This window comes from Ursus americanus, chromosome 31, assembly GCF_024610735.1.
Source record: "Ursus americanus isolate L20-20 chromosome 31, mUrsAme1.1.p, whole genome shotgun sequence".
In the NCBI taxonomy this organism is placed as follows: domain Eukaryota; kingdom Metazoa; phylum Chordata; class Mammalia; order Carnivora; family Ursidae; genus Ursus; species Ursus americanus.
Genome location: NC_142157.1, coordinates 11,967,297 through 12,039,385, shown reverse-complemented (window position 1 = coordinate 12,039,385; position 72,089 = coordinate 11,967,297). Strand labels below are relative to the sequence as shown.

The window sequence follows — 72,089 nt, the reverse complement described above, 5'->3', positions numbered from 1 at the left end:
TATAGTTTCTAGAATAAAGGTCCTTTACGTCTCTGGTTAAGTTAATTCCAAGGTAACGTATGGTTTTTGGTGCTATTGTAAACGGGATGGATTCCCTGATTTCTCTTTCTTCGTTCTCGTTATTCGTGTACAGAAATGCAACTGATTTCTGAGCATTGATTTTGTATCCCGCCACGTTACTGAATTGCTCTATAACTTCTAATAGTTTGGGAGTGGCTTCTTTTGGGTTTTCCATATAGAGTATCATGTCGTCTGCGAAGAGAGACATTTTGACTTCTTCTTTGCCGATTTGAATACCTTTGATCCCTTTTTGTTGTCTGATTGCTGTTGCAAGGACTTCTAGTACTATGTTGAATAATAGTGGCGAGAGTGGGCATCCTTGTCGTGTTCCTGATCTTAAGGGAAAGGCTTCCAGCTTTTCCCCATTGAGAATAATATTTGCAGTAGGCTTTTCATAGATGGCTTTTATGAGATTGAGAAATGTACCTTCTATTCCTACACTCTGAAGGGTTTTAATCAGGAAAGGATGCTGTATTTTGTCAAATGCTTTTTCGGCATCGATTGAGAGGATCATATGGTTCTTGAGTCTTTTCTTGTTGATATGATGTATCACGCTGATTGATTTGCGAATATTGAACCACGCTTGCATCCCAGGTATGAATCCCACTTGATCGTGTGGATAATCCTTTTAATGAACTGTTGGATTCTATTAGCAAGTATCTTGTTGAGGATTTTGGTGTCCATATTCATTAGGGAAATCGGTCTGTAATTCTCCTTTTTGAGGGGGTCTTTGCCTGGTTTGGGGATCAAGGTAATATTGGCCTCATAGAATGAGTTTGGTAGCTTTCCTTCTGTTTCTATTTTTTGAAATAGCTTTAGGAGAATAGGTATTATTTCTTCTTTGAATGTTTGGTAGAATTCCCCAGGAAAACCGTCCGGGCCTGGAGTTTTGTTATTTGGAAGGTTGTTTATCACTGACTCAATTTCTTCATAATTAATTGGCCTGTTTAAGAAATCAATTTCTTCCTTTTTCAATCTTGGTAGTTTATAGGTTTCCAGGAAGGATTCCATCTCTTCCAGATTGCTTAGTTTATTGGCATATAGCTGTTGATAAAAATTTCTAATAATCCTTCCAATTTCAATGGTGTTCGTCATGACCTCTCCTTTTTCATTCATAATTTTAATAATCTGGGTCCTTTCTCTTTTCTTTTGGATAAGTCTTGCCAGTGGTCTGTCAATTTTATTGATTCTCTCCAAGAACCAGCTTCTAGTCCTGTTGATCTGCTCTACTGTACTTCTGGTTTCTGCTTGATTGATTTCAGCTCTAATTTTGGTCAACTGCTTCCTCGTGCGTGGATTAGGCCTGTCCCTCTGTTGCTGTTCCAGCTTCTTGAGGTGAGAATATAAAAACTGCATTTTAGATTTTTCTATTCTTTTGAGTGAGGCTGGGATGGCTATGTATTTCCCCCTTAGGACTGCCTTTGCAGTATCCCATAGGTTTTGGACTGTTGTATTTTCATTCTCATTGGTCTCCATAAATTGTTTAATTTGATTTTTGATTTCCTGGTTTATCGAGTCATTCCTGAGCAGGATGGTTCTTAGTCTCCAAGTGTTTGAGTTTCTTCCAAATTTTTCCTTGTGGTTGAGTTCCAATTTCAGAGCGTTGTGGTCTGAGAATATGCAGGGGATAATTTCAATCTTTTGGTATCGGCTGAGACCTGTTTTGTGTCCCAGAACATGGTCTATTCTTGAAAATGTTCCATGGGCATTAGAATAGAATGAGTATTCTTTGGTTCTGGGGTGTAGTGTTCTATATATATCTAAGAGGTCCAACTCGTCGAGTATGGCATTCAAAGCCTTTGATTCTTTGCTTAGTTTTTGCCAGGGTGTTCTGTCTATTTCTGAGAGTGGAGTGTTGAGGTCCCCTACTATTAATGTATTTTTATCTATATGTCTCTTTATTCTGGTTAAGAGTTGGCTTGTGTATCTTGCTGCTCCCCTGTTGGGGGCATATATATTTATAATTGTCATATCCACTTGTTGAATACTTCCTTTAAGAATAATATAGTGCCCTTCTGCATCTCTAACTATAGTCTGTAGTTTAAAATCCAATTTATCTGATATGAGAATTGCTACCCCAGCTTTCTTTTGAGGTGCATTTGCGTGAAAGATGGTACTCCATCCCCTTACTCTCAGTCTGAATGCATCTTTGGGTTCGAAATGAGTCTCTTGTAGACAGCAAATGGATGGGTCATTTCTTTTTATCCAATCTGCAACCCTGTGGCGTTTGAAACCAGAATTCAAACCATTAATGTTCAGGCTGAGTACTGAGAGATATGCTTTTAATTCTGCCATGTTGTCAGTAAAGTCTTTGTTTGTATTGGCTGTGACTTTCTGTTCTGTATCACTCTTGTGGCCTTTTTACTTTTATAGAACCCCCTGTAATACCTCCTGTAGGGCTGGTTTCGTGGTTACAAAATTGGCTAGTGACTGTCGATTCTGAAATGTCTTTATTTCTCCATCAATTCTGAATGACAGCCTTGCTGGATAAAGGATCCTTGGTTGGCCAAAACTTCTAATTTATAGAATCCAGGTTGGGACAGGGAGCAGGAGCAAGGATTCCAAGAAATATTTCAGAATTATGCAGTTTCATTGTTGTTCTTATTGTTGTTCATACTTCTTTCCTGCTGAAGCCGACAGTGAGATTATTCTTAAAGAATCTTCTAAGTAAGTGTTTCATGTGATTCTTTATAGGTTTCTGAGCAAGATTATCTTTTGGAGACAGAATTCTGTAAGATGAGCTATGTCTTTGTATGCAATTTACTGATGAACAAATATGAAAATAACAGCTGATTTAAGTTGTTAAATTATAGAATTAGTTTGGAAGTAAAGTTTGCACATCAACTTAACCATCTCTGGTGGCACCAATATATAAACAGCACTATTTAGATCTGCAAAAAATGTGAAGCAGACAGTATTTAAAAGTAAAGGGAGGAAATCACACTGAGCTCTTCCCTGAATTCTTCTTTTGGCCACTCTAGCATCCTTGTTAGATCCTGAAAATCCACACGGAGTTACCATATAATCCTCTTGTTTCTCAGTAAGAAAACATTTTATACTTGTTGGCTACGGGCTATGACACCAGGTTTTTATTCCCTTGTCTGTGAATGAGGAGAAATAGAAGTAGAATAGGGAAAGAAGTCAGGGAAATAAAAGTAAATACATTTTCTAGCCTAGATTTAATCTGTTGTAATATCACTTATTTCTGTCAATTTTCCATGTTAGAGTTATATGCCTAAGACAATAGAATTATCAAGAGAGTAATATATTTGAAGCAATTTTTTGTTTTCTTGGTTTTATTACTGTGACTTAGAGATGTTCAACTTTTTTGTCTCAGAATCACCTTTCCTAATCCTAATAGATTCAAAGGATTACCAATCTTGACAGTTGACCTACCAACTATATTACCTTGTTGCTCCTCATATTTCATCAGCGAAAGTTGCTCCATTGAAAATGGATTCAAATGTTTTAAAACCAGTAGTTCCTGTTTTGACAAATGAAGAGCTGTCTTGTGACTTTAATTTATCCCTAGTACATAACACCAGCCATATGATCATTTCTCAGCAGCCATGGTCAGAATTGGCTTATAGTAACAGGCATGTTGTCCATGTGATGGCCTATGTACAGCTTCTATGGGATGCTGCCAGAAAATATGCACCTCATATGCCTTTTCTTACTCTCATTATGATTGGAGAGGTTACTATTCAAAATGAAAAGCTTATTTAGTAATGTAAATTCGTTCCAAGTACATCAAAGCTTACTGTTCATGTAGGATTATATGCCATATACTTAAATACATGGTTTTACTTATTTCTTTTAACAACTCTATAAAGGAGGTATCTATTTTCTGTTTTTGAAGAAGAAGATCTCAGATAGCTTACCAAAATCACATAGTTTTTATGAGATTTCTCTCAATTCAGTTTGAGGTTTGTCTGATTCCATAGTCCAGGTTTTCCAGCCCAATTTCAAAGAGAAAAAGTCATAAGAGCACCCAAACCACCTGTTACATCTGGCTCCTGAACTCATCAAATTCAGAGTGTAACTTTGATCATCAACGAGATTCATGTTCATTTTGGTATAAATCAGGAAAACTTCATAATTATTAAGATAAAAGTAATTATTCAGATAAAAGTAATACTGTTTTTCAAAGAATTACTATAAAGACTGTCTCATTTTGTTTATTTCACCAAACTTATATGGCACACCTATGTACAGGCATTATGCCAGTCCCTGGAGATATGAGGATGAATAAGATACATAGTTGCTATCCTTCATCTCACATCATCATGGTAGAAATAGATATGAAATAAGACATAATCCTGAGTGCCATTCAGAATGTTTAATAAATGTACTGAACAAGCACCAACCAATCAAAACATGACTGGCTACATAATAGCTGGTGTGGCTGAAGTGCATGCTTATTGCCTATCAGCTTTGCATTTAATAATGTAATTAATATTTAAATAGAGATATGTGGGACTACAGCTGAGAGGGGTAGAAGGAAGGGATGAAGATGATCATGAACAGTCTGAAAACAGAGATGACGTATGATTTGAACTTTGAAGGATAAGTGGGAATTTTCCATTAGACAAAACAGGACAGGGCATTTTAGATAGAGGAAGCAAGTATATTAAACAAAGTCTGTATATGAAGAATATAATATAGTCACATTTATAGAATCAGAGTGGAATAGTGGTTTTAGGGGCAAGGAATGGGGAGTTACTAGTCAACAAGCATAAAGTTTCAGCTAAACAAGATGAGTAAGTTCTAGAGATCTGCTGTACATCATTTTCTCTGTAGTTAATAAGAGATTCCATGTTAAGTGTTCTTAAAGCAATAAAATTTAATTAAATATAACTAAATAAGCAAACAAAGAAAAAAAAACTAAGGCTGGGCAGCATTGAGGAATGTCTACCAGCTGTAATTAGATTTTGGGGTTCATGGGGAGTAATAGTAGATAGTCATTTTTGGCCAGATAATGAAGCTAAGCTAAGAAGTTTTTACTTTCTTGGGCATCAGAGAACCTAAAGAATTTCATCATTACTTGAGATAATTTTGGTTGTATTGTAGAGAATATACCAGTGGAAGAAGACCATTTAGAGGCTATTTCAATAATTTAGGAGAGATATGATGTGAGTCTATACTGGTATTGATGTAAAGAGAAGGAGATGGATGTAAGAGACGTTCTGAGTATATATGATGGTTGATTTAATGTATTGAGGTGAGAAAGAAAAAAATCAATGAGTCCAAAGCATTTGGCTTGAGCAACTTTATTGGTTTTACCTGAGATAATACAGGCAGATGGAGATAACATCTCCAGTATGTTTGGAAAGTTAGCAAGATAATGATCTTGGTTTCATACAAAATATGTCATGCAGGACACCCAGATGGAGAAGTCAAACAGACAATTGGAAATGTAGATGACCATCAGTACTTATCCTATCCTACGTATGCGCACACACACAAACACATGCACACACACACTTACTTGACAGAAAACTCACAGCCTAAGGAGGAAATACTTTGAAACTAAAATGTATAACTCCTCCTCCTTTAGGAGAGCAGTTTGTTTTTAGTTTTATGGTTTGAGTCAATTTATAGATTGCATACCATAATTTATAAATATCAAAATGTATTCCAAAACTAAGTTTGGCTTATTTTGATATTTTATTGTGCTGATAAGTCCAAGGTTAGATCTTGATTGTCTTGTAGGTAAGTTTGATTTGCAAATATTCCTGAGATGGATCTTTTATTATTTTGTTTTAGTGAATTCCAAGACTGGATGCTGTTGCACAAATTGCATGTAAAAGTCCAGCACCGACCTGGCAAATGGCAACTGGGGGAATTGCTCAGTATTTGTACATAGTCTGAATCGGCTCTACTCTACAGTAATGGTAGTGAATCTTCATATCAATGAGCAATATAGTATTAAACAGCTCTCTCACTTACATAGTTTTACATTAAACCAATTCACATATGCATGTTATATATTGTGTGATCAGTATCTCAAGTCACACTGAAAGCATATTCTATTTCTATTTAGTTACCTGCCCTTACCAGGTTCCCCAGGAGAAATAACGGCAAAGATGATTAGTTTGTTTTTGTCACTGCTTTCCTAACCTCTAGGAATCTAAATCCTCAAACTACCTCTGCTTGCCCAGTGGCTACCATTGTAGTACTTCACTCACACCTGCCCTTTACATGTGCCTAGACCACCTTTCCTCCTCCTCCTGTCTGGTGTCACATAACTCCCATTTAAGTAACACCGCATTTTAGGGATTTAGGTTTATTCACAATAGTATTAAAAATGGTCAGCCAGTCTTCCCAAGGTGTGTCTAAGGTGTGTGTGTGTGTGTACCTACACACGTGCCCTATAATGTAAAATTTCTGCTTCCATGAATGACCTGCTTTTTATTGTGCTCTGTGAGACCAAGCATGTGGACAACTAAGCAGGTGAACAAAGCAAGAAGCCTTTCCTCAGTGTGAAGTTGAGACACTGGCAGTTAAAAGGAATCAGTACATTGAGACTAGAGAAAAAGGTTCTCACCATCTCCTCCTCAACCCTAGCTTTCCCCGTAAGACAGATCAGTGAGACCAGCACAGACCCTGAAATGTCCTACCCTATCAGAATCTGTTTTCTGAATGCGGAGGTTACTTCTTAACTGCTCTGGAAGAGAGGCAATTAGCCTTTGTCAAAATGTCAAGGAAAGAGAGGTTTGTTTTTATTTTCTATCTCCTTCATTGAGTTATTTTCAGACCTTCTCCATACTTAATGGAAAAAAGTATATTGCATTAATTCTAACGTGATGATTTTTCACAATTTAACACCTCTGAACCTGGGACACATTGTATGATCAGTGGCATCTTATGGCATTGGTGTTGCCTGGATTGATTTCTTATATAAAGCATTTATTTCCAGCAGTTACCTAGGACCATTACTGATCTGGCACCCCTTTAAATTAAACTTTATTCCTCAGGTTTTTACATCATACTAGTGGTGTGAATTAGACCTCATATTTATGTACTGGCTGTGATTCAGAATCTCAGGGGAGATTTTTCTTTTCTTTCTCCTCCCAGTACTAAGGTTAAGAAATGCGAGTTGTGTCTTAGGAATCCCAACTATCCCAGCTTTATGCCAGAGTATCTTATTAGATTCCCTATCTTGGATTGTTTTTCTTGGTAGTTGATAAAATAATGGCATATCTTATAGCCAAAAGAATGTAAGAAATTTGGTATTGAAATTGGAAAGTTTCACCAGGGACAAAAATTCTTCCCAGTTCATTATTTCTGGACAGCAGCACTGCCTTCTTCAGGTCTTTGTCTTTGAGAGCCTGCCAGCACTTCTCAACAAGACCAAGGTAATCACCCTCCAGATGAGTGATTCACTACACGATTTGTAGGTATAATGGGATTTGTTAATTTGTAATTCCATCAAGATGTAATTTGTGAGTAAAGATTGTGATAAAGCTATAATTACCACTCTGGTGATTTTGTTCATTGCTTTTGCAAATACTTATTAAGATATCTATTTTGTGACCTGGGGAAGGGACAAATACTCCCAAGAAATGGTCCCTGACCTCGGGGATCTTAGAATCTCTTGTGATTGGATAAGGCATGTGCAAAATAACTGTAATGAAATGTGGAAAGTAATGATGCTGGGGGAAGGAATGAAAAATATGTCCCATGGATATTCAGGAGAGAAAGAAATCATTTCTAGTTTGGGGAGAAAAAAAAGTACTTTACAGAAGATATGGGTAATAATATTAACAATATAAATAATAATTACCATTTAAAATTATTTTCTCACATTTTAATCCTTTATGAAATAGATATTAATTCCATTTTATAGCTGAGAAAACTGGTTTGAAGAATGATAGATTTTTAGAGACAGAAGGAGTGTTGGGAAGGGTGTTACTTATCAGTGGTAATAGAACAAACGCATGAGTGTGGGAAAGCAAGGGGCACATATAAAAATACTACATTGATTAATTTGGTGGGAAGATTGGATGGGAAAATGAAAGTAATAAAGGAAATAAAACTGAATATTTTGTTCTAGTTAGGTAATGGAAGAATAGATGGGAGTTGTCATGGAGATAGAATAAAATAACCTGGCAGATAGTTAAGGAGAAAGATTTGTCAAAGATGAAGTGATTTGAGGATTGAATGTCTGGGAGAAAGTGACACTAGGAGAAGAAACAGTAAACACAAGTGAATGTGGTATTTTGAGGTTCTGGCTTAACAAGCTTAATTATAAATGTGCAAGTAAAGAAAAGCCTTGGGGGAAGGACCAAAGTATGATACATAATCAGTGGTGGTAGGGTTTATAAGTTCTGAACATCAAGGATAGTCTCCCTGGATGGATAATCTTAGATCAGAGTGTGTCAAACTCAAATCCAATTCAGGGAGGTACCATGTTATACCAAATATGCTCCTCATAGCATGGACCATGGTGACTCATGAAGTAAGTGGAGACTAACCGACTAACTGTCATCAGGGAAAATCTTTTAAGGCCAAACCTTCCAGTTTCAAGAGAGAAATTGACAGCAAAATTGAGGCACAAGAAAAAGGATTTATTTAGGCTAAAAGGGTTTATTTAAACCAGTTCTGTCCCGCTGCTAGTTACCAATTTCCTAGGGTACAAGGTTGAATTTTTAAAAAGATACTCCCCATTCCACCCCTTGGTGAACTGGCAGAAAAATTGGGCATCACAGACCTAGGCAGAAGGGCTAACTAAAGAGTTCTCTGGGTAGGGCTTTGTGCTTTTTCAATGAAAGAATAAAAATATTATGCTATCAGCCAGTTTAGGGCTCTGTTCATTTTAAAGCACTCTAACCTCAGGCATTGGGAAGCCAAAAGATTACATTATTTCTAGGCCCTGTTTGTTCACAGAGGGTGGCTGATGTTTCTTGCCAGCTGGAATTCTCATTAATAGTAGGACTGGGCTGAGCTCTGTTTCTATCAGAGAGGTTCCTAATAATTAGGGGCAGCTGCATAGGGTTGGAAAAATCTGAGACTTGCAGTAGACAGTTGGAATTGCTGAATTATAGCTTAAAAGGAAAATATAAGCTAGGGATTTTAAGTCATAAAGATGTAATGGTTACAGGTATTGAAAAGAGAGTGAAATAACTGAAGGAAATAGGGAAGTGAAAAAAACAGAGAAAGGGCCAAGAACTGACACAAGAGGATCCTCTGAACTTGGAGAAAAAGAAGAGGAAGGGGAATTGGGCAAGCATTTGGAGGGAAGGAAGACAGGAGAAAATGGTATTTTGTAGAAACAAAGAAAGACATTTCAAACAGAAGAGTGGTCAATCATGTCAAAAGTTCCAGAAAGGATGGGGCGCCTGGGTGGCACAGCGGTTAAACGTCTGCCTTCAGCTCAGGGCGTGATGCCGGCGTTATGGGATCAAGCCCCACATCAGGCTCCTCCGCTATGAGCCTGCTTCTTCCTCTCCCACTCCCCCTGCTTGTGTTCCCTCTCTCGCTGGCTGTCTCTATCTCTGTCGAATAAATAAATAAAATCTTTAAAAAAAAAAAAAAGTTCCAGAAAGGAGACAGGATTGAAGCCATTTGATGAATCTACTAGGAGGTCATTATGACCCCTAACAGCAGATGTGATTATTCATGAAGGAACAAATCATATCACAGTGGATTTTTTTTTCAAAGATCTTATTTATTTATTTGCCAGAGAGAGCATGAGCGGATGAGAGAGGTAGATGGGGAGGGAGAGGCAGACTTCCCGCTAACTAAACAGGGAGCCTGATGCAGGGCTTGATCCCCGGACTCTGGGATCATGACCTGAGCCTAAGGCAGACGCTTATCTGACTGACCCACCCAGGTGCCCCTATCACAGTGGATTTAATGAGAGCTATTAGTAAGGAAATGAAAGCAGTGTAGCCTTTTCTGTGCCCAAAAATCTTTGGTTGAGGAAGGAAGGAAGGGAGGGAGGAAGGAGGGGAGGGGAGAAGGCAAGAAAGAAAGGAAAGATTATGCTACCACAGTAGCTCTAAGTTGAGAAGTCGTGTGTGTGTTTTAAATTTTCAAATCTTTGAAAATTTTTCTTTGAAAATAAGTCTACCACCTCTAATTTTATTGTTGCTCTGTTTCCATTTCATGAGATTTGGATTCATAGAGTCCTGGTTTAAGTCCCTGCTGCCATATACTAGCTTTACCTTTTCCATTAAACACAAGCTGTATGATTTTGATGAGTTACTTAATCGTTCTTTTATCAGGAGCAGATGAACAATTTCTCTGTTTACTTTGTGATCCTTCTTCCCAGAAGATCTGTTTAGGCTAGTTGTCATCAGTCAATGCAGAACACCTCTTCTGCAGAGACTGCCCCACAAAAACATTCTCAGAGGCACTAATCTATGTGAATAAGGTTTTTACAAAGTAAATGATTATGAGTCTAGAATAGTAACACTGCCTTATACTTGTATACTTGTATAGTTCTTCAAACATTTACAAAGACCTTTCACAGGCATTTTCTCATTTAATTTGCATAACATACTCTGTAAAAACAGGAGGAGAAGAGTGAAGTAGCTATAAGAACAAGATAATTTGGGCAAAGAAATATCGCCAAGTAACAAGATAAATTTGAATCTCACCTTAAATTTGTCATGTAACTTATAGGCTATAAGAATACCTCTTTTGTATAAGCCCAATACTAAAAGGAGTACTAAAAGGAGTATTTTTTTTATTATTATTGACTGAAGACACCAATATAGTAAACAGTGAAGCCGAAAGACATACAAATATTTTGTTTAAACAATATGAGCATAAGTTTTTAGTGATGGCTGTCCAGGTAATTTGTACTAACTCTCCTGCTAAAAACATCTAGAAAAGCTGGGAAAATGTAGCAGAACTGAAGATTCCAGAAAGCTATCAAAGCATTCAGTATTTCTGGATTCCCAGAATCCAGAAACAACAACAACAACAACAACAACAACAACAACAACAAATAACCCATCTTTACTGTCAGATTTGCCCTAAATTCATTAGGCTATTTTAGGAAGAGTTGGTTGACAGGATGAACAGAGATTTTATAGATTTGAAGATCTGGAGGACAGAAGTTGGAGTTCAAGATTCAACAAAGAGCGAGCCCTGGTAACATCTCCCTCCAGACTTTGGGTTAAAACCCTGAAAGTCATACCGTTTCCAGAAATGGACTGGCCTTCACAGAAATTGAAACACAGCTTTAAATTGTCTTTATCTCTGATTGAATTAATTAAGTTAATATGAACTTCCTTGTGTCCCTAGCCACCTAATATATATACTCTGAAGGCATATAATGTCACTTTAGACCTAAGTTATATCTCATAATTTTTTCATAAACTGTTTGGTACTCAATCAAGAATATTCAGAAATATGAAGAAACAAGACAGGTGCCTAAACACACACAGAAATAACACATAGAAGGAATTTATACAATGCCATAGCAAAGAAACCCCAAATAATCCAATTAAAAATGGGCAAAGAAACTGAATAGACATTTTCCCAAAAAAGACATACAAATGGTCAACAGGTATGTGAAAAGGTGCGTCACATTACTAATCATAAGACAAATGCAATCAAAACCACAGTGAGCTAACACTTCGCACCTGTCAGGATGACTTTTATGAAAAAGACCAGATAACAAGTGTTGATGAGGGTGTAGAAAAAAGGGAACCCTCATGCACTGTTGGTGGGAGTGTAAAATATAGGCAAAACCTGCAATCAAAATGATAAATTTTGATATTACTCTCTGTAATTTTGACATCTAGGAAAAAATCAGTAAGAATACAAATGATTTGAATAACAATTATTACAATTAAACTGAGACCTATAAAGGACTACACTCAAAAAAATGTATGCACTCCTTTCAAAAATACATGAAAATTTTACAAAAATGGACCATATGCTGGCCATGAACTAAACTCAATAAATTTGGGACTTAAAATATTCAGAATTTGTTCTCTGACCACAAAGAAATCACTACCAAAAAAATAACTAGAAAACTGTCATATGTTTGGAAATTAAGCAATAGCCATTTAAAAGAAAAAAACTAAGTTTTAAATTTTATTATTTGAAATTTTTAAAATACATTGAAATAAATGATAATGAAAGCACTACATAATAGAGGTGCCTGGGTGGCTCAGTTAGTTAAGCATCTGCCTTTGGCTAAGGTCATGATCTCAGGGTCCTGAGATGGGAGCAGGGAGTGTGCTTCTCCCTCACTCTATCCCTCTGCCTCTCCCCCCACTCATGCTTGTCTCTCTTTCTCAAATAAATAACATCTTTTTAAAAAATAAAAATATGAAAATAAATGCCTTCCTTCCTATTCTCTGTCTTTTGAAATCCTATCTATCCTTAGAGGTCCGCCTTATCTTACCTCTTCTGTGAAGTCTTGCCTAACCACAACAACAAAAGTAATTCTTTGCTGAGTTCTTATAGCTCTTAACAAAACTATTTTTTAAAAGATTTTATTTATTTATGTGACAGAGAGACAGCCAGAGAGAGAGGGAACAGAGCAGGGGAGTGGGGGAGGAAGAAGCAGGCTCCCAGCGGAGGAGCTCTATGTGGGACTCGATCCTGGAAGGCCGGGATCACGCCCTGAGCTGAAGGCAGATGCTTAATGCCTGCGCTACCCAGGCGCCCCTTAACAAAACTATTTTTGATGCTTATCACATGTATTATATTTTTTTCATATTCAGATACTACTATCTCATCAAAAGAGTAAATTCCAGAAGAGCAAGGAACATTTCTGACATCTCTTTATATTATTGTAGAGTATCTGTCCAGTTACTAAACAGTGGTGCTCAGTATTTTTCAGGGAATAGTGTGGTGTAATGGTGAAGAAAGCAAACCCTGAAATGCGAGAGACTTAAACTCTGGCCCTGGTTCTGCTACTTCATAGCTGGGTTACTCTAGGCAATTACCTAACTACTGTAGGCATCAATTTGCTAACCTGTGAAAGGTAGATAATAATGCATCCTTACTTAAAAGGGTGAAATGAGATAATATACATAGAGTACTTAACACAAATAGGAAACATGATAAATAATAGCTGATAAGAGCAATAGGAGTAGTATTCCTTTGATTATGGCTGACTCTGGATTGTAAGAGGATTTACTCAAAAGACTAAGGGAGAAACAAAATGAACAAAAAACAACAAAACTAAGACTAATAGAACAAAACTAAGCTAGATGATGTTTAAAGCATTTCATAAAAATGTCCAGCTTGTCTTTCTTCTGCAGACTAATCTACATATAGCCAAAGATCCTTTAGAGAGTTCTGTTTCCTAACACTGCATGAATTTTCTCATTCCATCTCAGGTGTCTGGTTTCTCACCTCTTTCTAACATACAGGGTCTCAAACAAATGACACGGTAAAATTTCAGACAGTATTATCCACCCCAGTGGCTTATTTTCTGTTGCTAGTGAAGGTTAAACGTGTCCTCTTGCAAAAGATACAACTAAAAGCTCAGGGTCCTTAATATTCTTAGAAACCTCCTAATTTCTTCTGTTCTCTCATTTGCACATGAGGAAGAAAACTGCCAACCACCTTAAATTTAATTTCCCAACTTAAGTTTGCTTATACCTCAAATTGTCATGTATGTAAATAGTATCATGGGATTTTTCAAGAATAAATAACTAACTTTTGGTGAACTGTACCTCTCATCACCACCTATCACCATCATCAATAATGAGTAATTCTAACAGTAGATACCACTGATCAAATTTGTTATGTGTGCAGTAACCAGAGAGGAAGAGGAGCTCCCCCCTCCCCTCTTGACTGGTGTGCTTCCACTTTGAACTTGGCTGGGCTCCATTTATACTTCTGTTTGTGCCTGAAGCCATTGGTAGGGCTGATGTTCAGATTTCTAATAACTCTCTTGCATACTCTTTTAATCCAGTGCTTCTCACACAGTGTGTCTAGGGGGAATTAGTTTTCCATAAGCTGTAGAGAAAAAAGCATTTATTTGATTGTGATATTGAATAATGATTGCCTTTACCCTGCTTGCAGAGAAACAAAAGCTAATGGGTAGCATTTTCACAATTCAGATTGTTCTTCAATAATTTTTTACATGTCTTTGGCTCCAGACACCACTTTTCTATTAAAGGTTGCCAGTAGATGATAGAAGAAAATGAAATCGCAAATTCATATCAATAGGAAAACTCAAAACCAATCATTTGTTCTTGGTTCAATGGTTTGTTGGGTGTTTTATTCTAAGACATATAAGCTGGTTGTTGTGAGTTTATATGCTATACAAATAATAAAAGATGGATTTCTTTTTGCTAGTATTTATAAATAATGTACGGATTAAATAAAAATATATTTATTTGTATTTTTAAAAATATTTCTCAAAAGAACATGGTGTTTTGCAAATAAGATTGTAATCTGGGTCTCTGCCCCCTAAACAAGTCTGAGATGCTTTGTCTTAGAATAATAAGCATTATATTCCTCTAAAGAACATGGATAGAAAAAAAAATTCGTGGATAGAGACTAAGCCTAAAATACATGTACCCTGTGTGTGAAGTAACTGTGCAGTTATGTATGAACCGTTGCTAAAACTGATAGGAATGTCTGAGGGTTGAAACCGTTGTTTGATACTCAGTATCACATATGCAGATCTAAGATCTTAGTGTTCCTTCCCAATAGAATTTTGTGATTGGAAAGACCTGTGAAGGTATTTGAACAAACTATCTGAAACTTGAACTTCCACAAGATGATTCTTTACCTTTCCTGTGCACACCTCCAAGAGGACCTTAATGTGACCCTGACTCCAAGGGAAAATAATAGCATTTATGTTTGCAGCTATGTTACTTAAATGTGGATCTTGTGAAGGAAATGAACCAACCTAGCACATTTTTAGACTAGGAAGATGCTTTACAATAGGAATCTGTACTATATTCATGTAGGTGCAAATATGAAACTGTATTCCTATATATACAAACTCTTTGAATCTTAGCTAGTGAAACCTCTCATGTTTTAAATTGTAATTCTTAGCTGCATATTACTCAATATGGAAGTTCCCACCCATGGCCCGAGAGGGGATGAAAATTCTCTTTATATATACAGTCTGCATTCACACAAGACATTTTATTTACATTACCAATTTAATAAAATCCCCTACTGTGCAAGTATTCTCCATATGTGGAGACTGAGGACTAGAATACATAAAGCCAGTTCTTTGTGTTTTTCAGCTTTTAAAAAATTATGTACCTGTAATCTTTTCCTGTTTTTTTTTAAATTGCTTAATATGGTATTTTGCCACTTTTAATTTTTTCTTAATCAAGGTGAAAGCTCAGAAAATAAAATTCAGTTTTCATCATCCTATTTTACCCTATATCTATCTCATGGGGAGTACTTCAATTTCTCATGCAAAATTCTGGTGTTTTTCCAACAGAGGGTAAGACCAGAGAATTGGCACAGGGTCTGGAAGCCAGGGGAGAGTCATTTGAGACCAAAACAGAAAGATTGGGGCAGCTGGTTCAAGAGTAGGTAAAAGGTCAGGCAGTTACCATAGAAGGAGTTAGGAAGATTTTGGACAGGAACTGCAGTAGAGAAACAGGGAGTACAGTGAAGGAGTGTTTGTAATAAATGTGAGATCATATTCTGACCCTGCCATTTATTGGCAGTATAACCTTGGAAGAGGTATTCATCTTTCTGAACTTCCGCTTCCTCATTTGAGGACATGGGGAAATTCCTATCTTCCAGAGCTGTGATGAAAGAACCTGTGTAGAGTATTGGACCTCAGGGGAGAAAGGCAAGATGGCAGAAGTGTAGGCTAAATGACCTTTAGCCATTAAGGTCCTCTTGGAGGTGTTCACAGGAAAGGTAAAGAATCATTCTGGGGAAGTTCAAGTGTAGGACCTCGTTTCATCTGGTCCCTGGAATTTAGCTGGATATCTATCAACTGATACTGAACATCCATGAATTCAGCCTGAGATATAAGAAAATATATCTGGAACTCTACAAGTAGAAAAGTGACTGCTTTTTGCAAGGTAGAAGGTGCAGAGATGTGAATTGGGGGGGGGGATATCGGAAGATAAATGGAGGGAGGAGGGAGCCTCCATAAGCCAGCTACTGGAAAGTGATAGATATAACCACCGCAGAGTGCAAAATCAGAACCCTCAGAAATCTGCTCCACTGAGAAACATCCCTTTCTGAAAGGGGCTCAGGGGATGAAAAGAGCAGAATTCTAGATGTGTCATTGTGGTCTCAGGATCCCAGGAGACACAGAATGAACCAGGGTTGGGGGGTGGGTTGTCTGAACCAGTAGAGTGCCCAAATAGTGGATTGGGGAAACTGGTTAGGGACAGCAAGCCCAGGAGGGGGCTCTCATCTTGGGTTGCCATAAACCCCGAGCCTGGCCAGTTGGGTGACTGCTCTTTGCCAGAGCACCCTGAAAAGGACTGGAATGCGCAGGCTGTTTACCATCCCTCCAGAGGGGCAAAATGGCTGCGCCCACCACCGGGCAACAGCTCTCAGGGCAGCAGCAGCCCCGGAAAGGACAGTAGGGTGATACCCATCACCCACTCTCTGCCTGAGCACCCTGAAAAGGACTGGAATACATGGACTGTTTACCATCCCCTGGGAGGGGCAAAACAGCTGCGTCCTCAGCCAGGCAACAGCTCTCCAGTGTGGCAGTAGCCCCAGAAAGGACAGTAGGGTGACACCCAGCTGTGGCCCAGGAGCAGCAGAGCTGTGAAATCATATGGTTACCTGCCTTTCTCTGACATATTTCACTGAACGTTATATCCTCTAGATCCATTCATGTTGTTGTTGCAAATGGTAAGATTCCATTATTTTTTATGGCTAAGTACTATTCCATTATATATATGGAATGTATATTCCATTATATATTAAATATTATATTCCATTATATTATATATATTATATATATAAAACATATATATTATACATACACATACACATAGTCACACACACTGCCTCTTTATCCATTTATATATTGGTGGAACTTGGGTTGCTTCCATATCCTAGCTATTGTAAATAATGTTATGGTAAAGAGAGGGTGCATAGATCTTTTCAAATTAATGCTTTTGTTTTGGGGGGTAAAAATTCAAAGGTGGAATTACTGGATGATATGGTAATTCGGTTTTTAATTTTTTGAGGAACCTCTATACTGTTTTCCAAGTTTACTGCACCAATTTGCATTCCCACTAACAGTGCACAGGGTTCCTTTTTCTCTACATCCTTGTGAACACTTGTTGTTTCTTGTGTTTTTTATTTTAACCATTCTGACAGGTGTGAAGTGATATTTCATTATGGATTTGATTTACATTTCCCTGATGATTAGTGATTTTGAGCATCTTTTCATGTGTCTGTCAGCCATCTGTATGTCTTCTTTGGAGAAATGCCTTCATGTCTTCTACCCATTTTTAATTGGATTATTTGTGGTTTTTTGGTGTTGAGTTGTATAAGTTGAAGGTTTGTATCATGAATGGATGAATGGATGTTATACTTTGTCAAATGACTTTCTTCATCTATTGAGATGATCATATGGTTTTTATCCTTTCTTTTTTTAATGTGATGTATCACATTGATTTGTGAATATTGAACAACACTTGCATCCCTGAAATAAATTCCACTTGATTATAGTGAATAATTTTTTCAATATATTGTTAGATTCAGTTTGCTAAATATATTGAGGATCTTTGCATCTATGTTCATCATAGATATTGGCCTGTAGTTTTTTCTCTTTTGTAGTGTCTTTATCTGGTTTTGGTATCAGGGTAATGCTGGCCTCATAGAATGAATTTGAAAGGTTTCCTTCCTCTTTTATTCTTTGGAATAGTTTTAAAAAATAGGTATTAACTTTTCTTTAAATGTTTGGTAAAATTCACCTGTGAAGTCATCTGGTCATGCACTTTTGTTTGTTGGGAGATTTTGATTCCTAATTCAATTTCATTGCTAGTATTTAGTCTGTTCAGATTTTATATTTCTTCCTGATTCAGTTTTGGGAAGCTGTATGTTTTTAGGAATGTATCCATTTCTTCTAAGTCGTCCAAATTGTTGATGTATAATTTTTCATAATATTCTTTTATAATCCTTTATAATTTCTGTGGTGTCCATTTTATTTCTCCTCTTTCATTTCTGATTTTATTTGAGTCCTCCCTTTTTCTTTTTTTGTTGAATCTGACTAAAGATTTATCTACTTTGTTGATCTTTTTAAAGAGTCAGTTCCTGGTTTTATTGATCTGTTCTTTTGTTTTCTTAGTCTCTATTTCATTTATTTCTACTCTAATCTTTATTATGTTCTTCCTTCTATTGACTTTGAGCTTTGTTTGTCCTTTTTCTAGCTCCTGTAGGTGTAAGTTAGGTTGTTTATTTGAGATTTTCTTATTTCCTGAGGTAGGCCTGTATTGCTCTGATTGTCCCTCTTAGAATAGCTTTTATCGCATCCCAAAGATTTTGGACCCCTGTGTTTTCATTTTCATTTGTCTCCATGTATTTTTTATTTCATCTTTGATTTCTTGGTTGACCCATTCATTCTCTAGGACCATGGTCTTTACCCTCCATGTATTTGTTTTCTTCCAGACTTGTGTGTGTGTTTGTTACATCTCTAGTTTCATACCATTACGATCAGAAAAGATGCATGATACAATATCAATCTTTTTGAATTTTTTGAGATTTGTTTTGTGGCCCAACATGCAGTCTGTCCTGGAGAATGTTTCATGTGCACTGGGGAAAAAATGTGTATTATACTGTTTTTGGATGAAATGTTCTGAATATATCTGTTAGATCCATCTAAGGATCCATCCATGCAAGTTAGGTCCCATGTGTCATTCAAAGCCACAGTTTCCTTGTTGATTTTTCCATCAGGATGATCTATCCATTGATGTAAGTGGGGTGTTAAAGCCCTTTACTATTGTTGTATTACTGAAGATTACTCCCTTTATGTCTGTTAATAGGTGCTTTATGTATCTGGGTGCTCCCATGTTGGGTGCATAAATATTTACAATTGTTGTATCTTCTTGTTGGATTGTTCCCTTTATCGTTAGGTAGTATCCTTCTTTGTCTCTTGTTACAGTCTTTGTTTTAAAGTCTATTTTGTCCAATATAAGTATTGTTACCCCAGCTTTCTTTTCACTTGTTTTTATTTGTTTATTTTTGGTTTTGTTTTCATTTCCATTTGAATGATAATTGTTTTTCCATCCCTGCATTTTCAGTTTGCATGCATCTTTAGGTTAGAAGTGAGTTGCGTATAGGCAGCATATACGTGGGGCTTGCTTTTTTATCTGTTCAGTCATCCTATGTCTTGATGTGAGCATTTAGTCCATTTATATTCAAAGTGATTATTGATAAGTATATAGTTATCGCCATTTTGTTACTTGTTTTTGTAGTTCTTCTCTCTTCCTTTCTTCTCTTTCTGTCTTCCCTTTTGGTTTGATTGCTTTCTTTAGTGATATACTTGGATTCCTTTCTTTTCTTCTTTGCATATCTCTTACAGTTTTCTATTTGTGATTATTGTTAGGTTGGTATATAATATCCTATGCATGTAGCAGTCTCTATTAGGATGATGGTTGCTTAAGTTTGAACCCATCCTAAAAGCACTGCATTTTTACTCTCTCCTTCCACATTTTATGTATATGATTTCATACTTTACATCCTTTTATTTTGTTTACCCTCGACTGATTTTTATAGATATTACTTTACTGTTTTTGTGGTTTAATTATACTGGTTTTATAAGTAACTAATCTACTACTTGTATTATGTTTGCATGTACCTGTGAAATTTTTTCCTTTTAAAATTTTCTTATTCTTTCCACTTGGCCATTTCTTTCTGCTCAAAGAATTCCCTTTAACATTTCTTATATGGCTGATTTAGTGGTGATGAACTCCTTTAAATTTTGCTTGTCTGAGAAATTTTGATCTCTCCTATTCTGAATGATAGCATTGTTGGATAGAGTATTTTTGGTTGCAAGTTTTTTCCTTTTGCATTTTGAATATATCATGCCACACCTCTGGCTTACAAAATTTCTGCTGAAAAATCAGCAGATAGCTTTATGGGGTTTCCCTTATATGTAACTGTTTTCTTTTCTTTTGTTGCCTTTAAGATTCTCTCTTTGCCATTAGTTTTTGCCATTGTGAATATTATGTGTCTCAGTGTGGATTTCCTTGGGTTGAGGGGGCTTTCTGTGCCTCCTAGATCTGGGTATCTACTTCCTTCCCCACATTAGGGAGGTTTTCCACTGTCATTTCTTCAAATAAATTTTCTGCCGCCCTTTCTCTATTTTCTTTTTCTGGAACCCCTATAATGTGAATGTTACTATGCTTGATAATGTCACTGAGTTTCCTTGACATATCCTCATTCTTATTATACTTTTTTCTTTTGGTTGTTCAGATTCTTTGCTTTCCGTTATTCTGTCTTCTAGCTCACTGATTTATTTTTCTGCTTTCTCTGATCTACTATTGATTCCCTCCAGTGTATTTTAATTTCAGCAATTTCGTTCTACATCACTGATTTTTTAAAAATTTTCTGTCTCTTTGTTGAAGGTCTCACTGAGATCCTCCAGTCTTTTCTTACATCAATTAGTATCTTTATGACTATTACTTTGATTTCTTTATGAGGTATATTGCTCACCTCCAAATCATTTTGTCGTGATTTTGTCCTGATCTTTCCTTTGGGATATATTCCTCTGTCTCATTTTGTCTAACTCTCTGTGTTTGTTTCTATGTATTAGGAAAGTCAGCTACATCTCCTACTTTTAAAAGTAGTGGACTTAATGAAGAAGAGGTCCTGTTGTGCCCTACAGTGCAATGTCCCTTGTTCACCAGAACCTGGTGCTTCACAGATGTCTCCTATGTTTGTTGCATGCACACTACCATTGTGGTTGAGCCACATTTGCCTTCAGTTCAGTCAGCTGCATAGCCGTCTTTCTTGTGGGCAAGGTTTGGCATCTGCAGTATTATGGGGCCAGTCTGGGCTGATTTTGGGCTTGTAGTTGGATCAGACCAGATGCTTGCCGTCAGCCTGTTTGCCAGAACTGTGGCCACACCTACCTGCAGGGCACTGTCCCTGCATTGTCTTCTGAGTGGCTTTTTTGTTTGTTTGTTTGTTTCTTGTTTTGGAGAGTGAGACCTGCTCAGGCCAGATGTCTGCCCTGAGTCTGTCTTTTTCGGTTGCAGTGACCACCCCCCCCCCCAGTTACAGAGTTCTCTCTTTGTGCTGCCCCCTGTGAGGTTTTTGTTGGTGGACAGGGCCAGTAGTCATATCAGATGTTTTCCCCAAGCCTGCTTCTGGGGCTTCAGTGGAACTGGTGTGTATGATTGTCTTTCCCTCTCACCAGAGCAAGAGTCAGTTTGGAGTGGCACTGGCCACTGTCAGGGCTGCTTGCAGAATGAAGTGCAGCAGGCATAGCTTTGGAAGGATTGAGGCAGGTTGAATTAAACAGTCTTCAGGAGAATGTGGGGGTAGAGCATGCAGGTGTTAGCAAGGTAAGTGCCCATCTGCTTGCAGGATGAAACTTGGGCTAACTAGCAAGTGTTCATGCTGATTCCTGCAGATGTCTGGGTATCTAGGCTGGGGGTAAATGGGGAGAATGGTGCCCACCAGCTCTTTTGTTCTTGGAGAAATTTCTTAAAGATTTCTGCTCCCCTAGCACACATTCTGAGATTAGTAAATTAATCTCCAGGTGCTTTTCAAACTGCTGCTTGTATGCTGTATGTTGGTAGGGTTATTTCTGTGCTGTCTCTTTAAGGGTGGGGACTATTTCCTATCACCCTCTGGTCCTCCTGGAGCTGATCCCACTGATTTTTAAAAATTCCCAGTGTTAAACCCCAGTGATTGTAAAAACTCACAAAGTTAAGCATCTCTGATTTTTAAAGCCAAATGTTATGGGGACTCATCTTCCCAGTGTAGGTCCTACATGTCTGGGGTGTCTGGTATGGGATCTGTTCCTCTCCCTTTTCTTTACTTGTGGTGTCCCTCCAGTCTTTGTGGTTAGTCTCTCAGGTTAGGTTTGTTCCCAACTGGGGCTCCATCCTTTTCACCATTTTCTGATGTGGCCTCCTTTCTACAATTAACTGTAGAGAGTCTATTCTGTCAGTCTTCAGATCATTTTCTGGGTTAGTTACACTGATGTGGCTGTTATCTAGGAGTATCTGTGTGACGAGGTGAGTTTAGGATCCTCCTATGCTACTATTTCACAGGGTCCACAAGAAATCTTTTTCTTTTGATTTATTAAAATAGTTACTTTGTTCATTGTCCTTTGTATTTAAAATAATGCTCATCATTCCATGATGGAAGCCATTTTCTAATCTAGATTGGAAAACATTTTATCATTATTCCTTGAAGCAGGAACTGTTTATTCATAGTACCTCTCTGGTTCCTGGTACAGAATAGATGCTTATATAAATATTTATTTAATGAATTTATTCATCCAGTAATCATCATTGCTAATCTATCTTACTACAGTGTACAGTGTTAATTTTATTCTTCTATCATTGTTATCATAAAACATTAAGTGTGAGTATTTTATTCAAGATTAGAATCTGAACTAAGTGATTTCTTCTAAATCATACTGCTGGCATAACTAGAAGAATGTAAATATCCTGGCTTTGATTTCACTACTTCTACCAATAGGTCTCTTTCTGTCTGAAAAGTACACAAGTTTTCTGTTCCTGCTGCTTGGCCATTTCCAAGTGTTCAAAGAGCATTTGTCAAAACAAAACAAACAAAAATAAAAAAAAATTAAAAACAGTGACTAACGCTCTAAATATTTACATACTAGCTTTGACCCTCATAAATCCAAAATAGGTTATTGAATATTTTGGTGGCAAATTTGTCTGGTGAAAGGTATGGCTCTCCTAAAAGCAAGTTACCCTACTTAATGTCTGCAAACTACAAAGCAGGTGCAGCATCAACATAATTGCTTAGAGACTGGAACCTTGTAACCATGGAGACATTACCTCACAGTGTTCTAACAGGCACTGTTGGCCAGATGTGAAGGTTATAGTCATAAAGGTAGCTGTGCTGGGTTGCCGCCCTGTCTCTTAAGCTGCTTCCAGTGAATGCCACACACCTTCACCTTGATTTGCATAATATGCTTAGCCAGTACTAGTATTGGCTATGTCAGTACTTACATATTCACTTTAGAAACCTGGTTCTGGCACCAGCTTGGGAAAGAAATTATTGAATCTGGCAGATGCTTTGAGGTAGTTAGATTAGCAGCCGAGGTCACTTGAAAAGAAAATCTACCTTGAACTTCGGCTGTATTTATTACTAGTATCATGATTTGTTTCCCCAGGAAAGAAAAGAGACTTTTCTTCTAGCCAAGATGAAAGGCATGCAAGCCAGTCAGGAAACTTCGGTTGCCCTGCAGAGTGAACTCCATGAGCAGGAAGATAAAATGGAGAATCAAGCACGGTAAGAATGGCATAAATGAAAGAAGGATCTGAGATTTAGAGGATAGTGATGGAGCACTTGACCTCTTGTTTCAAAACATCTTATGAAGTAGTTGTAACTAGAATTGATTCCACACATTTTCTTAAATTAATTAACTATAATGTACAACTGTTTCCTCAACCACTGTTTTATAAAGTTCAGTCCTTGAGTAATACAAAAATTTACCTGGACAGATCTCTATCATACAAGACATGGTTGAGATTCCAGAACTTACATCTAACATGTTAAGGCAATTGACAGACAATTTCTTTAGAACTCCTTTACTAACTTTTGGGACAAAGAATTGCTAGAGAATTTTGGTTTTGGAAATGCCTGTGAAGATGTTAAATAAAAACTACAACTTCCTGCCCATCCCCAAAAAAGAAAAAGAAAAACAAAACAAAACAAAAAAACCTCCCTATTTTTACTACTACTATAAATCTTCTTTTAATAAAAGCATTAGCATGGGTTTTCCAGTGTTTTTTAAAAAATGACCTCTAGTATTGAATATACCCAATTTAAAGCTAATGTTATTTTGCACCTCCATGTCCTGTGTTTACTGATCAGTTCAAGTTCATTTTTTAAATGTTTGCTCTTAGAGGTCATCTGAGAAATGATTGTTGTCAGAATTACCAATGTAGCATCTCCCAAAATAACATTGAAATGTGGGAATGGAACTTTTTTCACTACCTCTGGTGTAGTGTTAATCAATTACAGAAGGAACAAAATATCAAGAAGGGGCTTGGAAATTCCATATGATAGAGGGCAAGCTAACTAACCACTAGGCCAAATCTCTCATCTTACAAAAGGGCTCTACAGGATGGTGAGTGCAGTGTTTAGACAATGGGCTACATCACGTGTGTCTCTTCCTGAAATGTCTCAACTCTTTCAAAGTTGTGTGCAGCCATCAGAAATTTCTTATTCAACTACAAAAATAAGAACACTTTGTGGCTCTAGGCCAGATTTCTTTAATCACAACATTTGCAGAGGCTTATTAGGAATCTTCTGTGGAATTAAGTTATTTGGAAATGCTATTGTGTTACTGGAGGAGGAAAAAGCTTTGGAGCTTTTAAAATGAGCATGCTGAAAAGATTAGCCAGTTTGTAATGAAACCCAGATGTAAGGAACTTTGAAAAGAAATGTACTTTTCCTGCTTATGTTAGCCACTGTCAGGCAGAAATCGTGTCATATGATCCTGTCTTAGGTTGGACAGAGATGAAATATTGTATTTTGACAATCTGCCTCTTAGTCTCCTTCCCACAAACCACCACATCCTACTCAAGAGTATATTTTCATGGGTTAGAGCTTTTCTGACAAAGATGAGTGCTTGGGGTGTCAGCAGAATGGCAAATGCTCAAGCTTAATATGTACTGGCCTAATGCAGTTTTCAAAGCCAATGCCATTTATTAAAAAAAAAATTGTCTGAGATGTCTGTACACTCTGAGAGGTACATTTAGAGAAGTCTGGTTTTTAGTACAAAGCTCTGCAGATATAATATTTCTGATGAAGGAATTTACAAAATATAGAATAAAATGATTATGAATACCTCTTAGAAAGCAAAGACATTAAGGCTGACATCACTTTGGCAGATTAGGAAACTTCAGGCCCTTGTTCCCTTATAGAAACATTTGGAAAACAAAAACAAACAAACAAAAAACCAGAAGACTTGCTAAAATATCTTTACAGTAATTCTGTAAAACCAAGGATCAAAATAGAGACAAACTGTGGAGGCAAAATTCTTAGCTCTTGACTTAGAGGATAGATAAGTGGCCCCCAGTAAGGGGATGCATGAACTGGCCATTATCCAGTTTTTCAAAAAGCCAAAGGATTTTGGACCCCAGGACTTTGTTCAGAATCCAAGTATTAAACACACACACATACATACACATACACACAGAATGCTTTGAGGTAACTGAGTCTCAATGTGACTCATAAAATGGAGTTGTCATAGATCTTTTCATGAGCTATGCCATGGGAATATTGTTTTACTTATAAAATAATTGTGTTGTAGTTTAGAGGCTTTGTTTAAATGCACACTAGTTAACAAATGCTTTTATATTTTTAAAGATTTATTTATTTATTTATTTATTTATTTATTTATTTATTTATTCGACAGAGATAGAGACAGCCAGCGAGAGAGGGAACACAAGCAGGGGGAGTGGGAGAGGAAGAAGCAGGCTCATAGTGGAGGAGCCTGATGTGGGGCTCGATCCCATAACGCCGGGATCACACCCTGAGCCGAAGGCAGACGCTTAACTGCTGTGCCACCCAGGTGCCCCACAAATGCTTTTATATTTTTAAAAAAGAAATAAAGAAAAACCTGTACTCGTAGTAAGATTTAATTATAGAATAATACCTGGAGGGGCGCCTGGGTGGCTCAGTCGTTAAGCATCTGCCTTCAGCTCAGGGCATGATCCCAGAGTCCTGGGATTGAGCCCCACATCAGGCTCCTCTGCTGGCAGCCTGCTTCTTCCTCTCCCACTCCTCCTGCCTGTGTTCCCTCTCACTGGCTGTCTCTCTCTCTGTCAAATAAATAAATAAAATCTTAAAAAAAAAATAATACCTGGAAATTAAGTCTGTTTTCTTCCTTTTCTGTATTCCTCTCAACATACATACACACATGTACACACACGTACACACATGTACACACATATACACATGTATACCGTATTCAGAGTAATTAATTTTCAGAATATATTTGAAAGTAGACAATAACTCTAGAATTATTATAAATATAGGAAAATTAGTTAAGCAGCAGGAATTAAGGGGAAAAGTTTCCAAAACAATACATTAAACAGGAATTATAATCATATTTTTTTAGTTAATGGAAAGGGAAATATGATATACTAAGTAATAAAAGTGGGATATAAATGGTTTCCAGAGATTCAATTTTCAGTAAAAAAAATACGTTAAAAGTCCTGGAATGGAGTGGAGGAGGCAAGATGGTGGAGGAATAGGGAACCCTGTTTCAACTGGCCCCTTGAATGTAGCTGTATATCTACCAAATGATTCTGAACACCCATGAAATCAGCCTGAGATGTAAAAATATATATCTTGATCTCTACAAGCAGAAAATCTCTGCTGGTCACGAGCTATGATGGGTGGAGTCATGAATCTCTGGGCAGATATCGGAAGATAAACAGAAGGGGGAGGGAGCCACCATCAGCTGGCACCTGGAAAGTGATATAACACTGGAGCACAAAAGCATCCCACACTGGGAACCAAGCACAAACTTGCAGAACAGTAGCAGCCCGGAAAGGGCCTTAGAGCAGTGCCCAGATAGGATCCAGGAATTGTGGGTGCATGCATGCAAACCCAGAACCACTCACAGTTTTAGAAGCACAAAGGCCAGAGACATGCCCCAGACCTGGGGTCGACCTCTCAGAGAGTTGCTGTGGGTGTGCACCACTGTGAGAGGCTGCAGTTTTTAGCAGCACATACAGAAATGGAGACTGTGCCCTGGAGAGCTCAGTGAAGAGCAGACCCAATTTCTCTGCTCTTGGACAGAGGTTTGGGTGCAGCCATTTTTGCTCTGACTCTTGGAAGAGACGAGGAACGCCACCATAGAACAGAAACTCAAAATACCAGTTTCCACTGAGCCCACCCCTGGTACGGGGGCAGGGCAACTCTGCCTAAGCAGGGTTGTCCCAGTAACAGCGCAGCAGGCCCCTCCCCCAGAAGACAGGCTGGAAGAACAAGAGGACGACAACCTTCAGGTCCCCATAAAATGGCTGCATCTTGCTTGGATTGTGGTTAATACTTTGGATTCTGTACATTCCCTCAACCACCCCTCAACAGAGTGACTAAGAGGAACAACTCCCAACAAAGAAAAGAACCAGAGACTATGGCCTCTGCCATAGGCCTAATGGATATGGATATAAGCAAGATGTCAGAGGTAGACTTCAGAGTAGCAATTATGAAGTCAATATCTAGGCTTCAGAAAAATATTAGTGACAATATAGAATCTCTAAGGGCAGAAATGAGATCTAATCAGGACAAACTTAAAAATGCTATGAATGAGAAGCAGTCTAAACTGGATACCCTGACAGCCTGAGTAAATGATGCAGAAGAATGAATTAGTGAGCTAGAAGATAAGATGATAGAAAGGAAGGAAGCCAAAGAGGCCTGGGATAAACAGCTAGAAACCCATGAGAACACTTAGAGAGATCAATGATGCCATGAAACGTTCCAGTGTCAGAATTATTGGGATCCCTTGGGGGCGGGGAGAGAGAGAGAGAGAGGACTAGAAGGTATATTTGAGTAAATCGTAGCTGAGAACTTTCCTAATCTGGGGAAGGAAATAGTATTCCTGTTAAAGAGGCAGAGATCAATAAGAACAGACCAACGCCCCAACATATAATAGTAAAACTTGCACATCTTAGAGCCAAGGAAACTATCCTGAGAGCAGCAAGGGGGAAGAGATTTCTTACATATACAGGGAGGAACATCAGAATAACTTCAGGCCTGTCTACAGAGACCTGGAAAGCCAAAAAGAGCTGGGAAGACATATTCAGGGTACTAAATGAGAACATGAGCCAAGGATACATTATCCAGCAAGGCCGTTATTCAGAATGGATAGAAAGACAAGGAGCTTCCAGGACTGGCAGAAAATGAAAGAATATGTGACCACCAAGCCAGCCCTGCAAGAAATACTAAGGGGGATTCTATAAAAGAAGAAAGACCCCAAGAGTGATACAGACCAGAAATCTATTGTCTATGGACAATCTATGGAAAAAAGGACTTCACAGGCAAAATGGTGGCACTAAAATCATATCTTTCAATAGTCATTATCAACATGAATGGCCTAAATACTCCCATGAGATGGCACAGGGTTGTAGATTGGATAAAATAAATAAACCATCCAAATGCTGTCTACAAGAGACTCATTTTGAACCTAAAGATACCTCCAGATTGAAAGTGAGGGGATGGAGAACCACTTATCATGCCAACGGGCCTCAAAAGAAAGCTGGGGTAGCAATTTTCATATCAGACAAATTAGATTTTAAGCTAAAGACTGTAGTAAGATATGTAGAGGGACACTATATCATACTTAAAGGGTCTATCCAACAAGAAGATTTAACAGTTTTAAATATCTACGCCCCAACAGGGGAGCATCCAACTACATAAGCCAACTGTTAACCAAAATAAAGAATCATATTGATAATAATACTTTAATAGTAGGAGACTCAACACTCCACTCTCAGCAATGGACAGATCAAAGGAACAAGAGCTCTGAATGACACATTGGACCAGATGGACTTTGCAGATATATACAGAACATTCCACCTTAAAACAACAGAATACTCATTCTTCTCGAAGGCACAGGGAACTTTCTCCAGAATAGACCACATATTGGGTCACAAATCAGGTCTCAACCGATACCAAAAGATTGAGATTATTCCCTGCATGTTTTCAGGCCACAATGCTTTGACACTGGAACTCAATTACAAGAAAAAAATTGGAAGGAATTCAAACACTTGGAAGTTAAAGACCATCCTGCTAAAAAATGTTTGTGTCAACCAGGAAATTAAAGAACTTAGACAATTCATAGAAACCAATGAGAGCGAAAACACATCAGTCCAAAACCTATGGGATGCTGCAAAGGCGGTCCTAAGGGGAATATACATAGCCATCCAAGCCTCACTCAAAAAAGTGGAAAAATCCCGAATGCACAAGCTAACCTTACACCTAAAGGACCTGGAGAAAGAACAGCAAATGAAACCTAAACCACCACTCTGGAAAACAGTGTGGAGGTCCCTTAAAAAGTTAAAAATTGAGCTACCCTATGATCCAGCCATTGCACTACTGGGTATTTACCCCAAGGATACAGACGTAGTGAAGAGAAGGGCCATATGCACCCCAATGTTCATAGCAGCAATGTCCACAATAGCTAAATTGTGGAAGGAGCTGAGATGCCCTTCAACAGATGACTGGATTAAGAAGTTGTGGTCCATATATACAATGGAATATTACTCAGCTATCAGAAAGAACGAGTTCTCAACATTTGCTACAACATGGATAGCACTGGAGGAGATAATGCTAAGTGAAATAAGTCAAGCAGAGAAAGACAACTATCATATGATTTCTCTCATCTATGGAACATAAGAACTAGGATGATCGGTAGGGGAAGAAAGGGATAAAGAAAGGGGGGGTAATCAGAAGGGGGAATGAAACATGAGAGACTATGGACTATGAGAAACAAACTGAGGACTTCAGAGGGGAGGGGGGTGGGGGAATGGGATAGACCGGTGATGGGTAGTAAGGAGGGCATGTATTGCATGGTGCACTGGGTGTTATACACAACTAATGAATCATCGAGCCTTACATCGGAAACCGGGGATGTACTGTATGGTGACTAACATAATATAATAATAAAAAAAAAAAAGAAACCTAAACCAAGCAGGAGAAGAGAAATAATAAAGATTAGAGCAGAGAGCAATGAAGTAGAAACCAGAAAAACAGTAGAGCAGAGCAACAAAACTAGAAGCTGTTTCTTTGAAAGAATTAATAAGATTGATAAACCTCTGGCCAAACTTATCCAAAAGAAAAGAGAAAGGACCTGAATTAATAAAATCATGAATGAAAGGGGAGAGATCATGACTAACACCAAGGAAATAGAAATAATTATTAAAAATTATTATCTACAACTCTATGCCAACAAATTAAGCAACCTGGAAGAAATGGCTGTCTTCCTGGAAACTTATAAACTACGAAGACTGAAGCAGGAAGAAATAGACAATCTGAATAGACCAATAATCAGTAAAAAATTGAAGCAGTGATTTAAAACCTCCCAAAAACCAAGAGTCCAGGGAAAGATGGCTTCCCAGGGGAATTCTACCAAACATGTAAAGAAGAAATAATACCCATTCTTCTGAAGCTGTTTCAAAAAAATAGAAACAGAAGGAAAACTTCCAAACTTATTCTGTGAGGCCAGCATTAACCTGATCCCAAAACCAGGCGAAGATCCCATCAAAAAGGAGGATTACAGACTGATATCCCTGATGAACATGGATGCCAAAATACTCAACAGGATCCTAGCCAATAGAATCAAACAATATATTAAAAGGATTATCCATCATGACCAGATGGGATTTATTCCTGGGATGCAAGGGTGGTTCAATACTTACAAATCAATCAGTGTGATAGAGCACATTAATAACAGAAGAGGCAAGAACCATATGATCCTCCCAATTGATGCAGAAAAAACATTTGACAAAATACAGCATCCTTTCCTGATTAAAACTCTTCAAAGTGTAGGGATAGAGGAAACGTACCTCAATTTCATAAAAACCATCTATGAAAAGCCCACAACAAATACAGTTCTCCCTTAAAATCAGGAACAGGACAAGGATACCCACTCTCACCGCTATTGTTCAACATAGTACTAGAAGTCCTGGCATCAGCGATCAGAGAAATAAAAGGTATTCAAATTGGCAAAGAAGTCAAAGTCTCTCTTCACAGATGACATGACCCTTTTGTGGAAAACCCAAAAGACTCCACCCCCAAATTACTAGAACTCATACAGCAATTCAGTAATGTGACAGGATATAAAATCAATGCTCAGAAATCAGTTGCATTTCTATACACTAACAATGAGACTGAAGAAAGAGAAATTAGGGAATCGATTCCATTTACAATAGCACCAAAAACCATAAGATATCTCAGAAAAACTTAACCAGAGTGGTAAATGATCTATAGAAACTACAGAACACTGATGAAAGACATTGAAAAAGACACAAAAAGATGGAAAAATATTCCATGCTCATGTATTGGAAGAATAAACATTGTTAAAATGTCTGTATTATCCAGTGCAATCTATACTTTCAGTGCCATCCTGATCAAAATACCAGTGGCATTTTTCAAAGAGCTGGAACAAACCTTCCTAAAATTTGTATGGGACCAGAAAAGACCCCAAAATCACCAAGCGAATGTTGAAAAAGAAAACCAAAGCTAGAGGCATCACAATGCCTGACTTAAGCTATATTACAAAGCTGTGATCATCAAGATAGCATGGCACTGGCACAAAAACAGACACATAGATCAATGGAACAGAATAGAGAGCCCAGAAATGGGTGCTCGATGCTATTGTCAATGAATCTTTAACAAAGCAGGAAAGAATATCCAATGGAAAAAAGTGTCTCTGATAAATGGCACTGGGAAAATTGCACAACCACATGCAGAAGAATGAAACTGGACCATTTCCTTACACCATGCACAAAGAGAAACTCAGAATGGATGAAAGACCTCAATGTGAGACAGGAATCCATCAAAATCGTAGAGGAGAACATAGGCAGTAACTTATTCAACATCGGCCACAGCAACTTCTTTCATGATATGTCTCTAAAGGCAAGGGAAACAAAAGCAAAAATGAACTTTTGGGACTTCATCAAGATAAAAAGCTTCTGCACAGCAAAGGAAACAGTCAAAAAAACTAAGAAGCCACCCATGGAATGGGAGAAGATATTTGCAAATGACATTACAGATGAAGGGCTAGTATCTAAGATCTATAAAGAACTTATCAAACTCAACACCCAAAAAACAAATAATGAAGTGAAAAAATGGGCAGGAGACATGAACAGATATTTCTCCAAAGAAGACATAGAAATGGCTAACAGACAAATGAAAAAAAATGTTCAACATTATTAGCTATCAGGGAAATTCAAATAAAACCCAAATTGAGATACCACCTCACACCAGTAAGAATGGCAAAAATTAACAAGACAGGAAACAACAAATGCTGTTGAGGATATGGAGAAAGGGAACCCTCTTACACTGTTGGTGGGAATGCAAACTGGTACAGCCACTCTAGAAAACAGTATCGAGTTTCTTCAAAAAGTTAAAAATAGAGCTAACCTATGACCCAGCAATTGCACTACTGGGTATTTACCCCAAAGATAGAGATGTAGTGAAAAGAAGGGGCACATGCACCCCAATGTTCATAGCAGCAATGTCCACAATAACCAAACTGTGGAAGGAGCTGAGATTCCCTTCAACAGATGAATGGATAAAGAAGATGTGGTTCATATATACAATGAAATATTACTCAGCCATCAGAAAGGATGAATACCCACCATTTGCACTGACATGGATGGAATTGGAGGGGATTACGCTAAGTGAAATAAGTGAAGCAGAGAAAGACAGTTATCATATGGTTTCACTCATATGTGGAACATAATGAATAGCATGGAGGACATTAGGGGAAGGAAGGGAAAACTGAAGGGGGGGAAATCAGAGGGGGAGACAAACCATGGGAGACTATGGACTCTGGGAAATAATCTGAGAGTTTTTTGGGGGGGGGGTTGGCGGGATGGGGTAACAGGGTGATGGGTATTCAGGAGGGCACATGTTGTTTGAGCACTGAGTGTTACATGCAAATAATGAATCATTGAACACTACATCAAAAATTAATGATGTACTGTATGGTGACTAACATAACAATTAAAAAAAAAAAGGCCTGGAATGAAATGGTTGGTAGCATTTCAGTGATTTTTCTGGTAAAATTTTTGGTTGGTAGCATTTTGGTGATTTTGTTTTCTTCTTTCTACTTTTGCGCTTTTTCAAGATCATCTGCAGTAGCTATTGACTGATTTTTAATTTTTTAATAAAGATTTTTCTTATTTCCTTGAGGGAGAGCTAGAGAGAGAGAGCACAAGAGAGCACAGAGGGAGAAGGAGAAGCAGACTCACTGCTGAGCAGGGAACCTGATGTGGGACTCAGTCCCAGGACCCCAAGATCATGACCTGAGCCGAGGGCAGACGCTTAACCAGCTGAGCCACCCAAACAACACCAATTGACTGATTTTTAGATGAAAGAGTAAATAAAAGCATTTCTTGACACTCAAGTGTCTTATTTAGATTGTTAAACTACAACTATAAGATATCCTCATGCTTATGTAGATGTATAATACCTTTGAAAAGCAGAACTCTGGGTAGTAAATATAATTCATGATTCTTATGTTCATATCTATTCATTTTGACTTTCTCACTTTGCTTATTATACTAATTTTTGTACACAGAAGAAAAGACTCCCAAGACAGTTTCCCAGTGACACAGCGATCTTTAGTACATTTTTTTTCGACAGCAGATTCAGATACAACATTGCCATTGTCATGGTCATTATCTTATGAAATGCCTCTTGGTGACAATCTGTCTAGCCCTCAGTTTAGTGGAATAACTATATCAACAATTGGGCAGAAGTCTCCGAAAACTACAGGAGTGGGCCATTCAAGATCAGAATACAGCTTGGGTAAGCAAAACATGTACCAAATTTTTTGAGACTGTTTTTAAAGCATGTAGTTCAATAGATTCTTTATATGCCAAGAAGTCAGAATGACTTCCAATAACACAGATATCTTAATGTCATAAGTAGAGTAATTTGATTATGCTCATCATTGATCCTAACACTGAGTCATATTCAGGTCATGTAAGTGTATGTGGCCAAATGTATCATCCCCATGATTACAATATCTTGAATTGTCATAATGATTCATGGGTTGATGGTTTAGATGCTCTAGAATTGCTAGATTAAAAATCTAATGTATAGCATGAATTCCCCTTCCTCTGAACACTACCAGAAAGAATAAGCAATGTCTTGTGTATTTGTGCCATTAGGAGACTTATAGCTTAAGTGAGGAAAAGACAGACATACAACAGAAAGAAGCAAAATAAATGGTAAGAAAATAGTGTAAAGATAGGAGAACAATAATGAATTTGGAGGAGAAGAAAATGAAAACAGTACTACAATAGGAAAAATTCGGGTCTTGACAGTTGCCAACAGTGTAAGCAATGCACTCAGCAATATCCCCAGTGTGTTCCTCATGACGTTAGGGAAATTTGTACTGAAAAAATCATGGTCTTGGAAACAGAGGACTTAGGTCCAAAGGATACTCCTACTACCTACACTGTGAGATAATAGGTTAGGTATCCCTGAGTCCTATTACCCACAAGTGCAAAATAAGGATTAAAATATCAACTTCACAGGGCTGGCCTAAGGATTAAATAAAATATTTATGAAAATTACTTAGCATATAGCAAGTATTTAATAAAAATTAGTCATGAATATGAATATATCTGTAAATACCTCCTTGTTGAATAGGCTAAATTTGGGGTTTGTATTTCAATTACCAGTCAATAAGTTTCAAAAGTAGTAACATAAACACACCCATGCCTACTTGATGCCTCTATTTTCCTCTGTTATTCTGTGGATCTTTAAGCCTGGCTGCTGCTTATCTATACTTCATTTTGTTTCTGGCATTTTCCTAAACTTGTGACACAATATTATGTAGGATTTTGGTCTACTGCTATTATTCCCTATGCTTCATTGTTTGTATGACTATAATGCACTCTTTAAAGAAGGCTCCTAAGATCACACTGACCTTTAGCAATGACCAAAATCCATATACTCAAAAATGAAAATACCAACTTTACATCTAAGGAGGGAATATTTTTCCTTCTTTATCCCCATATCATCATTGTATATGTTCTACATTTGGATTAAACTGTGCAAGCTCTTAGGGGAAAAACAAAATATAGTGGTTTCCCCACGTAAGATGAAAGCTGAACTGGGATATTGTAATCTTCTCCTTCAGTTACTATAGATTCAGGTTCTGTAGATAAATGCCTGGATCCACTGCAGCTTGTTGCATTTGGTTCATTTCCATCTGTTCCTCTAGATGAAATAACAACTAGAACTAAAATTAATCTGTCTTCTTCATTTTTAGAATATAAAGGCTTTCATCCTTCGAGATGAGCCATTAAAAGGGTACTATATAATCTCCTTCTCCAAAGGAATTTAAGGATTAAGTAAATACTTAAGTGACTGAGAATGAACTAATTTAATTCCAAACATTTCTTCTAGACAAAATATTTTGAGGAATCTTCCTTAGAAACTATGTTTATTTTTTTCCATCTTTCACATTGCTTTGGTTTTGTTAAAGATAAAAGAATATAAAGCAAATTCTAGATTGTCTCAGTCCTTTAATGATTTTGGACACAGTGTCACATTAACCAAAGCCCCTGAACTACAATAATTGCTATCATTTACTAAATACCTGTTAAAAACTAGACACTGTACTAGAGAGTTATCTACATTTTCTTCAATCCTCACATTACCTTACACAAAGGTTGTGTTATTTTATGTTCAGGAAAATGGAGAATTAGAATGCTTAAATCAGTTGGCTTACTAAGTGGCAGAGCTGGGATACAATTGCAGGTCTGTCTAAATCCAAGATTCATTGTTCTATCCACTTCATCATGGTCTCTCTCTGTAGTGTTACTCTTTGCAGACACAACATTAGATTTATCAAGCCTGCTTCCTTCCATGCAGAATTATAAAAACTATTTTGTATTTAAATTGTAGTAGTGATAACTTTAAAAGAGCGAATTTCCAAGAGGATACTAGAGTCTGATTAAGCATTACTCTTTCTTTCTAATAAACTATTTTAGTTGATTAGAGGAAATTTAAGTCTTTACCTAGAGAAATTACTAATTATTGGTAGGAAGGGTTCATTTGAGGTCTTAATTTACGGGTAATAATTTGGGGAGGATGGCTAATATGAAATAAAGTTGTATTTATATATATCATATCCAGATTTGAGAGAATCAAATGTTTACCACCTTGAAAACTTATGATGCTTCTAGTACAACTGAATAATCAGTTAAATAAAAGTCATTATGCTAATGATATTATTGATAATGTAAGATAACAGACATAATCTCTAGGAATTGTATGTCACTAAAAATAATCACTTACTAGTTATTTCACAGACTTTGGTTTATAGCTTTTAATTATCCTCATTGAGTTTGAAAGTGACAGTAAAATGTATAAAGTATAATTTTGTAGATGCAAAGAATAAAGATAGTGGTTTGTGTTCTTTTTAATGTCCTTTTATTTACTTCTTTCTGTTGCTTTTCTCTCTAGTTTCTTTGAAAGGCATCAGTAGCTCCATAATGACAAAGAGACAGGCTCTACCAATCCTTGATCCTGAGATACCAGTAACTGGGAAAGGAGAAGATTATTTCCTATCTTTGTTTAGTGATTCAAAGAAACTTCTTTCGCACTCATTCCATGCTGAGAAAGCCTGGAAGCACTTCTCTGTGATTCTTGAAGAAGTGGGCCAATCTAGATCCAGGTACCTATTTTATTTGAACTATTTAATATCTTCTATTAGAATAGGAGCTACTTTACTTCAGTAGGTAATAAAGTTCTACTCTGATATTACGTCCATGATTTCATCTAAAACCTTAAGCACTTTATTGAAATATAACTGTGTCATGTTCTGAGCAATGATAAGAAATCAATGTAGTTTTCTAGGGAGCCAAACAAGGAATGCTGATTTTTCAAAGATGCCAAAGAAAACAGCACTACATAATCTCTACAGATAAAGTCAACTCTATTTTTTATTATTGGCAAATCATTCAGATGGATTTAGTGTCTTTTTTCTAGGGACTTGAGTTTGAGATAGAAGGAAAAATGTGGACTTACTCATTGATCCATTTTTATGGTTGTTGATAGCTATGGCAAAAATAATTGATCAGGAAGAAAGTTTATATTAGAGCTAAAATAAAAGAGCTGGCTCATCTATACATTTACTTATCCCTGATTTTCTTGTTGCTTTAACAACAGATTGAATTATGAATTATTAGAAATAAACACATGTCAACAAAGAGTGTGAGAGGGCTAAAAGAACTTATTAGCCAGGTTTGTAGATGAGACATAAAGGAAACTATTCTCCTCTTAGGTCAGATTTCCTAAAATCAACTACTGCTAACCATTCAACTGCAGTGAATAAATAAGCATTCTTTCAACCATCTAAAAACACTTCATCAAATTATTCATTCAATATCTATCTAACATGTTAAGAATGATGACTTATTTGGAACAAAAATTCAAAGAAAAAAAAAGATTTGTGAATATGGTTTGAAGAACTTTCACTCAGATCAAGAAAGACCTGCAGGTATAAGGACTGAGAGAGACAAAGTATCAAGGCATTTAGAGAACATTCTCCAGGAGAGGGTGATCTGGGAAGATTTTTATGAAGGAGTTGTTAATTAGAATTATCTTAGAAAGATAAATTTTGGATATCCAAATTTGGAGTCTGTGAGAACATTCTAGGGCACTAGTTCTCAATCCTACTTACACAATTGAATAAGCTGAGAAGTTTTTAATGTCCTGACCCTATCCTAGACTCTTTGAGTCAGAATTTCTAGCAGTAGAATTGATCATCATCATTTTTTAAATCCCATGGTAATTCTAATGCACAGTCAAGGTTGAGAACCACCAGCCTAGAGCAAAGGACGAGCATAAACGAAGTGAAGGAGGCAGAAAAAGCTAGGATTAGGTAGATATAAGGCATTTTATAGCATTGCCCCACTGAGCAACGCATCAATTGTTGTAACAGGTTTGTAGGGGCCAGGGTTGGGGAGCAATCACAGTGAGCCTTGAACACAGGATGAGGAATTTTATTTTCACAATGGGAAATGGGAAGCAATGGGAAAGTTTTAAACAAAGGAGTAACAGGATCATGATTCAGAATGTTTAATTGTGGAAATAAATATTATGAATGAATATTAGATTTTTGTCAAATGCTTTTAATGCATCTACTGAGATGATTGTATGGTTTTTCATAAACCTCCTTTGATCATAATGTTTATTCTTTTAATATATTATTGAATTTTATTGGCTAAAATTTTGTTTCAAATCTTTACATCTATGTTTGTGCAGAGTATCTGTCTGTCATTTTCTTCTCCTGTAATGTCTTTGTCTGCTTTGGCATCAGGGTAAAGCTTGCCTCATAGAATGAGTTGAGATATAGTCCCTCCTCTTTCATTTTCTAGCTGAGTTTGTATAGAAGTAACTTTTTTCTTAAATATTTTATAGAATTCATCAGTGAAGCATTCTGGGCCCAGAGTTTCTTTGTGGGAAGGTTTTAATCTACAAGTTGTATTTCTTGAAAATAGATATCAGGATATTCCAGTTATCTATTTCTTCTTGGATAGTTTGTGTCTTTCACACAATTTGTCCATTTCATCTAAATTTTCAGATTAATTGTCATGAACTTGTTCATAATATTTCCTTATAATCCTTTTAGTATCCGTAGAATCTGTAGTGATGTCACATTTCTTATTGCTGATACTGCTCAAATGTATCTTCTCTCCATTTCCTGATCAGTTTTGCCTGAGAGTCATCAGCTTTATTGAGCCTCTCAAACAGTGTTTGATTTCATTGGTCTTCTGTGTTTTTTGTTTTGTTTTCTATTTTATTGATTTCCATTCTGATATGTATTTACTTTCTTCTGCCCACTTTAGGTTTCATTTCCTTTTCTTTTTCTAGTTTCTCAAGGTGGAGCCTGAGATCATTGATTTGATACTATTTTCTCTTCTAATACAAGCATTTATTAAATTTCCCCCTAAGTTCAGCTTTAGTGGCATCCCACAAATTTTTTTTTGAAGTTCGATACTTTTATTTTTTTTATTTTTTATTTTATTTATTTTAATTTTTTTAAAATAATTTTTATTATGTTATGTTAGTCACCATACAGTATATCCTTAGTTTTTGATGTAATGTTCCGTGATTCATTATTTGCATATAACAACCAGTGCACCATGCAATATTTGCCCTCCTTAATACCCATCACTGGCCTATCCCAGTCCCCCACCCCCCTCTCCTCTGAAGCCCTCAGTTTGTTTCCCAGAGTCCACAGTCTCTCATGGTTCATTCCCCCTTCTGTTTACCCACCCTTCATTCTTCCCTTCCTTCTCCTACTGATCTTCCTATTTCTTATGTTCCATAAATGAGTGAAACCGTATGATAATTGTCTTTCTCTGCTTGACTTATTTCACTTAGCATAATCTCCTCCAGTCCCGTCCATGTTGCTGCAAATGTTGTGTAATCGTTCTTTCTGATGGCTGAGTAATATTCCGTTGTATATATGAACCACGTCTTCTTAATCCAGTCATCTGTTTAAGGGCATCTTGGCTCCTTTAGCTATTGTGGACAATGCTGCTTTGAACATTGGGGTGCATATGTCCCTTCTCTTCACTACATTTCTATCTTTGGGGTAAATACCCAGTAGTACAATTGCTGGATCATAGGGTAGCTCAATTTTTAACTTTTTAAGGGACCTCCACACTGTTTTCCAAAGTGGCTGTACCAACTTGCATTCCCACCAACAATGTAAGAGGGATCCCCTTTCTCCACATCCTCTCCAACATTTGTTGTTTCCTGCCTTGTCAATTTTTGCCACTTTGACTGGCGTAAGGTGGTATCTCAAGAGTGATACAGAACAGAAATTTACAATCTATAGAAACAAAGACTTCACAGGTAACATGACATCATTAAAATCATATGTCTCAATAATACTCTCAATGTGAATGGCCTAATGCTCCCATAAAATACCACAGGGTTGCAGATTGGATAAAAAGACATGACCCATCCATTTGCTGTCCACAAATTTGATATGTTGGATTTTCAATCATTTCAAAATACTTTCTAATTTCCACTTAATTTCTTCTTTGATCTTTGTGTAATAAAAAGTATATTGATTAGTTTCCAAATATTGACAGATTTGCCAGTTTCAGTGATTGTCCAGATATGTTTTTGTTATCAATTTCTTATTAAATTCTATAGTGGTCAAAGAACACACTTTGTATAACTTGAGTCCTGTTAAATGTATTGAGACTTCTTTTATAGTCAGGATATCGTCTATCCTGGTTAATGTTCTGAGTGCACTTACAAAGATTTTATATTCTGATGTTGTTGAGTAGAGTGTTTTATAAATGTCCATCAGGTCAAATTTGGTTGATGGCATTTAGTAACTGTCTTTTTGCTGATTTTATGTCTACCTGTTCTATGGATTTCTGAGAAAGGAATGTTAAAATCAACTATGTGGATTTGTTGGTTTTACCTTGCAGTTCTATCAGTTTTTGTTTTATGTACTTTGAAGCTCAGTTACTAGATTTACAAACATTTGGAATTGTTATATCCTCTTAATGATCTGATCTCTACATCATTATGAAATGACCTTCTTTATCCCTGGCATTATTTTTAGCTCAAAAATCTACTTATATTAATACAGCCACTTCAGCTTTCCTTTTATTATTGTTGGCATGGTCGTTTTCCATTCTTTTACTTTTAACCTATTTGTGTCTTTATATTTAGAATGCATGTTTTTTAAATAGCATGTAGTTGAGACTTGTTCTTCTATCAAGTTTAATAATCTCTGTCTTTTAATTTGAGAATTTAAACTGTTTACATTTAAAGTAATTGTTAGTATGGTTAGAGTTCGGTCTACTATCTTGCTATTTGTTTTCTATTTGCCCCAAATATTCTGTTGTCTTTTTCCTCTTTTTCTGTATTCTTTTGAATTGAGTATTATCAATGATTCCATTTTATCTCTATTGTTGGCTGATTAGCTATAACTCTGTTATTTTAGTGGTTCCTTTCAGGTTTATAGGTTATATCTTCGGCCTATCACAGACTACCATCAAGTGATATTATAGCACTTCCCAAATAGTATAAGAGCTTTACAATACTATTCTTTTATTTCTTTCATCCCAGATATTGTATTTTTGCTGTCCCTCTTTTTTTACTATGAGTTCATGGTTTCAAGTCTTATTTTTAAGTCTTTGGGCCATTTTGAGCAATTTTTGTATATGGTGTGACATAGGGGTCCAATTTCATTCTTTTACATGTGGATACCAGTTTTCCATCATTCATTGAAGAAACTACCCTTTCCCCATTGTGTGGTTTTGGCACTCTTGTTGAAGATTAATTAACCATAATTTTTATGCATGGGTTTCTTCTGGGGCTTTCTATTCTGTTCCATTGGTCTATATGTCTATTTTTATGCCAATACCATACTGTCTTAATTACTTTAGCTTTATAATATAATTTGAGGTAAGGAAGTGGGATACCTCCAACTTTTTTCTTCTTGCTCAAGATTGCTTTGTCTATTTGGGGTCTTTTGTGGTTCCATATGAATTTTGAGATTGGTTTTTCAACTTCTGTAAAAAAAGAAAACACACACACACACAAAACAAGTCATTGGTATTTTGATAGAAATTGCATTGTATCTGTAGATCACTTTGGGTAAAATGCATGAGCATTTTAACAATATTAGGTCTTCCAAACTATGAACATACCATGTCTTTCTATTTATTTGTGTCTTTTAAATTTCCTTCATCAATATTTTGTAGTGTATAAGTTTTCAATATTGTAGTACAATAATTTCAGTGTACAAATTTTTCACAAAACTCTTTGGTTAATATGTAGGTCTTTTATTCTTTTTATTGCTAATGTAAGTGGGATTGTTGTCTTAATATCTGTTTTGATTAGTCTATTATTAATGTGCAGAAATTCCACTGATTTTTGCAAGTTAATTCTGTAGTGTACAACTTCACCGAATTCATTTTTTCTAACAGCATTTTGTGGTGTCTTTAGGATTTTCTACGTATATGATCGTGTCATCTGCAAATAGCAATAATTTACATCTTTTCTCATTTGGGTATCTTTAATTTTTTTCTTGCCTGATTGCTCTGGCTTGGACTTCCAGGACTACATTGAATAACAATGGTGAGAATGAACATCCTTGCCTTGTTCTGAATCCTAGAAAAACTTTCAGTTTTTCCCCATTGATTATGATGTTTACTGTGGATTTTTCCTATATGACGTTTATTATACTGAAGTATGTTGCTTCTTTATCTATTTTTTGAGAGTTTTTATCATGAAAGAATGTTGAATTTTGCCAAATGTTTTTTCTGCATCTGATACAAAAAATGGAATTATGTGGTTTTTGTCTTTCATTGTGTTGATGGAACATGTCATATTGACTTTTCATATGTTGAACTTCCTTCCATCCCAGGGATAAATCCCACTTGGTCATGGTGTATGATCTTTATAGTGTGCTGTTGAATTGGTTTGCTAGTATTTTATTGAGGATTTTTGCAAATACATTCTGCAGGGATGTTGGCCTATTTTCTTGTGGTTTTTATTTTGTCTTGTGTTGTCTTTTTTGGCTTTGGAATCAAAGTGATGCTGGCCTCATAAAATGAGTTTGGAAGGGTTCTCCCTTTCTCTACTTTTTGAAAACTTCAAGAAGGGTTTGCATTAGTTCTTTGAATGTTTCACAGAATTCATCCTTGAAGCCATCTGTTTCCAGGGTTTTTTGTTGTTGTTGTTGTTGTTGTTGTTGGAATGTTCTTGATTACTGATTCAAACTCCTTGTTTGTTCCTGATTTATTTACACTTCCTATTTCTTCTTGGTTCAGTCTTTGTAGCCTTTGTATGTTTCTAGTATTTGTCCATTTCTTCTTGGTTATCCAATTATTTACATATAAGTGTTCATAGTAGTCCATTACGGTCCTTTTTATTTCTGTATCATCGAATGTAATGTTTCCTCTTTTAAATCTGATATTTTTCATTTGAATCTTCTTTTTTCCTTAGTCTAGCTAAGGGTTTGTCAATTTCATTTGTATTTTTTTTAAAAAACTTTTCATTTCATTAAGTTTTTAAATTGTTGCTCTATTCTCAATTTTTTATGTTACTGCTCTAATCTTCACTATATCTTTTTTTCTACTTTAGGTTTAGTTTGTTCTAACTTTTTCTACTTTCTTAAGTTGTAAAATTAGGTATTTTAATTGAGATCTTTATTCTTTTTTAACGTAGGCATTTGATGCTATAAAATTCCCTCCTAGCACTGCTTTTGCTGCATCCCATTAGTTTGGGTAAGTTGTATTTTTGTTTTCATTCATCCCAGTTATTTTTAAAATTCCCTTTTGATCTCCTCTTTTACCCAATATTGATTCAAGAATGTATTGTTCAGGGGCGCCTGGGTGGTGTAGTCGTTAAGCGTCTGCCTTCGACTCAGGGTGTGATCCCAGCGTTCTGGGATCGAGCCCCACGTCAGGCTCCTCCACTAGGAGCCTGCTTCTTCCTCTCCCACTCCCCCTGCTTGTGTTCCCTCTCTCGCTGGCTCTCTCTGTCAAATAAATAAAATAAAAAATCTTTAAAAAATGTATTGTTCAGTTTCCATGTTTTCATGAATTTTCCTGTTTTCTGTCATTGATTTCTACATTCATTCCACTGTGGTTTGAGAAGATAGCTAGGATGGTTTTAATTTTAAATTGTTGAATTGTTTTGTGACCTAACATGTGATGTGTCCTGGAGAATGCTCTGTGTGTGCTTGAGAAGAATGTGTATTCTGCCCCCCTAGGGTGGCTGTATAATAGACATATCCATTTGGTCTATTGAGTCGTTCAAGTCAGCTGTTTCCTTATTGATTTTCTACCCTCAATATTCTATTATTGAAAGTATGGTTATAAAGTTTTCTATTATTGTATTGTTGTCATTTTTCCCTTTAGCTCTGTCAATATTTGTTTTATATATTTAGGTGCTCTGATGTTGGGTGCATAAATATTTACAATTGTTACATCTTCCTATTGAATTGACCCTTTTATCATTATCTAATGACCTTCTTTGTCTTTAATGGCAGTTTTTTACTTAAAGTCTTTTTTGTCTAATATAAGTACAGCTACCTCTGCTTTATTTTGGTTACCATTTGCATGGTGTATCATTTTCTATCCTTTTCTTTCAACTTATGTGTGTCCTTATATCTAAAGTGAGTCTCTTGTAAACAGCACATTGCTGGCTATTGTTTTCTTTTTTAATCTATTCAACCACTCTATGCCTTTTGATTGAAGAATTTAACCCATTTTACATTTAAAATGACTATCAATAGATAAAAACTTGCTATTGCCGTTTTGTTCATTGTTTTGTTTTTGCAGTTCCTTTGTTCCTTTCTTCCTCTCTGTCTTGTTATTTGATAAATTTCTGTAATGAAATTTATAGGGATTTTGTGGTTATCATAATGCTTGTCTAAATCTTGTAGCTTTAACTGTCTATTTTGATTTCATAATTACTTAAGTTCAATTCAATATAAAAATTCTACACTTTTACCTTACAAACAATTTGTGTTCTTGAAGTCAGAGTTGGCTTTTTTAAATAATGTGAATCCTTTGCAAGTCTTCATGGTTATAGTTATTCTTAATATTTTTGTTCTAACTTTTATGTTTGATAATTAGTAATTTGTGCACTACCACTAATGTCCTATTATTTTGTATTTGACTATATATAGACAGAGAGATAGATATATAGATATATACATTTACCACTGAGATTTACACTTCCACATACATTCATGTTGCTGTTTAGTGTTTTTTTTTTAAAGATTTTATTTATTAATTTAAGAGAGAGAAAGAGAGAGCACAAGCAGGGGTAGAGGCAGAGGGTGAGGGAGAGGCAGACTCCCCCGCTGAGCTGGGACCCCAAAATGGGGCTAGGTCCCAGGACCTGGAGATCATGACCTGAGCCAAAGACAGATGCTTAACCATCTGAGACACCCAGGCAGCCTGTTTAGTGTGTTTTTTAATTCTATTTGAAGAACTTCTTTAAGAATTTATTGTAAGGCAGTTTTAATGGTGAAAAACTCCCTTAGTTTTTGTTTGTCTGGGAAAGACTTTATCTCCCTTTCACTTTTAAAGGATAGCTTTGCAAGGTAAAGTATATCTGGTTGGCAATTTTTTCTTTCAGTACTTTGAATATACTGTCCCACCTTCCCCTGGCCACACAGTTTCTGTTGAGAAATCTACCTATAGTGTTATGGTGGTTTTCTTGTATGTGATTAGTCTTTTTTCTCTTGTTGCTTTTGGGAGATTTGATTATGATGTGCCTTGGTATAACTTTTTTATCAGGAATTCTATGCTTGGACTTTGTTGAGCTTCTATGATTTACAGATATATAGACTTAAAATTTTAAAATTATAGAAAACTTTAGGTAATTGTTTCTTAAAATATTTTGTCTCTCAAAGACAACTATCATATGATTTCTCTCATCTATGGAACATAAGAACTAGGAAGATCAGTAGGGGAAGAAAGGGATAAAGAAAGGGGGGTAATCAGAAGGGGGAATGAAGCATGAGAGACTATGGACTCTGAGAAACAAACCGAGGGCTTCAGAGGGGAGGGGGGTGGGGGAATGGGATAGACTGGTGATGGGTAGTAAGGAGGGCACGTATTGCATGGTGCACTGGGTGTTATACGCAACTAATGAATCATCAAACTTTACATCAGAAACCAGGGATGTACTGTATGGTGACTAACATAATATAATAAAAAAAGCATTAAAATAAAAATATATTTTGTCTCTCTCTTTTTCTTTAGAAACTCAAATTACACATATACTAGGCTATTTGAAGTCATCCCACAATTCACTAATGCTGTGTTCTTTTTTAGTCTTTTCTTTTTTCCTCTGTGTGTCTCATTTTGGATAATATCTATTGCTATGTCTTCAAATTCACTAATGTTTTTATCTGCAATGACTAATCTTGTTAATCCCATCTAGTGTATTTTTACTTCAGCTGTGTCTCAGTCATGTTCGAACTTACACCTAAATTTTTTATGTACAGAATATAGTTACAAGTACTTTGCCCTTTTGCTATTTTTGACATGTTCATCCATTCTGGATCAATTTTGATCAATTTTTATTTTTATTTCTCCTTATTATGGGTTGTATTATCCAATTTATTTATATGCCTGGTAATTTTTATTAAATGCCAGAAATTGTCATTTTTATGTTATTTGAATGCTAGAATATCTTTCTATTTCTAAAAATATTCTTGAGCTTTGTTCTGGAATGAAATTAAGTTACTTAGAAATAGTTTGGGCGTTTGGGAACTTGCTTTTAAAATTTGTTTAGTGGCGAGGAATCCAAGATGGCAGAGGAGTAGGATACCTTAGTTTTGTCTGGTCCCAGGAATTCAGCTAGATAATTATCAAATCATTCTAAACACCTGTGAACCCAACTAAAGATCTAAGAAAAGCTGCAACTCTACAAATAGAAAAGTGACCACTTTTTGCAAAACAGAATGACAAGATGGAAAAACTCACCTCAAAAAGAGAACAAGAGGCAGTACTGACTGCCAAGGACCTAATCAGTATGGATATAAGTAAGATGTTGAAACTAGAGTTCAGAATAACAATTATAAAAGTACTAGCTGAGTTTGAAAAAAGTGTAGAAGACCGTAGAGAATTCCTTTCTCGAGAAATAAAAGAATTAAAATCAAATCAAGTTGAAATCAAAGAGGCTGTAACTGCAAGGATAAATGAGGCAGAAGAGAGAATTAGTGATATAGAAGACAAAATGATGGAGAATAAAGAAGCTGGGAAAAAGGGAGATAAACATTTACTGGATCATGAGGGGAGAATTAAAGAGATAGGTGATACCATAAAGCAAAACAATATTAGAATAATTGGGATCACAGAAGAAGAGGAAAGGGGGTGCAGAAGGTATATTAGAGCAAATTATAGCAGAGAACCTCCCTAATCTGGGGAAGGAAACAGGCATTCAAGTTCAGGAGGCACAGAAAACCCCCCTCAAAATCAATAAAAATAGGTCAACACCTCAAAATACAATAGTGAAACTTGCAAATCTCAGAGACAAAGAGAAAATACTAAAAGCAGTTCAGGACAAGAGGTCCGTAATCTACAAGGGTAGAAAATTTAGACTGGCAACAGACGTATCCACAGAGACCTGGCAGGCAAGAAAAGACTGGTATGATATATCCAGGGTGCTAAATGAGAACAATATACAGCCAAGAATACTTGATCTAGCAAGGCTATCATTCAAAATAGAAAGAGAGAAAAAAGCTTCCAGGACAAACTAAAATAATTTATGTCACTAAATCAGACCTGCAAGTAATATTAAAAGGGATTCTTTAAGCAGAGAGAGACCAAAAGTAACATAGACCAGAAAGGAACAGAGACAATATACAGAAACAGTGCCTGTACAGGTAATACAATGGCACTAAATTCATATCTTTCAATGATTACACTGAATGTAAATAGGTTAAATGCCCTAATCAAAAGACACAGGGTATCGGATTGGATTTTAAAAAGCAAAACCCATTGATATGTGTCTGCAAAAGACTCATTTTAGACCCAAAGATACCTCCAGATTGAATCTGAGAGGGTGGAAAACAATTTATCATGCTAATGAACATCAAAAGAAAGTTGTGGTGGCAATCCTTGTATCAGACAAATTAGATTTTAAACCAAAGACTAGTAAGAGATGAAGAAGGACATTATATCATACTTAAAGAGTCTATCCAACTAGAAGATCTAGCAATTGTAAATATTTATGCCCCTAACTTAGGAGCAGCCAAATATAGAAACTAAATAAACAAAATTAAAGAAAAACATTGATAATAATATAATAATAATAGGGGACTTTAACATCCTACTCACAGCAATGGACAGATCATCTAAGCAGAAGATCAAGGAGACAAGGGCTGTGAATGACACACAGGACCAGATGGACTTCACAAATATAGAGCACTCCATCCTAAGGCAACAGAATACATATTCTTCTCAAGGGCACATGGAACTTTCTCCAGAATAGGTCACATACTGGGTAACAAATCAGTTCTCAATCTGTACCAAAAGACTGGGATCATTCCCTGCATATTTTCAGACCACAGTGCTTTGAAACTGGAACTCAATCACAAGAGGAAATTTGGAAAGAACTCAGATACATGGAGGCTAAAAAAGCATCCTACTAAAGAATGAGTGGGTCAACCAAGAAATTAAAGAAGAATTTTAAAAATTCATGGAAACAAATGAATATGAAAACACAACTGTTCAAAACCTTTGGGATGTAGCAAAGGCAGTCCTAAGAGGGAAGCATATAGAATTAATAAGATCGATAAACCCCTGGCCAGACCTACCAAAAGAGGAGAAAGGACCCAAATAAATAAAATCATGAATGAAATAGAAGAGATCACAACCAACACCAAAGAAGTACAAAAAATTGTAAGAACATATTATGAGCAAATATATGCCAACAAATTAGGCAATCTGGAAGAAATTGATGCATTCCTAGAGACATATAAACTACAAAAACTGAAACAGAAGGAAATAGAAAACCTGAACATACCCATAACCGACAAGGAAATTGAAGCAATAATCAAATATCTCCTCATAAACAAGAGTCCAGGTCTGGATGGCTTCCCTGGGGAATTCTACCAAACATTTAAAGAAGAATTAATACCTATTTTTCTGAAGCTGTTTCAAAAAATAGAAATGGAATGAAAACTTCCAAACTTATTCTGTGAGGCCAGCATTACCTTGATCCCCAAACTAGACAAAGATCCCACCAAAAAGGAGAATTACAGACCAATATCCCTGATGAACATGGGTGCAAAAATTCTCACCAAGATACTAGCCAATAGGATCCAACAGTACATTAAAAGGATTATTCACCCCCACCAAGTGGGATTTATTCCTGGACTGCAAGATTGGTTCAACATCTGCAACTCAATCAATGTGATACACTACATTAATAAAAGAAAGGACAAGAACTATACGATCCTCTCAATAGATGTAGAAAAAGCTTTTAACAAAATACGGCATCCTTTGTTGATTAAAACTCTTCACAGTGCAGGGATAGAGGGAACATACCTCAATATCATAAAAGACATCTATGAAAACCCCACAGCAAATATTATCCTCAATGGGGAAAAATTGAGAGCTTTTCCCCTAAGGTCAGAACACAGCAGGGATGTCCACTATCACCACTGTTGTTCAACATAGTACTGGAAGTCCTAGCCTCAGCAATCAGACAACAAAAAGAAATAAAAGGCATCCAAACTGGCAGAGAAGTCAAACTCTCACTCTTCGAAGGTGGCATGATCCTTTGTGTGGAAAACCCAAAAGACTCCACCCCAAAATTGCTAGAACTCATACAGGAATTCAGCAAAGTGGCAGGATATAAAATTAATGCACAGAAATCAGTTGCATTTCCATACATTGAGACAGAAGAAAGAGAAATTAAGGAGTCAACCCCATTTTTAATGGCACCAAAAATCATAAGATACCTAGAAATAAACCTAACAAAAGAGGCAAAGGATCTGTACTCAGAAAACTATAGAACACTCTTGAAAGAAATTGAGGAAGACACAAAGAAATTTAAAAACATTCCATGCTCATGGATTGGAAAAACAAATACTATAAAATGTCTATACTACCTAGAGTAATCTATACATTCAATGCAATCCCTATCAAAATACCATCAACTTTTTTCACAGAGCTGGAACAAATAATCCTAAAATTTGTATGGAACCAGAAGAGACCCTGAATAGTGAAACGAATTTTGAAAAAGAAAACCAAAGCTGGTGGCATCACAATCCTGGACTTCAAGCTCTATTACAAAGCTGTAATCATCAAGATGGTATGGTACTGGCACAAAAACAGAAACATAGACCAGTGGAACAGAATAGAGAACCCAGAAATGGACCCTCAACTCTATGGTCAACTAATCTTCAACAAAGCGGGAAAGAATATACAATGGAAAAAAGACTCTTCAACAAACGGTATTGGGAAAATTGGACAACCACACGCAGAAGAATGAAACTGGACCATTTCCTTATACCATACACAAAAATAGACTCAAATGGATGAAAGACCCAAACATGAGACAGGAATCCATCAAAATCCTAGAGGAGAACACAGGCAGTAACCTCTGTGACCTTGGTTGCAACCACTTCTTTTTTTTCTTTTTAAAGATTTTATTTATTTATTCGACAGAGATAGAGACAGCCAGCAAGAGAGGGAACACAAGCAGGGGGAGTGGGAGAGGAAGAAGCAGCCTCCTAGCGGAGGAGCCTGATGTGGGGCTCGATCCATTAATGCTGGGATCACGCCCTGAGCTGAAGGCAGATGCTTAACCGCTGTGCCACCCAGGCACCCCGCAACAACTTCTTGCCAGACATGTCTCAAAGGCAAGGGAAATGAAGGCAAAAATGAACTATTGGGATTTGATCAAGATAAAAAGCTTTTGTACAGCAAAGGAAGCAGTGGACAAAACCAAAAGACAACTGACAGAATGAGAGAAGATATTTGCAAATGTCTTATCAGATAAAGGATTGGTATCCAAGATCCATAAAGAATTTATCAAACTCAACACCCAAGGAACAAAAAAATCCAATCAAAAATGGGCAGAAGACATGAACAGACATTTCTCTAAAGAAAACATACAAATGGCCAACAGACACATGAAAAAGTGCTCCACATCACTTTTCACCAGGGAAATAGATATCAAAACCACAATGAGATACCACCTCACACCAGTCAGAATGGCTAAAATTAACAAGTCAGTAAACGACAGATGTTGGAGACAATGGGGAAAAAAGGGAACTCTCTTACATTGTTGATGGGAATGCAAGCTGGTGTGGCCACTCTGGAAAACAGTATGGAGGTTCCTCAAAAAAGTTGAAAATAGAGCTACCCTACAACACAGCAATTGCACTACTAGGTTTGTATCCCAAAGTTACAAATGTAGTGATCCAAGGGGCACCTCCACCCCAATGTTTATAACAGCAATGTCCACAATAGCCAAACTATGTGGCCAGATGGCCATTGACAGATGAACGGACAAAGAAGATGTGGGGTATATATATATATGTGTGTGTGTGTACACACACACACACACACACACACATACTGGAATACTACTCAGCCATCAAAAATGCAATCTTGCCAATTGCAAGGACACAGATGGAGCTAGAGTGTATTATGCTAAGTGAAATATGTCAATCAGAGAAAGAATTATATGATCTCACTCATATGTGGAATTTAAGAAACAAAACAGAGGATCATAGGGAACAAGTGGGAAAAATAAAGCAAGGCAAAATCAGAGAAGGAGACAAACCATAGAGACTCTTAATCATAGGAAATGAACTAAGGGTTGCTGGAGGGGAAGGATGGTGTAGCTGGGTTATGGACATTAAGGAGGGCACATGATGTAATGAGCACTGGGTATTATATAAGACTGATGAATCACTGAACTCTACCTCAAACTAGTAATACGTTATATGTTAATTAATTGAATTTTAATTTAAAAATGTATAAATAAACCAAAAACCAAAAGTTGTTAGCTGGCAGCAGAGCAATGGCTAATTAATCCTCACTATTGAGGCAAGACTCTTCCGAGTACTCTACCCAATGGCCCATGAATTGTGAGGATTTTCAGTCTGGCTGATGGGAACATGCACTTTTCCTGATCCTGGGAGCGTTCTGAGTGCTGGTGTGTCTAATCCTTTCAAGTACTCTTGTTATCCTGTCTTAGAGAGTTTACTCAAAGGCATATGCTAATCAATCCTCTGCTGGATACTTAATGGGAATCTTCTGAAAATCTCCAGAATTTTCTCTTTTGCAGCAATCTCCTCTCTGGTAACTCTGCCTATGACCTCTTGCCACCTTGGTCTCTCCAGGCTCTCAGCTCCATCTCCTCAAGTGAGAGAATCCACCAGGCTTTACCTGGCTCCACCTCTCTGTGACACAGCCTGGAAACTCTCAAGGCAATAATGTGGGAAAATTTTAAGGCTCACCTCATTTATTTCCTATCTTTCAGAGATCACTCCTTCAGTGGCCAGTGTCCAATACCTTGAAAAATATTGGTTCATATAATTTTTTCCAGATTTTTAGTTTTCCAGATTTTTAGTTGGGTGGTCAAATACAGTTTCTGTTATTCTATCTTGGTTAGAAACAGGAGCCAACTCTCAATTTGGTTGTTTTCAATAAAATATGTTGTTTCTTTCCTATTATCATTCATCATCTCTAAGAATGTTTAATATCTTCCACCAGGAGGGGAAAAAGTTCATAGGCAAACAAGAAGCAAGATGGAGACATCATTAGAATTTTCATTGGCTACACATGATCTTTTCCCCTACATCTAAGACCATGTATTAGCTTCCAGGTCAGTTCTAGATGATTCAGGAGTAACCAAACTACATTAAGGCTACCTTCCCACCCGTTCACCTTCTCTACCCCCCAGGCAATTCTCTATTCTATAAATCTAGAATCAGGATGGTAGTAAGGTGTAAACTGAGATGGGCCTCACCAAAATAATGATAACTACATGAATAGTTTTGGTCCAAAATAGCTTATGATATTACAAATCTATTCATATTCCCCAAGGATTCTAATTCAAACTAAGTCCTAGTTGTTATTCCCTCAGATGTTTTAAAACCTGATGATAATGATGTACTAACTTACCTCCTCGTTACATTAAAGGATCTGTTACCAGAACTTTCAGTCTGAGGGCTTTTCTCTTGTAATACCAATGAACTGAATCAAGTTCCCTGAGTCTCCCTAAGTTTGTCTCTTAAAAATTTAGGAGGTCCTAAATGTCAACCCCTTTGTTAGACACCCCACAGCTATGAACACAGATGCCAATCTGTATGGAGAATGTTAGGTAGGTGTATATTGGAAGAACTGAAACTCTAAAGGTAATTTTAGCAAACTTTAAAGATGTAGAAACCTAGAGACAGATAAGTAGCATGAAGGTATCAAGAAAAACCCAAGATCTAGATAAATCAAGACTTAAATGATGGAAAGTCATTGTTTTTTAAAAAGTTACATAGCCCTGTCTCTTCAATCTCTTTACAAATCAGTCCCCTGCAAAGACTCCTGACAGAATGATTGGTACATCACTCTACACTCTCATCAAATAATGACTTATAAGCAGAGGTTTCAAGTCACTTTCCTACTAAAGAAAAATGGAAAAACTAATTGGAAAGAGAAAAAAATAACTACTAAAGTCTGTGTGATAGCAATTTAACAACCCTCTGCCTCTGTGAATTTCTATGTACTGTGTGAAGTATTTTCTTATAGCTTTTGGACTTACATCAAAAGGAAGGCAGATGAAATTACTAGCTCTGATATGGATGATGTAATTTTTTCTTTCATATGAGCTAATTTATTTTTATGTACAGAAAATAAAAATTGAAGATCAGTAAATAGTTCACTTAAATAATGAAAGATTTTTGAAAAACAACTATACATATTCCATTACATGTATGATAACAAAGGGATAACTGAACTATTCTAGTGTCTTATCTGTTTAAAAGCAAAATTCAAAATAGTGCTCATCTCCCATGCAAAAAAAGCAAGTCTTAAAAACAAAAAGACATCTTGTTAAGAAATTAAAACATACCACAGAGAATTCAATAACAGTAGGATAAGGATGACATGGAGGAATTCTAGGGATTTCAAAGAAGAATAAAATGTTATATCCACAATTTAGTAAGAACCATAATGGTAATGCAAAAGAAAAGACTATGCATGTAACTTACTCAAAAGTGAACCTCTGCAAAACAGGCATTCTCATATAATGCAATTAGAGTATGAAGTGAGACCACTATTTTGAAAGCAGTTTAGTCGTGTATATTGAGATTTCATGGATGTTTACATCCTCTATTCTTACAATTCCTCTTCTCAAAGAGGAAACTCAGAGTGATGGCCGACATTTGGAGCCACTTTTCTCCTCAAAACAGTTGTTAATATGAAAGCAGCAGCTAAGAAGCTCAGAAGTTAATAATATATTGGCAGTTTCATAGGCCCAGTGAATAAAAATTGGGATTCAGAGCCTATCCAGAAAGAGGGTCCCTGATAAACAACCCAGGTTTTCAGTTGAAACTTCAAAGGGTCACCCAATAATAAGGCTATATTCAAAATAGACCAGCCTAATTGGAGCTTAAGCATAGTGTCAAATCATTTCACACCCTGGTTTGATTAAAGTGATTTACCCCCAACTTAGATGGCTTTGAGAAGCTGAAGAAAATCCTCTATGGGTTGAGAAAATGTTATACAGAGCCTTAAATTATCTCTGCAGTTTTTTAATCTTTAATATTAGGCACTAAGTAAAAAATAATAAGGAATACAACTGATAAAAGTTAACCAAAAACTAAGGTTAAAATGGACATAAAAACAGGCCTTGGTGGTGCAGATATTATGGTTATCTGACAGGGATTTTAAAATAACAATGACTAAATATTCAAAGAATTAAATGACAAGATAGAACTGGAAACTAAATATTTTAATGGTTTATTCTTATTAAATTATCAAAAGGAAATTCTAAAACTAAAAAATCCAATAAGAGAAATTACTATTTCAGAAGTAGGTGGGTTTAATAATATATTTGATACAACAGAAGAGAGAATTATTGCACTAAAACATTCTTAGAAGAAAATACCCAGTCTGAATTGCAAAGATATTAGACAAAGAGAAACAGGCATAAAGACAAATAGAGAAAGATTAAAAAAAATCCACCTACTTGTAATTGAAGTTACTTAAGGAGAGAAGACACAGATGAAGGTAGAACAGTACTGATGGAAGTATAGCAGAGAAGTTTCCCGAACTAATGAAAGACATCATGCCACAGATGCAAGAAGCACTACCAACCCCAGAAAGATAAAAGAAAAATAAAAACCCAAACCTCTGGGTACATATTGGAAAAACTTCTATAACAGAAGACATAAGAGGAGTGCCTGAGTGGCTTCAGTCAGTTAAGCCTCAGTCAGTTAAGACTCTTGATTTTGGCTCCATGCTGGGCCTGGGGCCTGGTTAAGATTCTCTCTCACCCTCTCCCTCTGTCCCTCCTCTCCAACCCCCCTTTAAACAAACAAACAAACAAACAAACAAACAAACAAACAAACAAACAAGCAAACAAATGAAAAACTGAAGACATGGAAAATCTTAGCCAGAGAAAAAGGAAACTTACATTCAAAGGAACAATAGAAGACAGAAAACTCTGACAACATTTCTGGCACATGATTTAAAAATTTACAAGAAGTTAACTGAGGGCTTCAGAGGGGAGGGCGGTGGGGGAATGGGATAAACTGGTGATGGGTAGTAAGGAGGGCACGTATTGTATGGTGCACTGGGTGTTGTACGCAACTAATGAATCATTGAACTTTACATCAGAAACCAAGGATGTACTGTACGGTGACTAACAATATAATAAAAAAAACATTAAAAAAATTTACAAGAAGTGGATATTAGTTTTCTGTTGCTTGCCGTAACAAATTATCACCATTATAGCAACTTAAAATAGCATGAATAATACTTTTACTACTGCACAGTTCTTCTTCTAAAAATATGTTTATATATTTAAGTGCTATTTTATTTAAAAACTATGAACTCAATCATAATATAAAAACATCCTCTTTCTTCCATCCATATTGCTGTGGTCTTCATTAGGTCCTCCTCACCTCTGTGTGATATTTTAACAGTGTTCTAACTGGTTTCTCCAGTTCTGTACCCTCCTAACTATTCTCCATTTTGTTTTCAGAACAATCTTTGTTTGCTATCCAGAACAAGGATAAATATTGCAATAACTGACCATTTCCTTCCAGAGAAAACACCAACTTCGTAGCATGGATGTTTATAGAAGATATAGTGATAGAATCAATAGTATTTGTCATAGATAACACAAGAAGGTTAAGAGAGTGAGAAAGTAATGGAAATTTCAGACATGGCCAACAGGATAAATGATGATCCAATTCACTGGAATAGGTTTCCCACCCTTCCAAAATGATGAATTCAATTTGATGTATGTTGATTCAGAGACATCTTTGGGGTCTGTGGTGGTCAATTATTTCTATGGGTCCAAAGCTCAGCAGCTAAATCTAAGCAAGAGATTTAGATTTACCAGTCATCAGTGTATTAAAGATTACCGATGCCCTGTTCATAGGTGATATCACATATATGGAATGTGGTGAAAGTAAAAGATGGTTACGGACAGAATCCCAGGGATCAGTATCTGAGAGATAGATGAAGAAGACTCTGAAAAAGAGACTAAAAAGAAAAAAAAGAGAGAGAGTGACTGAAAAGGAGCAACCAGACTGATAGAAGGAAAACAATGGACTTCGGTAAACAAGGAGAGGAGTTCCAAAAAGAAAGCATATCTGGTAAAGGCAAATACCACAGAGACATTAAGACAAAGACTAAGTTAGCGGGACTGTAAGTTGGTGTGGCCACTATGGAAAAGAATATGGAAGTTCCTCAAAAAATTAATAATATACGATCCAGCAATTCTACATCTGGGTATTTACTGAAAAATGAAAACAGTCTCAAGAGATGATATATGCCCACCTCTATCTTCATTGCAGCATTATTTACAATAGCCAAGATAATGGAAGTAACCTAAGTGCCCATCAATAAATGAATGGATAAAGAAGTATGTTCAGCCATATATATATAATTCAGCCATAAAAAGGAATGAAACTTTGCCATTTCCAACAACATGAATGGACCCAGAGAATATAATGCTAAATGAAATGTCACACAAAGACAAATACTGCATGATTTCACTTATATGTGGAATCTAACAACAACAACAACAACAACAACAACAACAACAACAACAACAACAACAACAACAACAAATGAACAAACAAAACAAGACAGAAACAGTCTCATAGATACCAGAACAAACTATTGGTTACCAGAGTTGGGAGGCGTTGGGGGCATATGAAATAGGTTAAGGGGACTAAGAGGTACAAACTCTGAGTTATAAAATAAATCATGCTGATGTACAGCATAGGGAATATAGTCAATAATATTGTAATAACGTTGTATGGTGACAGGTGATAACTAGACTTATCATGGGGATGATTTCTTTCTTTTTTTTTTTTATAATGATTTTTTATTATATTATGTTAGTCACCATACAGTACATCCCCGGTTTTCGACGTAAGGCTCGATGATTCATTAGTTGTGTATAACACCCAGTGCACCATGCAATATGTGCCCTCCTTACTACCCATCACCGGCCTATCCCATTCCCCCACCCCCCGCCCCTCTGAGGCCCTCAGTTTGTTTCTCATAGTCCATAGTCTCTCATGTTTCATTCCCCCTTCTGATTACCCCCCCTTTCTTTATCCGTTTCTTCCCCTACTGATCATTCTAGTTCTTATGTTCCATAGATGAGAGAAATCATATGATAGTTGTCTTTCTCTGCTTGACTTATTTCACTTAGCATTATCTCCTCCAGTGCCGTCCATGTTGTAGCAAATGTTGAGAACTCGTTCTTTCTGATTGCTGAGTAATATTCCATTGTATATATGGACCACAACTTCTTAATCCAGTCATCTGTTGAAGGGCATCTTGGCTCCTTCCACGATTTAGCTATTGTGGACATTGCTGCTATGAACATTGGGGTGCATATGGCCCTTCTCTTCACCACGTCTGTATCTTTGGGGTAAACACCCAGTAGTGCAATGGCTGGATCATAGGGTAGCTCAATTTTTAACTTTTTAAGGGACCTCCACACTGTTTTCCAGAGTGGCTGTACCAACTTGCATTCCCACCAACAATGTAGGAGGGATCCCCTTTCTCCACATCCTCTCCAAAAATTGTTGTTTCTTGCCTTGTCTATTTTTGCCATTCTAACTGGCGTAAGGTGGTATCTCAGTGTGGTTTTGATTTGAATTTCCTTGATGGCTAATGATTTTGAACATTTTTTCATGTGTCTGTCAGCCATTTGTATGTCTTCATTGGAAAAGTGTCTGTTCATATCTTCTGCCCATTTTTTGATTTGTTTATTTGTTTCTCGTGTATTGAGTTTGAGAAGTTCTTTGTAGATCTTGGATGCCAGTCCTTTATCTGTAGTGTCATTTGCAAATATATTCTCCCATTCCGTGGGCTGCCTCTTAGTTTTTCTGACTGTTTCCTTGGCTGTGCAGAAACTTTTAATCTTGATGAAGTCCCATAAATTCATTTTATCTTTTGTTTCTCTTGCCTTTGGGGATGTATCATGAAAAAGGTTGCTTTGGCCGATGTCGTAGAGGTTGCTTCCTATGTTCTCCTCTAGAATTTTGATGGATTCCTGTCTCACATCGAGGTCTTTCATCCATTTGGAGTTTATTTTTGTGTATGGTGTGAGATAGTGGTCAAGTTTCATTCTTTTGCATGTAGCTGTCCAATTTTCCCAGCACCATTTATTGAAGAGACTGTCTTTTTCCCACTGGATGTTTTTTCCTGCTTTATCAAATATTAGTTGCCCAAAGAGCTGAGGGTCCATTTCTGGGCTCTCTATTCTGTTCCATTGGTCTATGTGTCTGTTTTTGTGCCAGTACCATGCTGTCTTTGTGATCACAGCTTTGTAGTACAGCTCGAAATCCGGCATTGTGATGCCCCCAGCTTTGTTTTTCCTTTTCAACAGTTCCTTGGAGATTCGGGGCCTTTTCTGTTTCCATACAAATTTAAGGACTATTTGTTCCAGTTCTTTGAAAAATGTCCTCGGTATTTTGATCGGGATAGCATTGAAAGTGTAGATTGCTCTGGGTAGCATGGACATTTTAACTATGTTAATTCTTCCGATCCATGAGCATGGAATATCTTTCCATCTTTTTGTGTCTTCCTCAATGTCTTTCAAGAGTGATTTATAGTTTCTAGAATAAAGGTCCTTTACGTCTCAGGTTAAGTTAATTCCAAGGTAACGTATGGTTTTTGGTGCTATTGTAAATGGGATGGATTCCCTAATTTCTCTTTCTTCGTTCTCGTTATTCATGTACAGAAATGCAACTGATTTCTGAGCATTGATTTTGTATCCCGCCACATTACTGGATTGCTCTATAACTTCTAATAGTTTGGGAGTGGCTTCTTTTGGGTTTTCATATAGAGTATCATGTCATCTGTGAAGAGAGACATTTTGACTTCTTCTTTGCCGATTTGAATACCTTTGATCCCTTTTTGTCATCTGATTGCTGTTGCAAGGACTTCTAGTACTATGTTGAATAATAGTGGCGAGAGTGGGCATCCTTGTCGTGTTCCTGATCTTAAGGGAAAGGCTTCCAGCTTTTCCCCATTGAGAATAATATTTGCAGTAGGCTTTTCACAGATGGCTTTTATGAGATTGAGAAATGTACCTTCTATTCCTACACTCTGAAGGGTTTTAATCAGGAAAGGATGCTGTATTTTGTCAAATGCTTTTTCGGCATCGATTGAGAGGATCATATGGTTCCTGAGTCTTTTCTTGTTGATATGATGTATCACGCTGATTGATTTGCAAATATTGAACCACACTTGCATCCCAGGTAGGAATCCCACTTGATCGTGATGGATAATCCTTTTAATGTACTGTTGGATTCTATTAGCAAGTATCTTGTTGAGGATTTTGGCGTCCATATTCATTAGGGAGATCGGTCTGTAATTCTCCTTTTTGAGGGGGTCTTTGCCTGGTTTGGGGATCAAGGTAATATTGGCCTCATAGAATGAGTTTGGTAGCTTTCCTTCTGTTTCTATTTTTTGAAATAGCTTTAGGAGAATAGGTATTATTTCTTCTTCGAATGTTTGGTAGAATTCCCCAGGAAAACCGTCCGGGCCTGGAGTTTTGTTATTTGGAAGGTTGTTTATCACTGACTCAATTTCTTCATAATTAATTGGCCTGTTTAAGAAATCAATTTCTTCCGGTTTCAATCTTGGTAGTTTATAGGTTTCCAGGAAGGATTCCATCTCTTCCAGATTGCTTAGTTTATTGGCATATAGCTGTTGATAAAAATTTCTAATAATCCTTCCAATTTCAATGGTGTTCGTTGTGACCTCTCCTTTTTCATTCATAATTTTAATAATCTGGGTCCTTTCTCTTCTTTTGGATAAGTCTTGCCAGTGGTCTGTCAATTTTATTGATTCTCTCCAAGAACCAGCTTCTAGTCCTGTTGATCTGCTCTACTGTACTTCTGGTTTCTGCTTGATTGATTTCAGCTCTAATTTTGGTCAACTGCTTCCTCGTGCGTGGATTAGGCCTGTCCCTCTGTTGCTGTTCCAGCTTCTTGAGGTGAGAATATAAAAACTGCATTTTAGATTTTTCTATTCTTTTGAGTGAGGCTGGGATGGCTATGTATTTCCCCCTTAGGACCGCCTTTGCAGTATCCCATAGGTTTTGGACTGTTGTATTTTCATTCTCATTGGTCTCCATAAATTGTTTAATTTGATTTTTGATTTCCTGGTTTATCGAGTCATTCCTGAGCAGGATGGTTCTTAGTCTCCAAGTGTTTGAGTTTCTTCCAAATTTTTCCTTGTGGTTGAGTTCCAATTTCAGAGCGTTGTGGTCTGAGAATATGCAGGGGATAATTTCAATCTTTTGGTATCGGCTGAGACCTGTTTTGTGTCCCAGAACATGGTCTATTCTTGAGAATGTTCCATGGGCATTAGAATAGAATGAGTATTCTTTGGTTCTGGGGTGTAGTGTTATATATATATCTAAGAGGTCCAACTCATCGAGTATGGCATTCAAAGCCTTTGATTCTTTGCTTAGTTTTTGCCAGGGTGTTCTGTCTATTTCTGAGAGTGGAGTGTTGAGGTCCCCTACTATTAATGTATTTTTATTTATATGTCTCTTTATTCTGGTTAAGAGTTGGCTTGTGTATCTTGCTGCTCCCCTGTTGGGGGCATATATATTTATAATAGTCATATCCACTTGTTGAATACTTCCTTTAAGAATAATATAGTGCCCTTCTGTGTCTCTAACTATAGTCTGTAGTTTAAAATCCAATTTATCTGATATGAGAATTGCTACCACAGCTTTCTTTTGAGGTCCATTTGCATGAAAGATGGTACTCCATCCCTTTACTCTCAGTCTGAATGCATCTTTGGGTTCGAAATGAGTCTCTTGTAGACAGCAAATGGATGGGTCATTTCTTTTTATCCAATCTGCAACCCTGTGGTGTTTTAAGCAAGAATTTAAACTATTAATATTAAGACTGAGTACTGAGACGTATGCTTTTAATTCTGCCATGTTGTCAGTAAAGTCTTTGTTTATATTGGCTGTGACTTTCTGTTTCGTATCACTCTTGGGGCCTTTTTACTTTTATAGAACCCCCCCTAATACCTCCTGTAGGGCTGGTTTCGTGGTTACGAAATTGGCTAGTGACTGTCAATTCTGAAATGTCTTTATTTCTCCATCAATTCTGAATGACAGCCTTGCTGGATAAAGGATCCTTGGCTGCATGTTTTTCTCTGAAAGAGCTTTAAAAATGCTCCCCCAACCCTTTCTCTCATTCCAGGTCTGTGTAGACAGGTCTGACGTAATTCTGATGCCTTTGCCTTGGTACGTGAGAAATTTCTTTGCCCTGGCCACTTTCAATACTGTATCCTTGGATCTAATATTTGCGAATTGCACTATGACGTGACGTGGTATAGGTCTGTCATGGTTGAGCTTGGGAGGGGTCCTCTCTGCCTCTTGGACATGAATTTTTGTTTCCCTTGCTAGATTAGGGAAGTTTTCAGCTACAATTTGTTCAAATATCTCTTCTAGACCTCTGTTTTTCTCCACCCCCTCGGGGATGCCGATGATTCTAACATTGGATCGTTTCGTTGAGTCAGTAATCTCCCGTAACCTACTTTCGTGGGCGTGGATTTTTTTAAGACCATCTTCTATTTTTATTTTTTCCTCTATTAACCCATCCTCCAATTCACTAACCCTTTCCTCTGCTTCTGTGACCCTGGCCGTCAGAGCCTCTAGTTTTTTTTTTTTTTTAAAGATTTTATTTATTTATTTGACAGAGATAGAGACAGCCAGCGAGAGAGGGAACACAAGCAGGGTGAGTGGGAGAGGAAGAAGCAGGCTCACAGCGGAGGAGCCTGATGTGGGGCTCGATCCCATAACGCTGGGACCACGCCCTGAGCCGAAGGCAGACGCCCAACCGCTGTACCACCCTGGCGCCCCAGAGCCTCTAGTTTTGCCTGCATTTGGCTCATAGAATTTTTAATTTCTGTCAAATTCGCTCTCATTTCCGCCCTTAGGGATTCTATATTCTCAGTAACATTTTCCTTAATACTTTTTTCAAGTCTACTCATTATCTTGACCATTGTTATGCTGAATTCCATTTCTGATAATTTGGTTACATCCATATCCATTACTTCTGTGGCAGAGGCCACAGACTCACTGTCTTTTCTTTGCTGGGGGGGTCTTCTCCTTCTTGTCATTCTGATGAGGAGAGGTTGCGGGGTTGTCCAGAGCCCAAATTATTGACTGGGTCCCAGGCCGTGCCCCTTGTTTTATAGGGATCTTAGAGATGTGGGCTTCTTCTTTAAAGATTTTATTTATTTATTTATCTGAGAGAGGGAGACAGACAGTCAGCAAGAACGGAACAGAAGCAGGGGAGTGAGAGAGGAAGAAGCAGGCTCCCAGCGGAGGAGCCCGATGAGGGACTCCTTTCCAGAACGCTGGGATCACGCCCTAAGCCGGAGACAGGCGCTCAATGACTGCGCCACCCAGGCGCCTCGGGTTGTGGGCTTCTTGATTTTTCAGCCTGCCTTCTGTGTTCTGGGGGAGGAGCCTGCCGCACTGATACTCAGGCAACCCTGTTTGGTTAGAGTCTCCGTGTCCCCTGCGAGGGGGGATGGGGATGGGCACTCTCTGAGCCAGTATTTCCAGGCTTTTGTTCTCTGGCGGCTTTCCCTGGCGGCCGGCTAAGCCTCTTCTGAGAGTCAGAGCAGCAGAGGCTGCACTGTCACAGAACAGAGGGATTGCGGCCCGTTCTCCACTGATGTTCTGGCCACTTTAACTCTATTACTGTTGGTGCTGCTCAACCCTGCAGCGTCCCGGGATGTGCGCACCAACCCGGCGTCCCTGCCCTCACTTCCAGGGCCGGTGCGTCTCTGTCCTTTGTGTTTCTAATGCCGCCAGCCACCGGCCGCCCCGCACGCTCCCAGGTCTCCCGGTCTCAGTCTATGCCCGGTGAGCACACCTCGATTCCGGAGTTTCGTGAGAAGCCTGGTGGCGCGCGCACCCGGTTCAGGGTCTCAGTCTGCTGTTTCGCGGGTGCCGACCGCGAGTCCGCCCACTCCCCCGTGCAGGTGGCCCGCCAGCCACCAGCCGCCCCGCGCGCGCTCCAGGAGCTCCCGGCCTCAGTCTGGATCCCGTGAGCACACCGGGATTCCGGTGTTCTGGGAGATGCCTGGTGGCACGCATTCACGGCTCACCGGTCTCAGTCCGCTCTCTCGCGGGTGCCCTCCATGGGTCCGTCTGCTCCCCCGTGCAGGTGGCTGCCGCTTCCCGGCGCCCAAACGCGGCGGCTCCCTCCCCCTTCCGTTTATCTTCCGATATCTGTGCACGGTTTACAGCTCCCCTCTTCGTACCTCAATACTCAGCGCTGGAGATGTTCATTTGTAGAGATCCAGATGCATCATCCTGCGTCTCAGGCTGATTCCGTGGTTATTTAGGCTGGTCTGGTACCTATCCAGCTCGACTCAGGGGACCGGCTGAAAAAGGGGTCCCCTACTCCTCCGCCATCTTAACTCCCCTCCCATGGGGATGATTTCTTAATGTGTAAAAATATCAAATCACTATGATGCACACCTGCAATTAATAGGATATTGTACATCAATTATACTTCAATAAAAAGTTACTGTATTGCATATTTAACAGTTGTCAGGAGAGTAGATTTAAAATTTTTTTATCACAAGAAAAAAACTCGTAACTATGTCTGGTGATGAATGTTAACTAGACTTATTGGGGCAATCATTTCTCAGTGTATACAAATATCAAATCATTATGTTGTAAACATGGAACTAATATAATATGTCAATTTTACCTCAATAAAAAGTAAGTAACCATTTAATTTACCACTCTGTTTACCAACTGGGAGGACATTGGTCATCTTGGTCTAAGGCAGAAGTAAATGGTAGTGGATTGAGGAGTCATAAGCAGTGAAGAATTAATGACATAGTCTTTCCAAAGCTTGATTGTAATAGCACTATGAAGTGGAAGATGGAGGAAGATCGTGGGTTTTTTTTTCTTTTTTAAGGTGGTAGCAGTTTGAGGATACATACATATTTGGGGGAATGGGGCAGCGTGGAGGGAGAGGTGGACGTTAAAGGAGAATAATGAATGGACTGAGATGCTGAAGTAGCAGGAGGAGGTGGTGAACAGAGGGTTTCGCTTTAGATGGGAAAAGGGCCCCTCTTCCACTGATACAAGATGGGCTGGAACCAAGAAGAGGTCAAGTGGGTATGGTGAACCTGCTTCTAAGTGGAAAGTAGGAAAACACACTTCTCTCTAATGATCCTGTTTTCCCAGTGAGATTATTTGCTGAGAGTAAGGATGGAGATGTGACGGCAGGGATTTGTACATTGTTGGAGGAATAAAAGACTATGCTAGTTCAGCTCATGAAGAACACAACTTGCTAACACACACATACACCCGCTTGCTTCCAATTACTAAGGGAATCATTAAGGAGACCGTTGGAGACCGGTTTATTCAGTGGCAGCAATCTGCGTGTGTGTGTGTGTGTGTGTGTGTGTGTGTGTGTGTGTGTTCTAGCAGTGCTCAACCACCAGGCTATATACAGACTGTAAACAATTTGAATGGTTACATCAAACGTCTTTGAGAATTTACTACTTGAATGAGACAGAAGAGCAAGTGCTAACATTTGAGTGATCTTGAACATGGCAATCTCTCTAAACCTCAGTTTCCTATTCTATAAAATGGGACTAAAAATAGAACCTGTCTCACTGGGTTGTTGTGAGAATTAAATGAAATATTAGTGTACCTCAATTTTTTTTTTACCATGACTTTCAGTAAGAAATATGTAGCCTTATCATGAGAATTAAGTGAATATCTACAAGTTCACAATATCCTTACCAAAATATTTGGGGACTCGATGTATTTCAAAATTCAGAACTTGGGGGATTTCAGGAAAGTAGTATGATGACTAGAACACATATTATGTAACACCCCATCAGGGCTTAGAAAAGTATCCGAAATCAAACATTAATTTGTCCACAGCCAAACATATGAATAATTCACAAAAATCAAAAATAAAGACTATAACTAGACTCCCCTCAGTTTCAGGTCAGATTTTGCCACCAAAGCAATCAGGTCAGATTTTGTCTCAAATATATTTTTTTCCAAGTTTCTATTTAAATTCCAGCTAATTAACATACAGTGTAACATTAGTTTTGGCTGTAAAATTTAGTGATTCATCTCTTATATACCACACCTGGTACTCATCAAACATCAAATGCATTTTTTTTAAGTTTTGGGTTTTTCAGAACTTTATGGATTTTGGAATTGTGGATATGAATTTGTAGATATAATCATTAAAAAGTATCCAGCACATAATAAGTATTGGTTATTATTATTGGCATTTCATTTTTAAAATGACAGCTATAACCCACTGAAGGGCTTTCATGATGTACTATTAGGTTGTGACCCACACTTTGAGAAAAGCTAACGTAAAAACGTTTATTACCCTAGTCCCTGGTACATACTAGGCTCTCAACACATGTTAGAGGGAAAAATTACCATCTTATATTTGCATAATATTCTAAGTTTGTAAATTCTTTTAAGCACATAGTTGCTATTCATCTTCAGAGTAACTTTATCAGAAACAATCTAAATGATTTACCTTTCCTCTTTATTTACTTGATAGTTTCATGTCTCATGCTTTTATGGTGAATAGAAGGAAATTTAAATAATGACAATCACCTCTTCCTATGGCATTTATACCTTGACACCTAAAGCACTTTTTAACTTTCCTTTAATTATTTTATGTGAAAGAGATAATTTCATTACACAGATAAACAGAACTAAGAGATCAAACCATATGTCTTAGGTTATAAAATACACCATTTCTACATAGAATGTGTCCAATAGAATATACAGCTATTTAAAAGTTGTACTTTTAAAGCATATTATTCAGTTCTTAAAATGAACTAAGCACACATTTCTCTAAAGTCACTCTATAATCTTTGTGCTTTCTTTTTTAGCGCTCTTGGAGACATTAAAATAGCTGAAGTAAATGTCAAGGGTTTATTCGTGAGACTCATTAACTCTTCCCTTGACAAAGAACTGGAGATTGGAGGTCATATTCTCCAGCAAAATGTGAATGGACAAACAGTCTCTTTTTACCGCTTCCTTCCGCATATCATAATGCAGGCCAACTGCACAGTAACAGTGAGTATGAGATATAAATGCTATGAACTTGAATTTTATAGGAAAAACCTCACCCAGCCAGACTGGCTTAGCACCAGTTTCTTCATCACTCAATCTCCAGGTAAAATGTGATTTCTTGTTACTAGTTGCTTGTCCCACTTTGTCCATTCCTGAATGTAAATTAATACCCATAATTAAATTTCCATGGCTTTCCTCAATTTAGTGTACAATACCTTTGGGGATTTTTAAAGATTTACTTATCTGTTTGGGGGGGGGAGAGGCAGAGGGAGAGAGAGAGAGAGTCTTAAGCAGCCTCCACGCTAAGTGCGGGGCTCGCTCTCATAACCCTGAGATCATGACCTGAGCGAAACCAAGAGTCGGTGAGGTAACTGAGGTAACCAAATACACCACGCAGGCGCCCTGAATGCCTTTTGTTTTTATGATTCAGCTATTAAAACAAAATACCTAGGTTCCTAAAACTAAGCAAACATAAGCCTTAAAAGAAAAGCAAAGAGATTATTTGCTTAGAGAACAGGTAATTAGCTGATGCTGGAAGGTTTCCTCTCTTTCTTGTGCTTTCCTTTAAACTACATATAGTGGCTGCTTGGTGTTACACAGCTTGACGTTATATATTGTAAAGTCATATTTTAGAACCTCATCTGTTCAGAACGATACATTGCAGTGACCCTCTGACATATGCAAAACTACATGGAACTCAAATAGCATTTGTCATTAACACACCATTTTCCTACAGGTGTGGGCAGCTGCCTCTGAAGCAAAGCATCAGCCACCATCGGATTTTCTTTGGAGAGAACAAAGCAAGTTTGGAACAAGCCCAAACTGTACAACGATTCTGTGCAAACCGAATGGTGAAGTCAGTGTCCTATTCTTAACAACAGTTAAGAATTAAATTAAAAGAAGAATGGATTGCTGTCCTTAGGTTCCCCTTCTCCTCTTAGCTGACTCAAGTATTTCCCATCCTTAATAGATTAGATAAAACCATCACTAACTGCAAGAACATGTCAGGCAAATCAACAGCACCCTGTTCCCAGGGCCAGAGTGCCAGAGAGCTACTTATAATTTGACAAAAATAATTTTCATAGCCCATATTTCTAAGAAGTACTTAAAATTTCAGAGTCAAGGATGGATTTTATTTATGATATTTAGGTTGAAGAGCGGGATAAGAAAGGAAGTACTACATAGAGATTTTTTCTATTCACTTATTCATTTCTCAAATATTTGTTGAGATGATTCTCTATTCCAATGGCTATAGTAAGTGCTGAGAATACAGTGTAGAATAAGACACAATATCTGCTCTTAAGAGACTAATATTCTAGGGGCGCCTGGGTGGCTTAGTCGTTAAGCGTCTGCCTTTGGCTCAGGGCGTGATCCCGGCATTCTGGGATCGAGCCCCACATCAGGCTCCTCTGCTGGGAGCCTGCTTCCTCCTCTTCCACTCCCCCTGCTTGTGTTCCCTCTCTTGCTGGCCGTCTCTCTCTGTCAAATAAATAAATAAAATCTTCAAAAAAAAAGAGACTAATATTCTAATGAAAGGATCTATAGTCTAATTTGTAACAACTATACATTATTCACTATAAAATTAAGTGTATTAGTAATAATTTTGGGTAACTCTTTCCCAGTATTTGACAATTTTATATTTTCATTCTACCTTTTCCTTAGCATAACATTAGCATAAATATATGCCCAAAGACACACTAATAAAATTGAAAGATATCTTTGTATACAACAAAAAAGTTATTCCTTTTGCAAAACCATTCTTTCGGTTTTTCTAAAATACCTGCCATTTTCTTACCTTCAGTCTTACTATGTCATATAACTACTAATCCATATAACACATTGATTAGAATCTATCTCTCTGTTTGTCTTGCTTACTACATTATACCTCATGCTTAGTTTAACTCTTCCTTTAGAGTAGACTTGCTAATTTATTAAGAGCCACTTTATGTCTTTCTGTAAGAACAGCAGTTGTCATTAGATAGAACCCTCATTAGATGTAATTTTGAAGCCTTTACTCACCTTTAGATCTTTTAGTGGGCTTAAAATGAATTTTATAATACTTCTCTAATGATTTTCACTGTTGGGAAAAATAAGGTGATGTAATCTAAATTATTTACTCAGGCTCATAAAAATCATTGGCAAAATTCTAAGATTAAGGCATTCTTATTTCAGACTTTTCTTCACATTTATCCACCCATTTATTCACTCTGCAAACACATTTGGGGTTTCTACTTAGTATGCAGACTGTTGCCAGGCACTGAGTATTGAACCAGACAGAACAGGTCTCTAAGCTCCTGGAATGCCCGTTTGAGTAAGTTGTCATCCCCTGCAGTGGGATTAGTCTTTACACTACTCTTTTTACTCTGGTTTGAACTACTTTGCACATATAGGATCGGATTATTTCTGCAGGGTGACGTAAACACAAATATAATTTTATTTGCTAGTCAAAGAGTGAAACTGACCGGTTCATTCCTATGGGAAACATTTACATATGTTTAGTGTCCGCCAAGCATTATGCTAGGTGCTGGAAAAAAAAGAGCATAACTATTGCATAGTTTCTATCCTCAGGAAATTCAGAGTCTAGTTAGTCTCCTTAATAGTTCCACGCAGGATTCTAGCTCAAAAGTGGTTTCCTTTCCATGTCTCTAGTTCTACTGCCCATTTCCTCATTTCAAATGAGACCTATATATACACATATACATATATATAATATCTAAAATATTTAAATTTTAATGATAACATTACAACTACTTTTTGCATAGTTCTTTATAGTTATGAAATTTAGAAGTTTAGCTGAATCTCACAACACATTCATATAGCAATTCCCTACTATCACCCTCCCCATTTCATATATGGACGACACAGCCCAAGACAGTAAGTGACTAATCTGCCTGAGGTTATGCCCCTTATAATTCTCAGAATTAGAAACTAAGGCCAGGATGTCTTATTACATCCTCATGGTGTTCCACTAATTCACGCACGGTAAGTAAGTGACATTAAACTGTTTGACTTTGAAATGTTATTGCAATAAGCCTATGACATTTAAAAAATCTATCTAACTGCTCTTGTATTTGATATTAATGAATCATTTTTGTTAGGCTGTTGCCTGGTACACTCCTATTCACTGGAAGCAAGCGTGGGAGAAATTAGAGACTGACATTGAATTTGACAGATGCTCAGTAGTAAGTTCAGCGTCTCGAAGACACATGTTTAATTGGCCAGCAACTATAACTACAACTAAAGAAAAACAAGATAAATGTAATAAAGATATCTCAAAGTATCAGATGGAACAAGTCAGAGGTTTTCTTAAAAGGTAAAAGTTGCTTGGCTTTTTTTTTTTTTAATTGAGTCCTTCCCACAATTAGTAACTGAGCAAGTAGGAATGACTGGGTGACAAATCGATACATGATGAATAGGTAAATCAAATTTAAAAAAATCCTATTTCAAATAGGACCATAAAAACCATAATACTTTTGTGTTTTATGAAAAACACAAAGCAAGCAGGGTTGTAGTCATGGGACAGTAAAGGCTGGTGACTTCCATTAGGCAATAACAAGACCCCTCTGGCCATTTCACTTCTTAGTGGCACTGCTGTTAGAGGCAAGGCTGTGGAGAGGGGAAGAGATGAAGTTATCACCATGTCTTTAGCAGTGCTTAGGTGGAGGAAGAGGTGCAGCACCTAGAAATTTACTCTGGGATCAAGAGCTGGCTTGTGGCTTAAAGTACAGAACTTATGTCACACATATCTAGGCAAATGCTTCTGATGTTGATAAAAGTGCTGCCCAAAGGTCTAGAAAAGCCATACTCTCTGGTCTTAAAACATTCTTTCACTTTAATTGAGCTTTCATTGCTAATTCCACTATATAAGATACCTTTTGGATTCACTTTTGGCTTTTTGTTTTTTTATAGAGAAAAAGAAAACCCACCAAACCCTTTTCCCAATAGCAGTCCTTGGTGCCACAGTCCCAGTGTCCCTGCACATCCCTACAGTCCTCTGATTGAAACTTGCACTACATGCATGGCTAGAAGCAGCTTAAATAGACAGCCAAGGCCTCAGTCATCCAGGCCTGATCCAGCCCAGGCAAGTCAAAGGGATACTTACTCCAGTGGAGAGTTAAGGGATGTGTGGGTGTGGGGAGGGAGGGCAAGAGAGTAGGAGGGAATGAGGGAGACCTGGTGAAAGGGGTTAAGTGGTAAAATTCACTAAGGACTAAAAGCTATTCATATCCTCAAGTATAGATGGCTTCTAAAGCAAATATCTGAACTCCTTCACTTCCCTTTGCTTTAGCACGGTGTCTTCTACCGTTCTTGGTATCTGTTGAATGAATCAGTGAATCAAAAGAATAGTGTGGCCAGCAAGAGTACATAGGATCCTTGAAGTTTGGTCAAAAGTACATTTGTTTTTCACTAGGCAGGAAAAACTGGCCCTACAAAGTTATGCTCTGCATAAAGATAAATCCATCTCTTCCAAACACATTCTAATTTAATTCCAAATTCTTATTATTTTTCAACAAGAAGTTTCTTATTTAAGTCATCTTAAGTTTTCAGAGTTGTGTTATTAACCCAGGATCTTTGAATAGATTTCAGGAAGTGCCTGAACTCCTGTATTTGGTACACAAATGTGTGTCTGTATGCTGTTTCCTGGGAAAAGAGTTCATGAGGTTCATCAGGTGACCCCAGATGTTTACAAGAAACTAATTATAACACAGTGCCAGATCCTAAGCTGTGGATAAAGTCTGTTTCATACAGGTGCTATATCCTGTTCAAACTATAATGATTTGCAAACATTTACTTAGTAGAGGGATGCTTTTTTAAATGAAATGTCAAACCCAATATATAAAATGGGTAAAAGCAAGCCTGTCCAAGTTGAAGAAAAGATAGCAATTCCCACTGCCCACTACACCCTTTTCCCATCTCATCTTTCCTTGCTTTTTCCCTCTTCCCTGTGATCTTTGAGGCACCTCCCTGGAATCACAGAATTCTATACCATAGTATGAAAACCACTGTGTTAGTAGACCAACACATAATTGGATGTAGCACCCCCCAAATAGTAACTTTTAGAAGTGAAATGATGAAAATTATGTAAAATCCTGAATATATTCCATTTCATAAAATTAAATACCCTATATCTTTATACTTGAGTTTCTTCATCTGTCAAGTAAAATATTTGGTCTGAAATTTAAAGAGTTCTTTTAGCAATACTTATATTTAATATTATATTATATGGGTGAAATAGGTGAAGGGACTAAGACTATATTGATCTTGATGAGCACTGAGTAATATATTCAGCTGCTGAATAACTATATTGTACATCTGAAACTAATACCACACTGTATGTTAACCCTACTGGTATTATAATAATTTTTTAAAAGTCTTTTTGTTTCTTTTATTCTTTGTTCACATGTTTTATTTTTTAAATTCCACATATGAGTAAAATCATATGGTATTTATCTTTCTCTGACAGACTTATTTCACTTAGCATTATATCCTCTAGATCTATCCATGTTGTTGCAATTGGTCAGATCTCATTCATTTTTAAGGCTGAATAATATTCCATTATATAGATAGATGATAGATGATAGATAGATAGATGATAGATAGATAGATAGATAGATACACACACACATACCACTTCTTTATTTATTCATCTGTGGATGAACACTTGGGCTGCTTCCATATCATGGCTACTGTAAATAATGCTGCAGTAAACATAGGGGTACATATCTTTTTTAATTAGTTTTTTCATTTTCTGTGGGTAAATATCCAGTAGTGAAATTACTGGATCATATGGTAATTATGTTTTCATTTTTTTGAGGAACCTCCATACTGTCTTCCCCAGTGGCTGCACTAATTTG

General features: G+C 37.2%; 1 protein-coding gene across 1 annotated transcript; it reads left to right on the top strand.

Moving 5' to 3' along the window:
• Positions 1-23,341: 23,341 nt before the first annotated feature.
• Positions 23,342-70,390, top strand: LOC123802276 (lamin tail domain-containing protein 1). Its single transcript, XM_087857659.1, has 7 exons — positions 23,342-23,430; positions 33,467-33,693; positions 36,379-36,577; positions 66,051-66,237; positions 66,971-67,090; positions 69,333-69,547; positions 70,144-70,390. The coding sequence occupies exons 1-7, from the start codon at positions 23,342-23,344 to the stop codon at positions 70,388-70,390; spliced, it is 1,284 nt and encodes a 427-aa protein (XP_087713785.1).
• Positions 70,391-72,089: the final 1,699 nt, after the last annotated feature.

What these genes read in the sequence shown, in the direction of transcription:
- LOC123802276 (XM_087857659.1), top strand. Translation starts at nt 23,342, where the DNA reads ATGAAAGGCATGCAAGCCAGTCAGGAAACTTCGGTTGCCCTGCAGAGT. An exon ending in TGTGCAAACCGAATGGTGAA is followed by an intron (nt 67,091 to 69,332) that starts GTCAGTGTCCTA and finishes CATTTTTGTTAG; the next exon opens with GCTGTTGCCTGGTACACTCC. An exon ending in GTCAGAGGTTTTCTTAAAAG is followed by an intron (nt 69,548 to 70,143) that starts GTAAAAGTTGCT and finishes GTTTTTTTATAG; the next exon opens with AGAAAAAGAAAACCCACCAA.